This window comes from Panulirus ornatus, chromosome 52, assembly GCF_036320965.1.
Source record: "Panulirus ornatus isolate Po-2019 chromosome 52, ASM3632096v1, whole genome shotgun sequence".
NCBI lineage: Eukaryota > Metazoa > Arthropoda > Malacostraca > Decapoda > Palinuridae > Panulirus > Panulirus ornatus.
Window position 1 is genome coordinate 8,627,620 of NC_092275.1, and position 70,813 is coordinate 8,698,432.

Here is a 70,813-nt window from a genome sequence, read left to right on the forward strand (position 1 = left end):
ATTGAATACGTTTAAGTGGTAAGCCAATTTTTAACATCATGCTCATTAGGTTTATAGTTTATTGATAACCATTTACTAGCTAATTACAAGGATAATCATTACTTCTTTGTAAGTCTTGAAAACTTGATAAAGAAGCTATCTTTTTAAATGTTAAAGAATTACTCAGAGGATTCCATCCTCAGCTTTTCACGTGTTGCAGTGCACATTCAGGGACTTCAATTGTATGTAGCTTTTAAGATCCAAGTAAACACAAAGCCTTTTGTTCAAAACCTCGTGGGGGAAAGAGTGTCTTGGATACCAAAGGGAAGTCGATTTATAAGCAAGCCACCGAAATATTATAAAGGAGTAAACTATTCGTTATAAAGTAAACTTTTAAAAGTCAATACAAGACGCCTGAGAAAGGGAAGAGCTGAGCCGTTTTTCCATGGGCTTCAGCAACACATGTATTGAGAAATCAATGACTTTTTTTATATTCAGCGTTTTGAATGTTATGTTTCACCGTTCCCGTTGGGATGCATTACCTTTGGCCAATTATCTTAAAGAAAGCATATTTTGGCTAGGTTTTAAAGAAAAGGAAAATGTTCCGATTTAATCCCGATTAGAAATTTTGTTCTTCATTTTTGCGCTGGTTCTTAAACTTTTCACGAAAATATATGGGAGACATAAGGAAAGGTATTCAAAGAAATTTACGAGTGCATTTTTATTTCATTTTTCTAATGGTTGTTTTTCAAGTAAATTACACTAAATTTGTATAGAGTGCTAATACTATTTTTTTTTTGTCCGTAGAGTATTTCTGTACTTCATATTAATGGTAGTAGGTTAATGATGGGTTACAGTCGAGACAACATTGGCCAGGATGAGGAGGGCGAGTACAAGGTACGTGTGGAGGTGGAGGGCAGTCACGAACAAAACACGTCACCATCCTATGTTCACAAGAACAGAAGGTGCAGGGGTCTATGTAATGATGAAGTTCATAATCTATAATGTTATATTGTAGGCTAATTTTAGAAATTGTCACTTTAATAATTTTTTTTTGAAGGATATGATTTAAGGAAGTCGAAAAAAAAGCAGAAAATGGCACAAGATGTTTTGTATGAAATGTCTAACTGTTAATATTTGCAAGGGTAAAAGTTGCAGTATCATCTTTATGAAGTTTTTAATTAATGAAATTATGGAATGAATAGATTAGTCCGAGTTAATTGGATAGAGTAACATCCAGTAATATGGGTAAATAGATTTTTCTTCAAGATAGCGATTTCAGCAATTGTGGTTAAAAGTATTAGAAAAAATATATTTAATAAGTGAATAATATATATAATTACTAGAAGGTTTTATCAATTTGTGTACATTAATTTAAGTTGCGTATATATAATTGATATATTTTTCGGTAGGTATGATTTATTGACAGTATTGTGGAGTGTTTAGACTCCAAGAATGATGGAGTAAATTGTAAACTTTTAGGGTTTTTTAAATGAAGATTTTTGCCAAAATCGAAGACAGTGGAAATAAGTATAATTTTTATGCAATATAATAACTAAGGTATTTATATACAAGCGATTAGGTATTCTAGAAAATACAGTTTGAGGTTCTTAAGTTGCATTGTTTTAATTACAAGATGTGTGGATAAACAAATCCGAAGTCAAGTCAATTGATACATTTAAAGTTTCTGCTTTCCATGGGAATCCTTTTTAAAATGCAATATCAAAGTTATACAGTACGTGTTCTATATGAAGAGGGTTTGTAATTAATGAATTGCACGTTTCAAAAGATGAAATTATGATTAACATAGAAAGTTGGAAGTCTGAAAACGTTTGGAGTGTTATTGATGAAATAAATTTGTATGTTACCGTTGTATGCGTTATATATTGATGATGCCGAGATGAAGTAAAGGAAAAATATTTAGGGTAAATTACAAGCAAGGAATAGTATGAATGGTTTAAACATTATAAGGATTGGTGTTAGGCAAATATTTGTATATAGTTACTTTTGTACATGGTTAGTGGGTTAGTGATCAAGTAATAGGTGTTGAGAATAAATGATTTCTAATGCAAGTCGATATCGTAAATTTGCCCTTTATGTAGAAGTGCATGGTCAATAAGTAGTGGTTTTGGGTTAAAAATAACGGAAGAATATGGTGTTTTATAGACGGAAATTTTTTCTTTTATGAAATGTGATGGGTATAAATTTACTCGTTTCGAAATGAAATTAGATTATGAATCACGCTTAACCAATCTATTGAAATGTTTAGCAATTACATTTATATTCATTAGAAGTAAGTTTCAATATTTAAATAATCTGTATTAGTGTAAAGTAGGCAACAGTTTATGCTATCAGAATGAATTCATCGCTTGTACAAGTTATGCATTATATATAGGTTAAGATGCCAAAACTTACCCTGTCATGGAACAGTCCCACTGTGGACAACAAGGGCCAGGAATTTCAACACAGTTCGGGTATGGTCTGGGGTAACATCTTACATGAAGTTGTTGCCACATTATATTGCCACGCGTGCATGAACATTGTCGACATCCGTGAGCAGTCCACGTTTCACCCTCAGATCTAGTTTGTCCTGTTTCATCAACACACTGTTGGATACCTATAAGAATCACGAAGACACTGATGAAACAAGAAATATGCACAGAACCCAAAAGGCTGAGTAACACTAAGTATATAGTCTTAGCCAAGCATTTCATGCTAAAAATTCAAGTCAACATTGAAAAAGAAAATACTCACCTTAGAAAATATTACCAAAAGAGACAGTAAACTTTGAAAGCATCAATACCAGTAATAAACCCATAATGTTTCCTTGTTTGAAACTTCCCACACACAATAAAAAAATAGATAACAGAAAACGATCGGTTATATGCGATCAACACAAAGACTAGCAACACAAAAGCTTACTTACACACTTCCCACTTTAACTGACGAGGAAAACTTATGGCGCGTTTTTCTGAGGCTCGAACGCTAAGTTCACGTTCGACGCAAGAATCCGAACTACATCTCGAAGCATGTCGAAACGAATTACGCTTGTCAGTTGAGTGATTATGAAATAAGAATTCAAAGTCAGTAATGTCAAAAAAAATAATCAGATGTACACTGATTGGTAGAAGACAATCGTAACATTGAATATTGCAAAATGAAGGGTTTTCCTTACAGAGTCCAAACCGAAGCAGTTCAGCAGTTTACCAAAATTCGTTTTCTCTTAATTTTTCCTTAATCTGGCCGATGAAATGATTGGATACATGTATTTGGTATTCTTAGAAGATCTTACGTAAAAAGGTTGATGTAATTTAGTTTGGGTATGTGGATGAGGATCTTTTAGACTTTGGCCAACAAGTGAAAATTTAGAAACATTTCTTTCTTTAACAATTCATTACCTTTTATCAAATTTACTGTGGAAATAGAAAAATGATTGTTACCATTTTTAGATTGCATTACCAATAGGTTTGGAAATATCTTCAAATTCAGCACCTACAGAAAACGCACCAAAGTTTATGTTCATGATCACTTAGTTCAACGTAATAGAATTGGACTATCCTCATTCCATTCGATGTTGCATAGACTATTATGTATATGAAGTCCAGTTATTGATAGAGTTTGAAAAGAGATCCAAGATGTTTCATTTATGATTTTCTGAAGTTGGCAATGAAATCATTTTGTAGAGTTAACCCCAAACCTCCCATTCATACTAAGAATCTTTTACTTTTACATTTAGTGATATGTTCCTAGTCCTCACCTTACTTAAATCCGCTTCTGTGAATGTAGTCCAGCAATAATACTAAGAATATTGTAATCGAACACTCCCTAGAAATTATGCAGGTTGTTTTTGCATAAAGCCCCTCAAAAGCTGCAATGTGCTTTATATTCACCAGACTGTTAGACTTAAGCAACATCAATATAGTATAAGAACGGGACAAGGTTCAAATGCTTTTCTTTAATACTATAAAGATTATGACCATTATATTGATTGTAGCGATGGTAATTCAATTGCAAACCAATTCTTTAACCAAGAGTAATATCACTGAATCTTAAAGAATTGTAATAATATGAGTGAAGGCCTATACAAAATGCATAGCTTCGTCATAGCCAAAATTAGTAAATTTCTCGTAGGTCGCTGACCGTAAAACCCAACAAACAATCCAACCAAACAGAGAACCATGCCACCATCTATCCAGGTGGTTCTCACAATAATTTCAAAATGTATTTTGAAATTTTTTTTTCACCGAAAATCGAAAACTTAGTAATCGGTAACACCGAGCCGTAGATATTGATACACACTATCTACAGGATACTAGTCTTCTACTAGTCTACAAATGACGTTTTGATGGGTTTCAGAACTTCAAATCTTGGACGGAAGGAGTTTGACAAAAACAAAAATCAAATTCTGTTAATGAAAATGAGTTTTCGGCTCATACCTATGGCATGTGAAAATAAAAAGGATCATTGCAGTCATTGACGAGTGAAAAAAAAAAAAAGTGAATTAGAGTTAATGATCGAACCTAGTCAAATTTGAAAGAGATCCATCTCAGGTCCCAGTGAAGACAACATTTTCGTTCACTGACAGTTTCATTTAAACAAAAAAAAAATGCAATTAATTATTTTACTTTGTCATTTACGAGTCACATTTGCATGAATATTTTTTCATAAATTACGTTCGTAATGTCCTCGTTTGCTGTTCGAGAGTAATTTATCGCTTCACCAAAGAGAATAGAACGGAACAATACTTTGTAACAGTTAGTAGTTGAAAGCAAAATATTTTATTTCCGGAGACTGCCAAGAAAAGGAATCGCGATTGATTGAATACGTTTAAGTGGTCAGCCATTTTTTAATATCGTGCTCATTAGGTTTATAGTTTAACGATAACCATTTATAGCTAATCACAAGTATAAACATTACTTATTTGTACTTCTTGAAAACTAAGTTCTTTAAGTGTTAAAGAACTATGCTGAGGTATCTATTCTTAGCTTTTCACGTGTTGAAGTGCACATTCAGAGACTTCAATTGTATGTAGCTTTTAAGATCCAAGTGGAAACAAAGCCTTATGTTTGAAAGTTCGTGGGGGGAAAGAGTGTCTTAGATACCAGAGGAAGTCAATTCATGAGGAAGTCACCGATATATTATAGAAGAGAAGGAAACTGTTCGTTATAAAGTAAACTTTAGAAAGGGAGGAGTTTAGCCGTTTTTTATGAGCTTTAGGAAGACATGTATTGAGAAATTGACGATATTTTTTATATTCAGTATTATGTCTCACCGTTCCCGTTGGGATGTATTACGTTTGGCAAATTATTTTCAAAAAAGCATGTTGTGGTTAGGTTTTAAAGAAAAAAAGGAAAATGTTACGACTTTAAGAAATTTGATATTTTTTATTTTTTTCTAACAGTTTTAAGTAAAGTACACTAAACTTTATTATGGAGTACTAGTAATTTTTTTTTCGTCCGTAGAGTATTCCTGCATTTCATATTAATGGTAGTAGGTTAATGATGGGTTACAGTCGAGACAACATTGGCCAGGATGAGGAGGGCGAATACATGGTACGTGTGGAGGTGGAGGGCAGTCACGAACAAAACACGTCACCATCCTATGTTCACAAGAGCAGAAGGTGCAGGGGTCTATGGGGTCCTGCCATGTTTCTCCCTCGTTGCGAGGAGCGCCTTGCTGATCTGTACAACTGTAATGATAAAATTTATTTATAATGCTATGATGTAGGCTAATTTTAGAAATTGTCAGTTTTTAATTCATTTTATTTGAAGGAAATGATTTAAGGAAGTCGGGGAAAATAAAAGCAGAAAATGGCACAAGATGTTTTATAAAATGTGTTATAATATGGGTATAGGTTTTTGTTAAGATAGAGATTTCAGTAATTTTGGTTAAAAGTATTAGAAATATATTTAGTAAGTGAATAATATATATAATTACTTGAGGGGTTTATCCATTTGTGTATTGATAATTTACATTACGTATATAATAGATTTTTTTTCGGGAGTTATGATTTGTTGACGGTATTGTGGAGTGTCTAGGCTTCAAGAAATATGGATTGAAGTGTAAACTTTAAAAGTTTTGTAAACGAAGGTTTTAAGTATAATCTTTATGTAATGTAAACAAGGTATGTATACACAAGCGATTAGGCATTTCAAAAAACACAGGGAGGTTCATATGAAGTCGAATTATGTTTTAATTAAAAAGCGAGTGGATAACCAAATCCGAAGTGAAGATAATACATTTAAAGTTTTTGCTTTGCATGCTAATGGTTTTTAAAATGTAATATGAAAGTTATACAGTGTTTTATAGGAAGAGGGCTTGCACTTAGAGAAGTAATGGTTTTGGGTTAAAAATGACCCAAGAATATGGCGTTTTATAGATGCAACATTGTTGTTTTACGAAATGTGACGAGTATAAATTTACTTATTTCGAAATGAAATTAGATTATGAATAGTGTGGTTAACGAATTTATTGAAATGTTTAGCAATTAAATCTATATGCATTAGAAGTAAATTTCAATATTTAAGCAATCTGTAATAGTGTGATTGTTAAGTAGGTAACGGTTTATGGTTTGAGAAAAAATCTCATTGTACAAGTTATGCATTATATATAGGTTAAGATGCCAAAACTTACCCTGTTATGGAACAGTCCCACTGTGGGCAACAAGGTCCAGGAATTTCAACACAGTGGGGGTGAGGTCTGGGGGAACATCTTACATGAAGTTGTTGACACATTATATTGCCACGCGTGCATGAACATTGTCGACATCCGTGAGCAGTCCACGTTTCACCTTCAGATCTAGTTTGTCCCGTTTCATCAATACACCGTTGGATACCTTCAAGAATCACGAAGACATTGATGAAACAAGGAATACGCACAGAACCCAAAATGCTAATTAACACGAAATATATAGTCTTAGCCAAGCATTTCATGCTAAAAATTCAAGTCAACATTGAAAAAGAATATACTCACCATAGAAAACATCACCAAAAGAGACAGTAAACATTGAAAACATCAACATCAGTAATAAACCCATAATGTTTCCTTGCGTGAAACTTCCCACAATCAAAAACTACCCAACAAAAAATGATCCGGTTATATGCGATCAACACAAAGACTGGATGTATACTGATCCGCTTCCTACTGCAATTCACGAGGAAAACTAATGGCGCGTTTTTCTGAGGCTTGAACTCTAAGTTCACGTTCGACGCAAGAATCCGAACTACATCTCGAATCATTTCGAAACGAATTACGCTTGTCAGTTGAGTGATTATGAAATAAGAATTCAAAGTCAGTAATAAGTAAAAAAAAAAAAAGATCGGATGTACACTGATTGGTAGAAGACAATCGTAACATTGAATATTGCGAAATGAAGGGTCTTCCTTAAAGAGTCCAAACCGAAGCAGTTCAGCAGTTTGCCAAAATTCGTTTTCTCTTAATTCTTCCTTAATCCGGCCGATGAAATGATTGGATATATATATTTGGTTTTCTTAGAAGATCATACGTTAAAAGGTTAATGCAATTTGGTTTAGGTATGTGGATGAGGATCTTTTTGAATTCGGCCAACAAGTGAAAATTTAGAAACATTTCTTTAAGAATTCATTACCTTTTATCAAATTTACTGTGGAAATAGAAAAATGATTGTTACCATTTTTAGATTACATTGCCCATAGTGTTGGAAAGATGTTCAAATTCAGCACCTACAGAAAACGCACCAAAGTTTATGTTCATGATCTCTTATTTCAACGTAATAGAATTGGACTATCCTCACTCCAGTCGATGTTGCATAGGCTATTATGTATATGAAGTCCAGACGTTATTGTCTGAGAGTTTGAAAAGAGATCCTAGATGTTTCATTAATGATTTTTTGAAGTTGGCAAAGAAATCCTTTTGTAGGGCTAACCCCAAACCTCCCCTTCATATTAAGAATCTTTTAGTTTTCCATTTAGTGATATCATCCTAGTCCTCAACTTACTTAAATCCGCTTCTCTGAATGTAGTCTTCAGCAATAATAATACTAAGAATATTGTAATCGAACACTCCAGAAATTGTGCAGGTTGTGTTTGCAGAAAGCCCCTCAAAAGCTGCAACATGCTTTATATTCACCAGACTGTTAGACTTAAGCAACATCAATATAGTATAAGAACGCGACAAGGTTCTAATGCTTTTCTTTAACACTATAAAAATTATGACCATTGTATTGATTGTAGCGATGACTTCAGTTGCAAACTGCAATTCTTTAACCAAGAGTAATATCATTGAATCTTAAATACGAGTGAACGCCTATACAAACTACATAGCTTTGTCTTAGGCAAAATTTGTAAATTTCTCTTAGGTCGCTGACCGAAAAACCAACAAACAATCCAACCAAATACAGAGAACCATGCCACCATCTCTCCAGGCGGTTCTCAATGATAATCTTTTCAAAATGTATTTTAGATATTGATACACGATCTACAGGATACTATTCTTCTACTAGTCTACAAGTGACGTTTTGATGGGTTTCAGAACTTCGAATCTTGGACGGACGGAGTTTGACCAATACAATAAAATCGAATTCTTTTAATGAAAATGAATTTTCGGTTCGTATCTATGGTATATGAAAATAAAAGCATTGCAGTCATTGACAAAAAAAAAGTGTGAATTAAAGTTAATGATCGAACCTAGTCAAATTCGAGAGAGATCGATCTCAGGTCCTAATGAAGACATTTTCGTTCATTCACAGCAGTTTCTTTTAAAGCAAATAATGCAATCAATTCTATTTTACCTTAAGTCATTCATGAGTCATATTTGCATGAATAATTACTTGTTCATAATTACGTTCGTAATGTCCTCGTTTGCTGTTCGAGAGTAGTTCATCGCTTCAAAGAAAAGAACTGCATAATACTTTGTGACAAAATTAGTAGTTGAAAGCAAAATATTTTATTTCCAGAAACTGCCAAGAAACGGAAACGCGATTGACCGAATACGTTTAAGTGGTCAGCCATTTTCTTAACATCGTGCTTATTAGGTTTATGGTTTATTGATAACGATTTGTAGCTAATTACAAGCATTAACATGACTTCTTTGTACGTCTTGAAAACTTGATCAAGAATTCTTTTTAAATGTTAAAGAATTACGCAGAGGAATCCATCCTCAGCTTTTCACGTGTTGCAGTGCACATTTAGGGACTTCAGTTGTATGTAGCTTTTAAGAGTCAAGAGGAAACAAAGCATTTTGTTCAAAAGCTCGTGGTAGATAGTGTCTTGGATACCAGAGGGAAGTCAATTTATCAGCAAGCTACCGAAATATTACAAAGGAGTAAACGATTCGTTATAAAGTAAACTTTAAAAAAGTCAGTACAAAACGCATTAGAAAGGGAAGAGTTGAGCCGTTTTTTCATGTGCTTCAGCAAGACATGTATTGAGAAATCAATGACATTTTTCATATTTAGTGTTTCCAATGTTATGTTCCACCGTTCCCGTTGTGATGTATTACCTTTGGCCAATTATTTTCAAGAAACCATATTGGGGTTAAGTTTTAAAAAGGAAAATGTTACGACTTAATGCCGATTAGAAATTGTTTCTCATTTTTACGCTGGTTCTTAAAAACTGTTCACGAAAATATATGAGAGACTTAAGGAAAGGTATTCAAAGAAATTTACGAGTGCATTTTTTTCATAGTTGTTTTTTAAAGTAAAGTACACTAAATTTGTATAGAGTGCTATTACTATTTATTTTTTCGTCCGTAGAGTATTTCTGTACTTCATATTAATGGTAGTAGGTTAATGATGGGGTACAGTCGAGACAACATTGGCCAGGATGAGGAGGGCGAGTACAAGGTACGTGTGGAGGTGGAGGGCAGTCACGAACAAAACAAGTCACCATCCCATGTTCACAAGAGCAGAAGGTGCAGGGGTCTATGGGGTCCTGCCATGTTTCTCCTTCGTTGCGAGGAGTGCCTTGCTGATCTGTACAACTGTAATGATAAAGTTCATAATTTATAATGTAGGCTAATTTTAGTTTATCATTTTTGTTTGAAGAATATGATTTAAGGAAGTCTAAAAAAAAAAAATGTCACAAGATGTTATAAAATGTCAACCGTTAGATTTAAGATAAAGTTTGATTATTTTTTGCCAAGTGTTCATAACTATGGCTGAAGATTTGCAAGGGTAAAAGTTGCAGTATCATCTTGATGAAGTTTTTAATTAATGAAATTATGGAATGAATAGATTAGTCCGAGTTAATTGGATAGAGTAATATTCAGTAATATGGGGAAATATTTTTCGAGAGGTATGATTTATTGACATTGTGGAGTGTTTTAGACTACAAGAATGATGGAGTGAAGTGTTTTTTAAATGAAGGTTTTTGCCAAAATCAGAGATAGTGGAAATAAGTATAATTCTTATGCAATATGATAACCAAGGTATGTATATACAAGCGATTAGGCATTTTAGAAAGTACATTTTGAGGTTCATGTGAAGTTGCATTATGTTTTAATTTCGAAATGTGCGGATGAACAAATCCGAAGCCAAGACACTTTATACATTTAAAGTTTCTGCTTTGCCTGCGCATGCTTTTTGAGATGCAGCATCAAAGTTGTACAATACGTGTCTTATATGAAGAGGGTTTGTAATTAACGAATTTCATGTTTGAAAAAATGAAATTATGATTAACATAGGAAAAGTATGAAAAAATTTGGAATGTTATTGACGAAAGAAATTTGTATGTTACCGTTGTATGCGTTATACATTGGTGATGCCGGGATGAAGCAAAGGAAAGATTTAAAGTAAATTACAAGCAGAGAATAGTATGAATAGTTTAAAGATTATAAGGATTGGTGTTAAGCAAATTTTTGTTTACAGTTAGTTTTGTAAATGGTTAGTGGGTTGGTGATAAAATAATAGGTGTCGAGAATAAAAGATTTCCAATGCAACTCGATAGTAAGTTTGTCCCTTATGTAGGAGTGTTTAATGATCAATAAGTGGTGGTTTTGGGTTGAAAATAACTGAAGAATACGGTGTTTTCTAGATGAAAATTTTTTTCTTTTATGAAATGTGATGGGCGTCAATTTACTCATTTCGAAATTAAATGATGAATGATATGCTTAACTAATTTATTGAATGTTTAGCAATTACATTCATAAGGATAAGTAAATTTTATTAGTTAAATAATCTGTAATAGTGAAAAGTAGGTAACAATTTATGATTTTAGAATGAATATCACTTTGCACGAGTATTATATATATATAGGTTAAGATGACAAAACTTACCCCGTCATGGAACAGTCCCACTGTGGGCAACAAGTTCCGGGAATTTCAACACAGTGTGGGTGTGGTCTGGGGTAACATCTTACATGAAGTTGTCGACACATTATATTGCCACGCGTGCATGAACGTGGTCGACATCCGTCAGCAGTTCAAGTTTCACCTTCAGATCTAGTTTGTCCCGTTTCATCAACACACCGTTGGATACCTATAAGAATTACGAAAACACTTATGAAACAAGAAAAAAGCACAAAACCCAAAAGGCTGATTAACACGAAGTATATAGTCTTAGCTAAGCATTTCATGCTAAAAACTAAAGCCAACATTGAAAAAAAAAAAAATACTCACCATAGAAAATACTACCAAAAGAGATAGTAAACAATGAAAACATCAATACCAGTAATAAACCCATAATGTTTCCTTGCTTGAAACTTCCCACACACAATCAAAAACTAATTAACAGAAAATGATCTAGTTATATTTGATCAACACAAAGATTGGCTGTGTACTGATCCGCTTCCTACTTCAATTCACGAGGAAAACTAATGGCGCGTTTTTCTGAGGCTCGAACGCAAAGTTCACGTTCGACGCAAGAATCCGAACTACATCTCGAAGCATTTCGAAACGAATTACGCTTATCAGTTGAGTGATTATGAAATAAGAATTCAAAGTCAGTAATAAGTCAAAAAAATAATCAGATGTACACCGATTGGTAGAAGACAATCGTAACGTTGAATATTGCGAATTAAAGAGTTTTCCTTAGAGTCCAAACCGAGGCAGTTCAGCAGTTTACCAAAGTTCGTTTTCTCTTAAGGCGGGTTTGCCCGTTAACGGGCAAATTCTGGCGGGCCTGCCCGTGAATGTTGTCCACACGACCGAAGTGATGAACAGCCGGGCCTGCCCGACGATGTTGCCAGTAGCGGCTGGAGTGCTTTACGAGAACCATGGTGGCTAGCATTGTCAAGAAAAAGATTTTGTGATCTATGATGATAGCTTTGTGTCTCAAGAAAAAAAGAACAAAAGGATATGGTGTAAAGATTGGTTAAAGAAAAGAAGTATGTTTGGAAGCACTGCAACAATACTTCATGAACTACAAGGTAGTGAGGAACACTACTTCACAAATTAACTGAAGATGAGTGTAAGCACTTTTTACATCTTATCAAAGGTGGAGCCATACATAGTGAAGAAAGACAGTTATGAGAAACAGCATTGCAGCAGAAGCTCGTCTGGAAGCAACTCTGCGATCTTTAGCAAGTGGGTCTACTTATTCGGAGCTGCAGTACAATACATTCATATCAAGGCAAAGCTTGTCCCGCATAATGCTCTCATCTCCGCAGCAACAGCCTTCACTGCTGTTATGAGTTTGTCTCATAGCATTTCAGCTTCACGTTCCATAAACATGGATTCTTACGATAAAGGTCAAGCAAAGTACTAGTAAGTGCTTTAGACCAAAAAATTGTTGGTGGCTCACTCGAGTTATCCTGGGCTGCCATAGTTAAATGTTCACTGTGCTACTATGCCGTGGGATGTAGGCCCGCTGTGGGTTCACGATATTATCTTGCGTCTGGCAGGGTAGAAACGCCAGCTACCGGGCACCAGCTCAGCGAGCTTTCGGGCAATTTGATCGTTTGCCCGTCAAATATGCCCGTTAACGGGCAAGGCCGCCGATCAGGCCCTGCTCGTGTACACAGGCCTTTAAGTGGTCGGCCATTTCTTAACATTGTGCTTATTAGGTTTATAGTTTGATAAACCATTTATAGCTAATTACAAGCATTATTACTTTGTTCGTCTTGAAAACTAAAGTTTAAATGTTAGAGAATTACGCAGAGGAATGCATCCTCTGCTTTTAACGTGTTGCAGTGCACATTTAGGACTTCAATTGTATGTAGATTTTAAGATGCAAGTGGAAACAAAGCCATATGTTCAAAACCTCGTGGGGGAAGTGACTTGGATACCAGAGGGAAGTCAATTTATCAGGAAGGTAACGAAATATAAAGGAAGAAATCATTCGTTGTAAAATAAACTTTAAAAAGTCAGTACAAGACGCATTAGGAAGGGAAGAGTCGAGCCGTTTTTCATGGGCTTCAGCAAGACATGTATTGAGAAGTCAATGATATTTTTTATATTCACCGTTTTGAATGTCATGTTTCACCGTTCTCGTTTGGATGCATTACCGTTGGCCAATTATTTAAGTATATTGTGATTAGGTTTTAAAGAAAAGGAAAATGTTACGACTTTATGCCGATTAGCAATTTTTCTTCATTCTTACGATGGTTGTTAAATTTTACAAGAAAGTATATGGAAGACTTAAGGAAGGTATTCAAAGAGATTTAAGAGGATCTTTATTTAATTTTTGTAATAGTGGCGTTTTAAAGTAAAGTACACTAAACTTGTTTAGAGGGCTAATAAAGTTTTTATTCTCGTCCGTAGAGTATTTCTGCATTTCCTATTAATGGTAGTAGGATAATGATGGGTTACAGTCGAGACAACATTGGCCAGGATGAGGAGGGCGAGTACAAGGTACGTGTGGAGGTGGAGGGCAGTCACGAACAAAGCACGTCACCATCCCATGTTCACAAGAGCAGAAGGTGCAGGGGTCTATGGGGTCCTGCCATGTTTCTCCCTCGTTGCGAGGAGCGCCTTGCTGATCTGTACAACTGTAATGATAAAGTTCATAATTTATAATGTTCGCTAATTTGAAATTTTTACTTAATCGTTTTTGTTTGAAGGATATGATTTAAGGAAGTCGGAAAAACAAAATGGCATAAGGTGTTACGTAAAATGTTTAACAGTTAGATTTAATATACGGGCAAGAAAGTTATAGAAGAGGTGTTAAAAGAGACCTAGAGTTTGATCGTTTTTTTGTGAAAGTGTTCATAACTATTGAAGATTCGCAAGGGTAAAAGTTGGACTATTATTTTTATGAAGTATTTGATTAATGAAATTATGGAATGAATAGATTAGTACGAGTTAATTGGATAGAGTAACATCAATGATACGGGTAAATAGATTTTTCAAGAGATTTCAGCAATTGTGGTTAAAAGTGTTCGAGACAATAGATATATTTTAAGTTTCCGCTTTGCATGCGAATGCTTTTAAAATAAATTATCAAAGTTACAGTTTGTGTTCTATATGAAAAGGGTTTTTAATTAACGAATTGAACGTTTAAAAAGAAATTATGATTAATAGAAAGTATGAAAATGTTTAGTGTTATTGATGAAAGAAATTTGTATGTTACCGTTGTATGCGTTATGTATTGGTGATGAGGTAAAGGAAAAATATTTATGGGAATTTACAGTCAAAGAATAGTATAAATGGTTTAAGCACAAGGAATTGCGTTAAGCCAATTTTTGTATGCAGCTAGTGGGTTGGTGATAAATATATCGAAATGTTTAGCAATTACATTTATATGAATTTGAAATAAATTTAATTTATATATTGTGTATTACTGTAAAGTGGTTATTTATGCTTTCAGGATGAATTCATTGCTTTGTACAAGTTAAGCATTATCTATAGGTTAAGACGCCAAAACTTACCCTGTCATGGAACAGTCCCACTGTGGGCAACAAGGTCCAGGAATTTCAACACAGTGTGGGTGTGGTCTGGGGTAACATCTTACATGAAGCTGTCGGCATATTATATTGCCACGCGTGCATGAACACTGTCGACATCCGTTAGCAGTCCACGTTTCACCTTCAGATCTAGTTTGTCCAGTTTCATCAACACAATGTTGGATACCTATAAGAATCACGAAATCATCGATGAAACAAGAAATATGCCCAGAACCCAAAACGCTGATCAACACGAAATATATAGTCTTACCCAAGCATTTCATGCAATAAATTCAAGTCAACATTGAAAAAGAAAATACTCACCATAAAAAATATCACCAAAAGAGACAGTAAACAATGAAAACATCAATACCAGTAATAAACTCATAATGTTTCCTTGTTTGAAACTTCCCACACACAATCAAAAACTAATTAACCAAAAATGATCCAGTTATATGTGATCAACACAAAGACTGGCTGCGTACTGATCCGCTTCCTACTTCAATTCACGAGGAAAACTAATGGCGCGTTTTTCTGAGGCTCGAACGCTAAGCTCAAGTTCGACGCAAGAATCCGAACTACAACTCGAAGCATTTCGAAGCGAATTACCCTTGTCAGTTGAGTGATTATGAAATAAGAATTCAAAGTCAGTAATAAGTCAGAAAAATAATCAGATGTACATTGATTGGTAGAAGACAATCGTAACATTGAATATTGCGAAATAAAGGGTTTTCCTAAAGAGTCTAAACCGAGGCAGTTCAGCAATTTAACAAAATTCGTTTTCTGTTAATTTTTCCTTAATCCGGCCGATGAAATGATTGGATATATATATTTGGTATTCTTAGATCATACGTAGAAAAAGTTAATGCAATTTGGTTTAGGTATGTGGATGAGGATCTTTTAGAATTTGGCCAACAAGTGAAAATTTAGAAACTATTTCTTTCTTAACAATTCATTACCTTTTATCAAGTTTACTGTGGAAATAGAAAAATGATTGTTACCATTTTTAGATTGCATTACCCATAGGGTTGGAAAGATGTTCAAATTCAGCACCTACAGAAAACGCACCAAAGTTCATGTTCATGATCACTTAGTTCAACGTAATAGAATTGGACTATCCTCATTCCAGTCGATGTTGCATAGGCTATTATGTATTTGCAGTCCAGATGTTATTGATTGAGAGTTTGAAAAGAGATCCTAGATGTTTTATTTATGATTTTCTGAAGTTGGCAAAGAAATCATTTAGTAGAGTTAACCCCAAACCTCCCCTTCATACTAAGAATCTTTTAGTTTTTCCATTTAGTGATAATATCTTCCTAGTCCTCAACTTACTTAAATTCGCTTCTGTGAAAGTAGTCTTCAGCAATGATAATGCTAAGAATATTGTAATGGAACACTCGCCAGAAATTATGCAGGTTGTGTTTGCAGAAAACCCTCTAAAAGCTGGAATATGCTTTATATTCACCAGACTGTTAGACTTAAGCAATATCAATATAGTATAAAGGCCTGTCTACACGAGCGGGCCTGATCGGCGGGTTTGCCCGTTAACGGGCAAATTCTGGCGGGCCTGCCCGTGAATGTTGTCCACACGACCGAAGTGATGAACAGCCGGGCCTGCCCGACGATGTTGCCAGTAGCGGGTGGAGTGCGGTACGAGAACCATGGTGCCTAGCATTGTCAAGAAAAAGATTTTGTGCTCTATGATAATAGCTTTGTGTCTCAAGAAGAAAAGGATATGGTGTAAAGATTAGTTAAGGAAAAGAAGTATGTTTGGAAGCACTGCAACAATACTTCATGAACTACAAAGTAGTGAGGAACACTTCAGAAATTACCTGAGGATGAGTGTAAGCACTTTTTACATCTTATCAAAGGTGGAGCCATAAATAGTGAAGAAAGAGAGTTATGAGAAACAGCATTAGAGCAGAAGCTCCTCTGGAAGCAACTCTGCGATTTTTAGCAAGTGGGTCCACTTATTCAGCTTCACATTCCATAAACATGGATTCTTACGATAAAGGTCAAAGTACTAGCAATTGCTTTAGACCAAAAAACTGTCGGTGGCTCACTAGAGTTATCCTGGGCTGCCATCGTGAAATGTTCACTGTGCTACTATGCCGTGGGATGAAGGCCCGCTGTGGGTTCACGAAATTATCTTGCGTCTGGCAGGGTAGAAACTCCAGCTACCGGGCACCTGCTCAGTGATATCGCTCGGCGGGCTTTCGGGCAATTTGATCGTTTGCCCGTCAAATATGCCCGTTAACGGGCAAGCCCGCCGATCAGGCCCGCTCGTGTAGACAGGCCTTAAGAACGGGATAAGGTTCTAATGCTTTTTAGTCCTATAAAAATTATGACCATTGTATTGATTGTAATTTAGTTGCAAACTGCAATTTTCTAATCAAGAATATCATTGAATGTTAAAGAATTGTAACAAAAATAAGTGAAGGGCTATACAAACTGCATAGCTTTGTCGTAGGCAAAATTTGTAAATTTCTCGTAGGCCGCTGACCGTAAAACCCAACAAACAATCCAACCAAACACAGAACCATGCCACCATCTCTCCAGGTGGTTCCTAGAATAATTTGAAATTTTTTCAAAACTATTTTTTTCACCAAAAAATCGAAAACTTTGTAATCAGTAACACCGAGCCGTAGATATTGATTGATACAACGATCTATAGGATACTAGAGTCTTCTACTAGTCTACAAATGACGTTTTGATAGGTTTTTGAGCTTGGAATCTTCGACGGAGTTCGACCAATACAACAGAATCGTATATTATTAATGGAAATCTGGATCGTGTCTATGGTATGTGGAAGTAAAAAGGATCATTGCAGTCATTGACAAGTGAAAAGTGAATTAGAGAATGATTGAACCTAGTCAAATTTGAAATATCCATCCGAGGTCCCAATGAAGACTCGTTCATTGACAGTTTATTTCAATGCAATTAATTCATTTTTACCTTGTCTTTTATGATTTGCATGAACATTTTTTTATAATCACTGTCGTAATGTCCTCGTTTGCTGGCCGAGAGTAGTTTATCGCTTTATCAAAGAGAATAGAACGGAATAATTTGTGGCAATATCAATAGTTGAATGCAAAATATTTCATTTCCGGAGACTGCCAAGAAATGAAATGGCAATTGAGTACGTTTAAGTAGTCCGCAATTTTTTTTAACATTGTGGTTATTAGGTTTATAGTTTGTTGATAACCATTTATAGGTAATTACAAGCATAAACATTACTTCTTTGTACGTCTTTAAAGCTAAAGAATTAAATGTTAAAGAATTACGCAGAGGAATCCACACTCTGCTTTTCACGTATTGCAGTGCACATTTAGGGACTTCAGTTGTATGTAGGTTTTAAGACCGAAGTGGAAACAAAGCCTTTTGATCAAAACCTCGTGGGGGAAAGCGACTTTGATACAGGAGGAAAGTAAATTTGTCAGGAAGCTAACGAAATATTATAAAGGAGGAAATCATTCGTTATAAAGTAGCAATTTTGTTTAATTCTTCCGCTGGTTAGATTTTACAAGAAAGTATATGGAAGACTTAAGGAAAGGTATTCAAAGAGATTTAAGAGTATTTTTATTTAATTTTTGTACAAGTTGCGTTTTAAAGTACACTAAACTTGTTTAGAGGGCTAATACAAAGTACACTAAACTTGTTTAGAGGGCTAATACAGTTTTTGTTTTCGTCCGTAGAGTATTTCTGTATTTCCTATTAATGGTAGTAGGATAATGATGGGTTACAGTCGAGACAACATTGGCCAGGATGAGGAGGGCGAGTACAAGGTACGTGTGGAGGTGGAGGGCAGTCACGAACAAAGCACGTCACCATCCCATGTTCACAAGAGCAGAAGGTGCAGGGGTCTATGGGGTCCTGCCATGTTTCTCCCTCGTTGCGAGGAGCGCCTTGCTGATCTGTACAACTATAAGAAAAATTTCATAATTTATAATGTTCGCCAATTTGAAATTTTTACTCAATTATTTTTGTTTGAAGGATATGATTTAAGGAAGTCTGAAAAAAAAAAAAAATGGCATAAGGTGTTATGTAAAACGTTTAACCGTTAGATTTAATATATGGGCAAGAAAGTTAGAGATGAAGGTGTTGAAAGAGTTCGATCATTTTTTTTTTTTTTGTGAAAGTGTTCAAGAGTATTGAGGATTTGTAAGGGTAAAAGTTGGACTATATATTTATGAAGTATATGATTAATGAAGTTATGGAATGAATAGATTAGCAAGAGTTAATTGGATAGAGTAACATACAATAATATGGGTAAATTGTTTTAATTTAAGAGAATTCAGTAATTGCGGTTAAAAGTATTAGAAAAATTCTATCTAACGAGTTAATATATATTATCACTAGAGGGGTTTATCAGTTTCTGTATAGTAATTTAAGTTCAGTGTACAAAATTAATAGCGTATTTTTCGGGAGGTATGATTTATTGACCATTGTGGCGTGTTTAGACTCCAAGAATGATGGAGTGAAAAGATATGAATTCAAGATAATTGATATATTTAAAGTTTTCGCTTTGCATGCGAACGATTTTTAAAATTCATTAAAGTTACAGTTCGTGTTTTATATGAAAAGGGTTTTTAATTAATGAATTGCATGTTTGAAAATATGAAAGACAGTGTGAAAATGTTTAGTGTTACTGATGAAAGAAAAATGATCCCGTTGTATGTGTTACGTATTTATGATAGAGGTAAAAGAAAAATATCTAGTGTAATTTACAGTCAAAGAATAGTTTAAATGATTTAAACAGATTAGTGTTAAACAAATTTTTGTATGCAGCTAGTGGGTTGGTGATAAAGTAACATCTATTGAAATGTTTAGCAATTTTATTTGAATTTGAAATAAATTTCAATATCTAAATTGTGTATTACTGTAAAGTAGGCATTTATGCTTTCAGAATGAATTCATTGTTTTGAACAAGTTAAGCATCATATATAGATTAAGATACCAAAACTTACCCTGTCAAGGAACAGTCCCACTGTGGGCAACAAGGTCCAGGAATTTCAACACAGTGTGGGTGTGGTCTGGGGTAACATCTTACATGAAGTTGTCGACATATTATATTGCCACGCGTGCATGAACACTGTCGACATCCGTTAGCAGTCCACGTTTCACCTTCAGATCTAGTTTGCCCAGTTTCATCAACACAATGTTGGACACCTATAAGAATCACGGAGGCATCGATGAAACAAGAAATATGCTCAGAACACAAAAGGCTGATTAACACGAAGTATATAGTCTTAGCCAAGCATTTCATGATAAAAATTCAAGTCAACATTGAAAAAGAAAATACTCACCATAGAAAATATCACCAAAAGAGACAATAAACAATGAAAACATCAATACCAGTAATAAACCCATAATGTTTCCTTGCTTGAAACTTCCCACACACAATCAAAAGCTAATTAACAGAAAATGATCCAGTTATATGCGATCAACACAAAGACTGGCTGTGTACTGATCCGCTTCCTACTTCAATTCACGAGGAAAACTAATGGCGCGTTTTTCTGAGGCTCGAACGCTAAGCTCACGTTCGACGCAAGAATCCGAACTACAACTCGAAGCATTTCGAAGCGAATTACCCTTGTCAGTTGAGTGATTATGAAATAAGAATTCAAAGTCAGTAATAAGTCAAAAAATAATCAGATGTACACTGATTGGTAGAAGACAATCGTAACATTGAATATTGCGAAATAAAGGGTTTTCCTTAACGAGTCCAAACCGAGGCAGTTCAGCAGTTTACCAAAATTCGTTTTCACTTAATTTTTCCTTAATCCGGCCGAAGAAATGATTGGATGTATATATTTGGTATTCTTAGATCATACGTAAAAAAGTTAATGCAATTTGGTTTAGGTATGTGGATGAGGATCTTTTAGAATTTGGCCAACAAGTGAAAATTTAGAAACATTTCTTTCTTAACAATTCATTACCTTTTATGAAATTTACTGTGGAAATAGAAAAATGATTGTTACCATTTTTAGATTGCATTACCCATAGGGTTGGAAAGATGTTCAAATTCAGCACCTACAGAAAACGCACCAAAGTTTATGTTCATGATCACTTAGTTCAACGTAATAGAATTGGACTATCCTCATTCCAGTCGATGTTGCATAGGCTATTATGTATATGCAGTCCAGATGTTATTGATTGAGAGTTTGAAAAGAGATCCTAGATGTTTTATTTATGATTTTCTGAAGTTGGCAAAGAAATCATTTAGTAGAGTTAACCCCAAACCTCCCCTTCATACTAAGAATCTTTTAGTTTTTCCATTTAGTGATAATGTCTTCCTAGTCCTCAACTTACTTAAATTCGCTTCTATGAAAGTAGTCTTCAGCAATGATAATGCTAAGAATATTGTAATGGAACACTCGCCAGAAATCATGCAGGTTGTGTTTGCAGAAAACCCTCTAAAAGCTGGAATATGCTTTATATTCACCAGACTGTTAGACTTAAGCAATATCAATATAGTATAAAGGCCTGTCTACACGAGCGGGCCTGATCGGCGGGTTTGCCCGTTAACGGGCAAATTTTGGCGGGCCTGCCCGTGAATGTCGTCCACACGACCGAAGTGATGAACAACCGGGCCTGCCCGACGATGTTGCCAGTAGCGGGTGGAGTGCGGTACGAGAACCATGGTGCCTAGCATTGTCAAGAAAAAGATTTTGTGCTCTATGATAATAGCTTTGTCTCAAGAAGAAAAAGAAGAAAAGGATATGTTGGAAAGATTGGTTAAAGAAGAGAAGTATGTTTGGAAGCACTGCAACAATACTTCATTAACTACGAAGTAGTGAGGAGCACGACTTCAGAAATTACCTGAGGAGTGAATGCTTTACTCTCTTGCATTCACGCCGAAATTGGTTACGCAGCGTGTCTATTTTCTTATGTCATCCGTCGTATCGGAAGTACCATGGTCTCTCATCTCCGCAGCAATAGCCTTCACTGCTGTTATGCGTTTGTCTCTGTTCTTATAGCATTTCAGCTTCACATTCCTTAAACATGGATTCTTACGATAAAGGTCAATCAAAGTATTAGTAAGCGCTTTAGACCAAAAAACTGTTGGTGGCTCACTAGAGTTATCCTGGGCTGCCATCGTTAAATGTTCACTGTGCTACTATGCCGTGGGATGTGGGATGAAGGCATTCTGTGGGTTCATGATATATCTTGCGTCTGGCAGGGTAGAAACTCCAGCTACCGGGCACCTGCTCAGTGATTTCGCTCGGCGGGTTTTCGGGCAATTTGATCGTTTGCCCGTCAATTATGCCCGTTAACGGGCAAGCCCGCCGATCAGGCCCGCTCGTGTAGACAGGCCTTAAGAACGGGACAAGGTTCTAATGCTTTTCTTTAATCGTATAAAAATTATGACCATTGTATTGATTGTAATTCAGTTGCAAACTGCAATTCTTTAACCAAGAATATCATTGAATCTTAAAGAATTGTAACAAAAATATGAGTGAAGGCCTATACAAACTGCATAGCTTTGTCGTAGGCAAATTTGCAAATTTCTCGTAGATCGGTGACCGTAAAACCCAACAAACAATCCAACCAAACAGAACCATGCCACCATCCCTCCAGGTGGTTCTCACAATGATAATCTTTAAAATGTTTTTCAAAACTTTTTTTCACCAAAAATCGAAAACTTTGTAATCAGTAACACTGAGCCGTAGCAGTAGATATTGATACAACGATCTACAGGATACTAGAGTCTTCTGCTAGTCTACAAATGACGTTTTGATGGGTTTTTGAACTTCGAATATTGGACGGAGTTCGACCAATACAACAGAATCCAATTCTATTAATGAAAATGAAATTCTGGATCGTGTCTATAGCATATGGAAATAAGAAGGATTGCAGTCATTGACAAGTGAAAAGGGAATTAGAGAATGATTGAACCTAGTCAAATTTGAAAGATCCATCCCAGGTCCCAATGAAGACTCGTTCATCGACAGTTTATTTCAATGCAATTAATTCATTTATACCTTGTCATTTATAAGTTATTTGCATAAATATTTTTTCATAATTACTGTCGTAATGTCCTCGTTTGCTGGTCGAGAGTGGTTTATCGCTTTAACGAAGATAATAGAGCGGAATAATTTGACAATATCAATAGTTGAAAGCAAAATATCTTATTTCCGGAGACGGCCATGAAAATGAAATCGCAATTGATTGAATACGTTTAAGTGGTCAGCCATTTTTTAAGTGCTTATCAGGTTTATAGTTAATTACAAGCATAAACATTACTTCTTTGTACGTCTTGAACTAAAAGTTTTTTTTAAATGTTAAAGAATTACGCAGAGGAATGCACCCTCTGCTTTGCACGTGTTGCAGTGCACATTTAGGGACTTCAATTGTATGTAGCTTTTAAGACCCAAGTGGAAACAAAGCCTTTTGATCTAAACCTCGTGGGGGAAAGCGACTTGGATACCAGAGGAAGTCAATTTATCAGGAATACATCATAATATTCTAAAGGAGGAAACCATTCGTTATAAAGTGAACTTTAAAAAGTCAGTAGAAGACGCATTAGAAAGGGAAATGTTGAGCCGTTTTTCATGGGCTTCAGCAAGATATGCATTGAGAAATCAATGATATTTTTTATATTCAGTGTTTTGAATGTTATGTTTCACCGTTCTCGTTTGGATGCATTACGTTTAGCCTATTATTTTCATGAATGCATATTGTGATGCGGTTTTAAAGAAAAGGGAAATGGCATGAATTCATGTCGATTAGCAAGTTTGTTTTTCATTCTTACGCTGGTTAGATTTTACAAGTATATGGAAGACTTGGGGAAAGTTATTCAAAGAGATCTACGAGTATATTTTCATTTCATTTTTCTAACAGTTGTTTTTAAAGGAAAGTACACTAAATTTGTATATAGTGCTAATATTTTTTTTTCGTCCGTCTAGTATTTCTGTACATATTAATGGTAGTAGGTTAACGATGGGTTACAGTCGAGACAACATTGGCCAGGATGAGGAGGGCGAGTACAAGGTACGTGTGGAGGTGGAGGGCAGTCACGAACAAAACACGTCACCATCCCATGTTCACAAGAGCAGAAGGTGCAGGGGTCTATGGGGTCTTGCCATGTTTCTCCCTCGTTGCGAGGAGCGCCTTGCTGATCTGTACAACTGTAATGATAAAGTTCATAATTTATAATGCCCAATTTTAGAAATTTTTAGTTAATCATTTTTGTTCGAAGAATATGATTTAAGGAAGTCTGAAAAAAAAAAAAAACATGTTTTTTAAAATGTCTAACCGTTAGATCTAATATACGCCAAGAAAGGAAGAGTAAGGTGTTAAAAATATTCCTGGAATTTTTGATCATTTTTTGGTCAAAGTGTTCATAACTGTTGCTGTAGATTTGCAAGGGTAAAAATTGGACGATTATCTTCATGGTTTTTTTAATTAATGAATTATGGAATGAAGATTAGTTGGTTAATTAGATAGAGTAACAACCAATGATATGGGTAAATAGATTTGTTACGATAGAAATTTCAGTAATTGTCGTTAAAAGTGTTAGAAAAATTTTATTTAACGAGTGAATATATATAGTTACTAGAAGGGTTTATTAATTTTTGTACACTAATTTAAGTTATGTATATATAATTAAGCGTATTTTTAGGGAGGTATGATTTATTGAAAGTATTGTGGAGTGTTTAGACTCCACAAGAATGATGAAGTGCACAAGTTTTTTTTTTTTTTAAATGAAGGTTTTTTTCCAAAGTCGGAGAGGAAATAAAGTATAATTTTTATGCAATATAATACCCAAGGTATGCATTTACAAGCGATTAGGCATTGTAGAAAATACATTAAGGTTCATATAAAATTGCATTATGTTTTAATTACATAACGTGTGGATAAAGAAATCTGAGTTATATATTAAAAGTTTCCGCTTTGCATGCTTTAAAACATCAAATTTCTAGTTCTATATGAAGAGGGTTTGTAATTAACGATTGCACGTTTGAAAAGTCGAAATTATGAGTAACATAGAAAGTTGAAAGTATGAAAATTAGCTATTTATGAAAGAAATTTGTATGTTACCGTTGTATGCGTTATGTATTGGTGATGAGTTGAGGGAAAGGAAAAATATTTGGGCTAAACTACAATTAAAGAAAATTATAAATGGTTTAGATATTATAAAGATTGGTGTTAAGCAAATTTTTGTATGCAGTTAGTTTTCTATAGGGCTAGTGGGTCTGTGATAAGTAATGTGTTAAATAAAAGATTTTCAATGAAAGTCGATATAGTAAGTCTGCCTTTTAAGTAGAATTGGTTAATAGTCAATAAGTAGTGGTTTTGGGTTAAAAATAACGGAAAAATGAGGTTTTATAATCGATGGAAATTTTTTTTATAAAGTGTAACGTGTGTCGATTCACTCATTTCGACGTGAAATTAGATTATGAATCATGCTTTAGTAATATATCGAAAAGTTTAGCAATTACATTTATACGAATTAGAAATAAATTAATATTTAGATTGTGTTAGTGTAAAGTTGGTAATGAATTATGCTCCGAATGAATTCATTGCTTTGTACAATTTAAGCATTATATATAGATTAAGATACCAAAACTTACCCTGTCATGGAACAGTCCCACTGTGGGCAACAAGGTCCAGGAATTTCAACACAGTGTGGGTGTGGTCTGGGGTAACATCTTACATGAAGTTGTCGACATATTATATTGCCACGCGTGCATGAACATTGTCGACATCCGTTAGCAGTCCAAGTTTCACCTTCAGATCTTGTTCGTCCCGTTTCATCAACACAATGTTGGATACCTATAAGAATCACGAAGGCATCGATGAAACAAGAAACATGCTCAGAACCCAAAAGGCTGATCAACACGAAGTATATAGTCTTAGCCAAGCATTTTATGCCAAAAATTAAAGTCAAAGTTGAAAAATAAAATACTCACCATAGAAAATATCACCAAAAGAGACAGTAAACAATGAAAACATCAAAACCAATAATAAACCCATAATGTTTCCTTGCTTGAAACTTCCCACCCACAATCAAAATCTAATTAACAGAAAATTATCCAGTTATATGCGATCAACACAAAGACTGGCTGTGTACTGATCCGCTTCCTACTTCAATTCACGAGGAAAACTAATGGCGCGTTTTTCTGAGGCTCGAACGCTAAGTTCACGTTCGACTCAAGAATCCGAACTACATCTCAAAGCATTTCGAAACGAATTACGCTCGTCAGTTGAGTGATTATGAAATAAGAATTCAAAGTCAGTAATAAGTCAACAAAATAATCAGATGTACACTGACTGGTAGAAGACAATCGTAACATTGAATATTGCGAAATGAAGGGTTTCCCTTAAAGAATCCAAACCGAGGCAGTTCAGCAGTTTACCAAAATTCGTTTTCTCTTAATTTTCCCTTAATCCGGCCGATGAAATGATTAGATATATATATTTGGTATTCTTAGATCATACGTAAAAAAGTCAATGCAATTTGGTTTAGGTAAGTGGATGAGGATCTTTTTGAATTTGGCCAACAAGTGAAAATTTAGAAACATTTCTTTCTTTAACAATTCATTACATTTTATGAAATTTACTGTGGAAATAGAAAAATGATTGTTTGTTACCATTTTTAGATTGCATTACCCATAGGGTTGGAAAGATGTTCAAATTCATCACCTACAGAAAACGCACCAAAGTTTGTGTTCATGATCACTTAGTTCAACGTAATAGAATTGGACTATCCTCATTCCAGTCGATGTTGCAAAAGGCTATTATATATATGAAGTCCATCTGTTATTGATTGAGAGTTTGAAAAGAGATCCTAGATGTTTCATTTATGATTTTCTGAAGTTGGCAAAGAAATCATTTAGTAGAGTTAACCCCAAACCACCCCATCATATTAAGATTCTTTTGGTTTTCCATTTAGTGATAATATCTTCCTAGTCCTCAATTTGAATCCGCTTCTGTGAATGTAGTCTTTAGCAATAATAATACTAAGAATATTGTAATCGAACACTCGCCAGAAATTATGCAGGTTGTGTTTGCAGAAAACCCTTTAAAAGCTGCTATATGCTTTATATTCACCAGACTGTTAGACTTAAGCATCATCAACATAGTATAAGAACGGGACAAGTTTCTAATGCTTTTCTTTAATTCTATAAAAATTATGACCATTGTATTGATTGTAGCGATAGCAATTCAGTTGCAAATTGCAATTCATTAACCAAGAGTAATATCATTGAATCTTAAATAATTGTAATAAAAACATGAGTGAAGGCCTATACAAACTGCATAGCTTTGTCATAAGCAAAATTAGTAAATTTCTCGTAGGGCGCTGACCGTAAAACCCAACAAACAATCCAACCAAACACAGAGAACCATGCCACCATCTCTCCAGGTGGTTCCCACAATGATAATCTTTTCAAAATGCATTTTAAACTTTTTTTTTTCACCAAAAATCGAAAACTTTGTAATCGGTGACACCGATCCGTAGATATTGATACACACGATCTACAGGATACTAGTCTTCCACTAATCTACAAATGACTTTTTGAACTTCGAATCTTGGACGGATGGAGTTCGCCCAATACAATAAAATCCAATTCTGTTAATGAAAATGAATTTTCGGCTCGTATCTATGGTATATGAAAATAAAAAAGATCATTGCAGTCATTGACAAGTGAAAGTGTGAATTAGAGTTAATGATTGAACCTAGTCAAATTTGAAAGATCCATCACGGGTCCCAATGAAGACTCGTTCATTGACAGCAGTTTATTTTAAACAATGCAATTAATTCTATTTTACATTGTCACTTATGAGTCATTTGCAGGAATTTTTTTTCATGTTCGTTTTGTCCTCGTTTGCTGGTCGAGAGTAAGTATCGCTTTACCAAAGAGAATAGAACGGAATTTGTGACAATATCAGTAGTTGAAAGTAAAATATTTTATTTCTGGGGACTGCCAAGAAATGTAATCGTGATTGATTGAATACGTTTAAGTGGTCATCCATTTTTTTAATATTGTGCTCATTAGGTTTATAGTTTGATAACCATTTATAGCTACTTACAAGAATAACATTATTTTGTACGTCTTGGAAAACTTGATTAAGAAGTTCTTTGAATGTTAAAGAACTACGCAGAGGAATCCATCCTCCGATTTTCACGTGTTGCAGTGCACATTCAGGGACTTAATTGTATGTAGCTTTTAAGATGCAAGTGGAAACAAAGCCTTTTGTTCAAAACCTCGTGGGGGAAAGAGACTTGGATACCAGAGGAAGTCAATTTATCAGGAAGTCATCATAATATTCTAAAGGAGGAAACCATTCGTTATAAAGTGAACTTTAAAAGTCAGTAGAAGACGCATTAGAGAGGGAAGAGTCGAGCCATTTTTCATGGGCTTCAGCAAGACATTCATCGAGATCTATATTTTTTTTATATTCGGCGTTTTGAATGTTATGTTTCACCGTTCTCGTTTGGATGCATTACGTTTAGCCAATTATTTTCATGAAGGCATATTGTGATGCGGTTTTAAAGAAAAGGGAAATGTCATGAATTCATGCCGATTAGCAATTTTGTTTTTCATTATTACGCTGGTTAAATTTTACAAGAAAGTATATGGGAAGACTTAAGGAAAGTTATTCAAAGAGATTTACGAGTGCATTTTTATTTCATATTTCCAATAGTTGTTTTTAAAGTAAAGTACACTGAATTTGTATAGAGTACCAATATTTTTTTTTTCTTCCATAGAGTATTTCTGTACATATTAATGGTAGTAGGTTAACGATGGGTTACAGTCGAGACAACATTGGCCAGGATGAGGAGGGCGAGTACAAGGTACGTGTGGAGGTGGAGGGCAGTCACGAACAAAACACGTCACCATCCCATGTTCACAAGAGCAGAAGGTGCAGGGGTCTATGGGGTCTTGCCATGTTTCTCCCTCGTTGCGAGGAGCGCCTTGCTGATCTGTACAACTGTAATGATAAAGTTCATAATTTATAATGCCCAATTTTAGACATTTTTAGTTAATCATTTTTGTTTGAAGGAAGTGTGAAAAAAAAAAAAACTGAATAATATGTTTTTTAAAATGTCTAACCGTTAGATTTAATATACGCCAAGAAAGGAAGAGGAAGGTGTTAAAAATAGCCATGGAATTGGATCATTTTTTTGGTCAAAGTGTTCATAACTATTGCTGAAGATTTGCAAGGGTAAAAATTGGACAATTATCTTTACGAAGTTTGTTGATCAATGAATTATGGAAAGAATATATTAGTTAGTTAATTGGATAGAGTAACAACCAATGATATGGATAAGTAGATTTGTCAAGATAGAAATTTAAGTAATTGTGGTAAAAAAAAGTGTTAGAAAAATTATATTTAACGAGTGAATATATATAGTTACTAGAAGGGTTTATTAATTTCTGTACACTAATTTAAGTTGTGTATGTATAATTAAGCGCATTTTTTCGGGATGAATGATTTATTGAAAGTATTCAGGAGTGTTTAGAGTCAAGAATGTAGTGTAGAAGTTTTTTTAAGTAAAGGGTTTTTTTTTTTTTTCCAAAGTGGAAGACATGAAACAATAAATTATAATTCTTATGCGATTTAATACCCAAGGTATGCATATACAAGTGATTAGGCATTTTAGAAAATACAGTTTGAGGTTCATATGAAGTTGCATTATGTTTTGATTACATAAAATGTGGATAAACATCCGAATCCAAGACAATTTATATTAAAAGTCTCCGCTTTGCATGGGAATGCTTTAAGATATAAATGTCAAAGTTCCAGTTCGTGTTATATATGAAGAGAGTTTGTAATTAACGAATTGCACGTTTGAAAAGACTAAATTATGATTAACATAGAAAACATGAAAATGTTTAGTTATTTATGAAAGAAATTTGTATGTTATCGTTGTATGTGTTATGTATTGGTGACGAGTTGAGGGAAACTCGTCGAAATATTTAGGCCAAATTACACTTAAAGTATAAATGGTTAGTTATAAGGATTGGTGTTAAGCAAATTTTTTGCATGTAGTTAGTTTTCTATATGGTTAGTGGGCTGGTGATAAATCAATAGGTTGAAAACAAAAGATTTCTAATGCAAGTCGATATAGTAATTTTGCCTTTTAAGTAGAATTGCGGGTGAATAAGTAGTGGTTTTGGGTTAAAAATAACGGAAGAATGAAGTGAATGCGTGTAAATTTACTCATTTCGAAAGGAAATTAGATTGTGAACGTGAATCAGGCTTTAGTAATATCGAAATGTTTAGCAATGGCATTTATATGAATTAGAAATAAATTTAGATATTTAGATTGTGTTAGTGTAAAGCAGGTAATGAATTATGCTCAGAATGAATTCATTACTTTGTACAAGTTAAGCATTATATATAGATTAAGATACCAGAACTTACCCTGTCATGGAACAGTCCCACTGTGGGCAACAAGGTCCAGGAATTTCAACACAGTGTGGGTGTGGTCTGGGGTAACATCTTACATGAAGTTGTCGACATATTATATTGCCACGCGTGCATGAACATTGTCGACATCCGTTAGCAGTCCACGTTTCACCTTCAGATCTTGTCCGGCCCGTTTCATCAACACACTGTTGGATACCTATAAGAACCACGAAAACACCGATGAAACATGCTCAGAACCCAAAAGGCTGATTAACACGAATTATATTCTTAGCCAAGCATTTTATGCTAAAAATTAAAGTCAACGTTGAAAAAGAAAATACTTACCATAGAAAATACTACCAAAAGAGGCAGTAAACAATGAAAACATCAAAACCAATAATAAACCCATGATGTTTCCTTGCTTGAAACTTCCCACCGACAATCAGAAGCTAATTAACAGAAAATGATCCAGTTATATGCGATCAACACAAAGACTGGCTGTGTACTGATCCGTTTCCTACTTCAATTCACGAGGAAAACTAATGACGCGTTTTTCTGAGGCTCGAACGCTAAGTTTACGTTCGACGCAAGAATCCGAACTACATCTCAAAGCATTTCGAAACGAATTACGCTTGTCAGTTGAGTGATTATGAAATAAGAATTCAAAGTCAGTAACAAGTCAAAAAGATAATCAGATGTACACTGATTGGTAGAAGACAATCGTAACATTGAATATTGCGAAATGAAGGGTTTTCCTTAAAGAGTTGAAACCGAGGCAGTTCAGCAGTTTACCAAAATTCGTTTTCTCAATTTTCCTTAATCCGGCCGATGAAATGATTAGATATATATATTTGGTATTCTTAGATCATACGTAAAAAAGTTAATGCAATTTGGTTTAGGTATGTGGATGAGGATCTTTTAGAGCTTTGCCAACAAGTGAAAATTTAGAAACCTTTCTTTAACAATTCATTACCTTTTATCAAATTTACTGTGGAAATAGAAAAATGATTGTTGTTACCATTTTTAGATTGCATTACCCATAAGGTTGGAAAGATTTCAAATTCATCACCTACAGAAAATGCACCAAAGTTTATGTTCATGATCACTTAGTTCAACGTAATAGAATTGGACTATCCTCATTCCAGTCGATGTTGCATAGGCTATTATGTATATGCAGTCCAGATGGTATTGATTGAGAGTTTGAAAAGAGATCATAGATGTTTTATTTATAATTTTCTGAAGTTGGCAAAGAAATCATTTAGTAGAGTTAACCCCAAACCTCCCCTTCATATTAAGAATCTTTTAGTTTTTCCATTTAGTGATAATATCTTCCTAGTCCTCAACTTAAATCCGCTTCTGTGAATGTAGTCTTTAGCAATAATGATACTAAGAATATTGTAATCGCCCGAAATTATGCAGTTTGTGTTTGCAGAAAACCCTTTAAAAGCTTCAATATGCTTTATATTCACCAGACTGTTGGACTTAAGCAATATCAATATAGTATAAGAACGTAACAACGTTCTAATGCTTTTCTTTAATCCTATAAAAATCATGACCATTGTATTGATTGTAGTGATGGTAATTCAGTTGCAAACTGCAATTCTTTAACCAAGAATATCATTGAATCTTAAAGAATTATAACAAAAATATGAGTGAAGGCCTATACAGACTGCATAGCTTTGTCTTAGGCAAAATTTGTTAATTTCTCGTTGGTCGCTGACCGTAAAACTCAACAAACAATCCAACCAAACACAGTGAATCATGCCACCATCTCTCTAGGTGGTTCCCACAATAATCTTTTTGAAATGTTTTTCAAACCTATTTTTTTCACCAAAAATCGAAAACTTTGTAATCGGTAACACTGAGCAGTAGCAGTAGATATTTATACAACGATCTACAGGATACTAGAGTCTTCTACTAGTCTACAAATGACGTTTTGATGGGTTTTTGAGCTTCGAATCTTGGACGGACGGAGTTCGACCAATACAACAGAATCCAATTCTGTTAATGAAAATGAAATTCTGGTTCGTGTCTATGGTATATGGAAATAAAAAGGATCATTTCAGTCATTGACAAGTGAAAAAAATAAAACACGTGAATCAGAGTTAATGATAATCGGACCTAGTCAAAGTTGAAAGAGATCCATCTCATTTCTCAATGAAGACATTCTCGTCCATTGACAGCAGTTTCCTTTAAACGTTGTCTCAAAAAATCCAAGTAATTCTATCTTACCTTGTTAAATCATTTATGAGTCATATTTGCATAAAGAATATTTTTTCTTCATAGTCACGTTGGTAATGTCCTCGTTTGCTATTCGAGAGTAGTTTATCGCTTCACCAAAGACGGGAAGAGAACGGAATACTACTTAATGTAGATAAGAAAATCAGTAGTTGGAAGCAAAATATTTCCGGAGACGGCTAGGAAATGGAATCGCGATCGATTGAGTGTCTAAGGGGTCAGCCTTTTTTTTGGTAACTTGTGCTAATCACGTTTATAGCTTAATGATCATTTATAGCCATCAATTACAAGCATATAAACAATGTTACTTGTCTGTCCGTCTTTACAATCTAATTTTCAAACGGTCTCATTTTAATGTCAAGAATCACGCAGAGGAATCCATCCTCAGCATTTAACGTGTTGCAGTGCACATTGAGGAACTTCAATTGTATGTAACCTTAGAGAGGCAGGTGAAAACCAAGCCTCTTGTTCAAAACCGAGTGTCTTAGACACGAGCGAGATGTCGCTCTATCAGCAAGCCACCGAAATAAACTGACCAAGGAGGAAGCTATTAGCTATAAAATGAATTCAAAAGTCAGTGCAAGACGCATTATTAAGGTTAGACTCGTTCAATTTTCTTTATGCAAACATGGTTTTCTGCAAGTTAATACATTTTGAGCTATTAGTTTTAGTTACGAGTCGAGATAAACTTGGAAACATTCTATTCTTCACAGCGATGTACAAGTAAATGGGAGACTTAGAAAGGAAAGTGGTATAAGAAAATTGAATGCAATTTTATTTTGCTTTTGTTTGCAGTACACAAATTTGTAGATAGTGCAAGCAATAAACATTTATCTTTCTTGGCAATAGAGCATATCCTGATTTTATACTATTAATGGTGGTAGGTTAATGATGGGTTACAGTCGAGGCAACATTGGTCAGGGTGAGGAGGGCGAGTACAAGGTACGTATGGAGGTGGAGGGCAGTCACGTACAAAAAACGTCACCATCCCATGTTCACAAGAGCAGAAGGTGCAGGGGTCAATGGGGTCCTCCCACGTTTGTCCCTCGTTGCGGGGAGCGCCTTGCTGATCTGTACAACAGTAATCATAGAGAAGTCATTTGGTAATATAAAGCATGTGCTATTAACGTAAATTTTGATATACTTCAACTTTTTTTCCCATAAGGATTGAAACACTTGCGTCAAGGACAAAGTTTACAGAGTATAATTTAGGTATTTAGATACTCGAGGAATGACGTTTTTACATAGCCAAAGGTGTCGTATGGAAATTGTGCTAGAATTAGTACGTTCTAGACCAAATTTGCATTAAAGGTAAATTAAAGATTTAGAGGTATTAACACAAACTTATAGAAGGCAATTTAAGAGGATTTAGCCCAGTGTTGCAGTTATTAGCAAAGCATTGTACAATGCGGTGGTGACAGGAACACACTGTGCAGGGTGTTACGTGGTCCAACCAAATTTCACGCCTCTTTTCTGATCATTCCTTAGAAGTCTTTACAACCGCTGCCGAAGAGTAAATATAAAGTTTTTAGTATTATGCAAGTATAGATATTACAGATGTTAAGATTTGAAGTATAGAATGAATGCATTAGTTTTATTGCATTTAAGAGCATTTTCCTTGTAATATGCGTTAATGTGGTTCAGACGAAATATTAAAAGATTCTTGACAGTCGGGAGGGAAAAGTTATATGCCGGTACACTTCAAGTAAAATAGTGTGGGATTATTTGACTTTGTAGATTTGTGAATTGGGATGGAAGGATTACAAATTGTAGCGAAGTTGAGAGAGTACAATATATATCAAATGTGACTAATGGAGAAGGTTCCAGTATTACAAGATAAAGGGAATATACGTAGAAAACAGGACACTAGAACTTTAGAGGTATAATAGATTGATTATCTTAATTTGGAGAGTTTAGACTTACGATGTTACCGCTTTAAAGAAGAATTTTGTACAAGGATATTTTACAATACCATTTGTTAAAAGTGTTTTAGAACAATGATCTAGCGAATATAAGAGAATGCTATTTATAAACTAAGCATTTTGAAAAGGAAACTTAGGTTTCTAGAAATTTATGAAACTGAAGTCAATTTGCCTTTGCATACGAAATATATGAGCTGAAAAGTAATATAGAGGCATATTATACATTGTCAAGTTAAAGTAAGTCTCATACTTACGATATGAACAAAAATTATATAGAATTTACTGCCCTTTTTTACGGATGCCATGAACGTCAAACATTTCTAATATATATGATGGTTAGAAAAAAAAAATGGCATTTGTCATTTTTATTGGCGGTACCTCGCTGAAGCAGTTTCCTGTAGAGCGAGGTGTCACCAGGATGGAAGATGGCAAACAACTATGTACAAGTATATGTATGCAAGTGATAAGAAGCTTATGCATGTATTAAAGTGGATGCGATGTTTGATCCGTTTCCAGGCGTAACCTTGCCAATGCGGGAAAGTGCGCTCAAGTACAAAAGATATTAGAGATACTGAAAAGTTTGCCAAATGTAATTTATTGCACAGTTGTTGCAAGATTAGAGAATCAAAAGTTAAATTATCAACTTAGATTTTATGATAAGGAAACTTACCCAATCATAGAACAGTCCCACTGTGGACAACAAGCTCCAGGAATCTCAGCACAGTGTGGGTGTGGTTTGGGGGGTACAAATTACATGAAGTTGTTGACATATTACATTGCCGTTTGTGCACGTACATTCTCGACATCCAGGAGCATTCCAAGTTTGACCTTCATTACTAATTTGTCCCGTTTGATCAACACACTGCTGGCTACCTGTAAAGACCATTAGCATGTTGATGGAAGGGAAATAAAGTACACAAATCCCCAATTCGAATTAACGAACAGACAAATGTTTAAATACAATGAAACATATTCAAAAATCACTTCGAAGTTTAGATTAGATTATGATAAACATAACATCTGTAATTTCAAGACTGACCCAATTTCAAGACTGACATCAATTGAAAAAGTCTTACCATAGATATTGCCAAAGGCGAAATGGAGCAACGAAAACATCAATGCAAATAAAGAACCCATGATATTCCTTTACAACACAACTCAAACACAAAATCTGTTACTGAAACCAGGACAATGTTGCCCCAACTGCGATCAATCCCTGGGTTAACAATAGTAATGTGGAATACGAATATTTTAGTAACGGACAAAAAAGTTATTTTATGCTTCCACTCTGATATATACATTAGATTTCACAGTTTCCATGTATTTTTGATAAAAACCTTTCTTTGAAAATGCAATAGTTTTCATAAAACGTTATTCAGAATATATGAATGTAAATAAGGTGTTATAACCCTGTCTTGTACCCTAATAACACTGATTTTCACAACCGTATCTTTGATCATCACACCAGACTAGTCGTAAACAAGAGTAAATGAAATGTATTCTACACAGTTCCGGAAAAAAGTAACAGTAATTTTGATGACCAGTGGAGACATTTCACAGTTCTTTTTAAAAGTTATAGGCTATATGCTCATGCTATATTTTGCTTAAGGTATGAATACTAACAAAGTGCATATGAACGCGCACCTTCATAGAACATATAAACCTCCAACAGCCAGGATCAAACCCGGGACCCCTGTGCAACAGGCAGGAGCGCTACTGCTAGGCTATGATCGCCCCTAAATGAAGATGCACGTTCATATGCACTTTGTTCGTATTCATATATATCTTTTTTTTTTTTTTTTTTCGCTGTCTCCCGCGTTTGCGAGGTAGCGCAAGGAAACAGACGAAAGAAAGGGCCCAACCCCCCCCCCCCATACACATGTATATACATACGTCCACACACGCAAATATACATACCTATGCAGCTTTCCATGGTTTACCCCAGACGCCTCACATGCCCTGATTCAATCCACTGACAGCACGTCAACCCCGGTATACCACATCGCTCCAATTCACTCTATTCCTTGCCCTCCTTTCACCCTCCTGCATGTTCAGGCCCCGATCACACAAAATCTTTTTCACTCCATCTCTCCACCTCCAATTTGGTCTCCCTCTTCTCCTCGTTCCCTCCACCTCCGACACACACACACACACATATATATATATATATATATATATATATATATATATATATATATATATATATATATATATATATATATATATATACAGATAGGCTCGGTAAAATCTGCTGGCTGTGTGAGCCTGATGGGAAATGACCGGTGTAGACCCCGTTGCTCACCAATGTGAGAAGAAGGGTATTCTAGTACATAGTATTCGAATAGTCATTTCCCTATTAGAGGCGATCATAGCCTAGTGGTAGCGCTCCCGCCTGTTGCACAGGGTCTCGGGTTCGATCCTGACTGTTAGAGGTTTGTATGATGTATATATATATATATATATATATATATATATATATATATATATATATATATATAGGCTATATATATATATATATATATATATATAAGGCTATCAGCTGGCTATGTGCGTCTGTTCGGAAACAACCAAGTATAGACCCCGTTGCTCACCATTGTGAGACGAAGGGTATTCGAGTACTCAGTATTTCGAATAGTTGTTTCCTATTATACAGTCCCATAGCCTAGCGGTTAGCATGCCTGCCTCTTGCACAGGGGTCCTAGGTTCGATCCTGGCTGTTGTAGGTTTGTATGTTCTATGAAGGTGCGCGTTCATATGCACTTTATTCGTATATATATATATATATATATATATATATATATATATATATATGTATATATATAAATTTATATATATATATATATATATATATATATGCAAAAGGGGCGGAGCTAAGACGCTTTTGGTACAACAGTGTTTCCAATCTTTGGTTTTTATGTCTAGCACCGTGCCTGACATGAAGTTTTGTGGACAAGAGAGGAAAACATCTACAAATTATGCCTAAGATAAAGCTATCCGATTTGTAGAGACTTTTATTAATATTCATGATACAGTTCTCATTAACATTCATGATACAATTCTTTCCTAATCTAATAAGAGATTCAATTATATTTCTCTTAGTCGAGGAGTCTCAGTCTGCAATTGAATCACCATTACTCCAGTCAACACAACTGTCATAAATTTTTAAGTAATTATGAAAAGCATTTGAATCTTGTCCCGTTCTTATACTATATTTGTGTTGCTTATGTCTAACAGAGAGATACCTACAAGACTGCCTAGTATAAAGCATATTACAGCTTTTATACGATACTCTGTAAACAAAATCTGCAGAATTTTCTAGATTTTGATTAGAACAGTGTTAATGGTATTATTATTGCCAAAGGCTACATTCACATTAAAGAATTTGATCAAGTTGAGGACTAAGATGAAATCATCTCTAAATGGGAAATATGAAAGATTTTTCTTATTAAAAAGTTTGTGGTTAACTCTATATAATGATTTCTTCGCCAACTTAAGAGATTTATCACTGAAATATCTAGGATATCTTCTCAAATACTTCATCAATAGAATTTGGACTACATATACGTAATGCCTTATGGCTCATCGACTGGAATCACGATTAATTCTATAATATTGAGCTGAGTGATAACATGTTTCCAATCCTATGGGTAATGCAATCTGAAAATGGTAGCATACAATAATTTTCTACTTCCCCAGTAAATTTAGTAGAAGATAATAAACTGTTAAACAAAACGAAATGTTTGGAAATTTTCACTCGGCCAACTACAAAAGAACATCATCTACATACCTAAACCACATTGTCTTAACCTTTCTTAGGTGGGATATTATTTTTTGGAATACTAAATATCTATACCCAATCATATCTTAGGGTGAATCAAGAAAAAGAAAGAAGAGAAAACGAACTTGGGTAAACTGCTGAACTGTCTCAGTTTGGGCTGTTTAAGCTGACAAGGGTAATCCTTTCTGAAATGCTTCGAGGCGTATTTCGGATCCATGTGTCGAACGTGAACATAGCGTTCGAATCCCAGGAAAAAAAAAAAAAAAAGGCGCTAGTGGTTTTCGTCGTGGACTGAAGGAGAAATCGAGTTAGTTTGCCTTCCGACACGGGGTTGATCAAACATAATCATATTATTTTCTGTTTTTGTTGTAAATTTGAATTTAGAAATTTTTGTTACAAGGGACCATCATGGATGTGCTATTGTTTTTGTTTTCATTGTTTTATTTTTCTCTTGGTGACATTGATTATGGTAAGCATCAATTTCGCATGTAATTCTTTAAAGTGTTTAAGTAAAATGTATGGTTTAATGTTCTATAAGAAGCCAGTGTTCATCGTAATTTGTCAAGAGAAATAATTTTCAATTTCCTTTTTTTAATTGTTTAAAAGCTTGAACATGATTGGTTTCGAAGCCTAAATATCGTGGAAATTGATGATTGTCTAGAATTGATACATCAAAGATTTCTTATAAATTCCTTTTTCTTTCGCACCAACATTTCTACAGGTACACAACGTTGTGTTGATCAAACAGGAATAATTAGATCTGAAGGAGAAACGTGGATTGCTGATGGATGTCGACAATGTTCTTGCACAAACGGCAATGTAGTATGTCAAAAGCTCCATATAAGATGTTACCCCAGACCACACCCACACTGTATTGAGATTCCTGGACCTTGTTGTCCACAATGGGACTGTTCTACGACGGGGTAAGATTTCATTTCTTAGAGTACGTAAACCACTCATATTAGACTATATTTGTTGCAAAATATCATGGTTTTCCCAAGGGTATAAGTTATTTCATACTATATATTGCATGACAACCTTTTATACTTTTTCATTCAACTTGATCTGTATATAAATACGTATAGTTTGCTATAAACATTGCCAAACATAGAATATTTCTCCAAGAAATCGATCAATCCACCACTAACATTTCATTTCGCAAACTTCTCGTATACGTTACAAACATTTCTCCGACAGTCCAGACTGCTCCGCTGTCTTCTGCCCAGGTCCACCACAAGACGGATGTCGACCAATTATACCTCCAGGCGAATGTTGTGCTGTCGACTGGGTTTGGTAACAACTTCATTATATCTTGAAAATATTAATTAACTTTTTCTCGTAAATATCCGTAACGAAAAGTAAAACTTCGGTTAACTATGTAAAAGCATATAAACACCATTTCTCTAGAGTATAAAAGTTTTATGCTCTTGCTTTACCTTCTATACTATGCCCTTGCTTCAATATTCAATAGGTAATGCATAAAACTATACCTAACAAAATTCCTATCCCTTAATCGTATACTCTGTAATATATATTTTCCTATCCTTATATCTTTTACTTTTTGATACCAATAAACTTGCCATCCCTCCTTATATTTAGAATCTTGATCCATTTGCAAACAATGTAAAAAAAAAAAAATTTAAATTTTCATGGAAAAAAGAATTGACTAAAACGGTCTTTCCTAATACAATACTTCATTACTTGAAATTTAATCATTTTCTGATGAAATATTAATCATTTCGAATAACACTACATTCCTTAATAAATTTCAGTTACTTAAATACCTTGATTTCACTATTCACAGCCCAGATTGTTCTCTTGTCTTCTGTCCGATCCCTCCACGAAAAGACTGCCAACCAATTGTACCTCCTGGAGAATGTTGTCCTATCGACTATGTATGGTAAGCAACTAAATCTTGAATACATTCTGAAAAATAGAAATTGGTATAAGCCTTGACGTAACTTTGACTATACTTTAAAATTTTTCCTGATTATTTCAGTCTCGTAATGTAAATAAAAAATCTTTAATTTTCAAAATGTACATAAATCTAATTTCTCTACAGTCCTGACTGTTCTACTGTTAGATGTGCCGGACCCCCACAACCACACTGTCAGCCCATATTCCACGGAGGAGAATGCTGCCCAATAAAGTGGGACTGGTACGTTTATTCTGAAATTAATCTAGTATATTTTTTCAAATAATCTACATTATATACTCTAATTTTCTGTATCTTCGGCAGCGGTTGTAATGACTTCCAAGGAATGATCAGAAAACAAGGTGAAGTTTGGAAAGACCCCGTGACACCCTGCACAGTGTGTTCCTGTCATGACCGCATTGTAGAATGCTTTACTGAAAACTGCAACACTGGGTTAGTTCCTACGCATTATTTTCTAAAAGCTTTTAGTATCTAATACTTTCAGATTTATACCTACCTTCCTAATGTTAAGCTTGCATTCATCCTACCGATCATAGCAAATCCATAATCTTTCTTGACTTTATTCCATAAACATATCTATTTTTACTTTTAAAGTATCTAACCATATTTTGCAAAAAATTTCATTGCTTAACTTCTTCCTATTCAGAAATGAAGTAAATTATCTATACGGAATTCTCTAAAGCCACATTTTCCATGGTCAAAACATATTTTACTCCATATATCAAACTTCAAATCTTCTTTACACTTTATAATTCGCCTAAATCATCGTAAATACTTTATATTACGCATCTTCTTCGCTATTTCCAGTTGTACGGATCACCAAGGCGCTCCCCGCAACGAAAAAGAAACTTGGCAGGATCCCATAGACCCCTGTACTTTCTGCTCTTGTGAAAATGGGATTGTTTCATGTTTTGTACGTGACTGCCCTCCACCCCCACACATCCCTTGTACTCGCCCTCCTCATCCTGGCCAATGTTGTCTCGACTGTAACCCATCGTTAACCTACTACCATTGATATAATACACAGGAGGAAGCAAATGGAAAATATTAGATGCAAAGTGTTTTTTTAAATATTTGTGCTTGTATTTTGATAAAACCCTATTAAAGTAAAAAAAAAAAGTGCATTAAAGATGACAATTTCATTCCTTCACTCCTTTTTTTTTTATGATTACCCAACAATCAAAACTAACGTTGGATTTGAACAATTGTTCTAAATATACATTAGTTGACTTCGGCGAACGAACAATTTGTCCACATAAAATACTTCATCATATCTCAAACTTCGATTTCTCTAGATTGTTTATGACTATCTTCATAACTATACTATCAAAACTTTAAAGTTCGAATAAACAATAGCATCTGACGGGGTACTCCAAAACGAGTCTTTATAAGATCGCTATGTCGGATTGCTGGAAATGCCAACTTTCATACAACTATATGAATGTATCTACGCTTGAAAAAGAAAATCTAAAAATTTTCTACAATTACTGACCTAACCTAATCACACTTAACACTGTGGAAGAGAGGAAAAAAGTGATCCACATTGTTCTGCTTTCTCGTAGCAAAAAGTGATATTCGTGGACGAAAGATGTCCAATAAAGTTTGTACATCCCAGAGTAACAGTGAGGGAAAAATGAACATTAGTCTTGGCCACAAGATTATATGCCTTTCTCTGGAGCACTTGCGCTCAAGCACCAGTTGAACTACATGTTCGCAATATCTTCTGGATATGATTTGATATACACTTTGACATACTTTGAGTTTAAGGATGCAAGCAAGGTGTTCAAAAATCTGCTCATGCAAAATGTGGGTAACTGTTCAATGTACAAGGTGTACATCCCACCAGAAACAAACTAATTTCTAAGTGAAATGTTTCGGCCATTTATAACTATTTACTGAGAGCTCTTTCGTTTATGGTTTTGAACTATCTTCTGGTCGCTCCCTCTTCTCATAGGCAGCCTTGAGTATGTTATGTTCAAGTTTCTGTTCAGTCTTTCACCTAATAGTTCGAGTTCTCTTCGGCAGTAAACGGCAGCATAACTGAGACCAGTCCCCGTAACAAGTATGTACTGAATACATACTGAAACATTATTTAGCAGAATAGTCGGTCCGTTTCATATAGCTAATATTTTTACCAATGTACAAATTAGTGGTAAAGATGTTTTTTAAAGTCGATTGCACCGTCATTAAGTTAAATGTTGAATCTGACCCTTCAACATAACCAGTAACCTTGGTAATTCATTAACATAATCAGTTTTTTTTTTTTTTTTTTTTTTTTTTTTTTAGCTCTGAGAACTTTACCAAAACTCTCTCGTTCTTTCTCGGTTTCCAATGGACGATGAGTGTGTTCCAGATGGCATACCTGCTCGAGACCTAGGGGTTTCTTCCACCGAACGAGCATCGATCCTTGCTTCTTTTCGTTCTGGTTGGAAGCGTGCATTAGTGCACCTCATCCCTAAAAAACAAGACCTCCTTGAAACATTCATCGCCCCATTCCTTAATTTTTTTTCTAAATCAGTCTCCAAAGTCTATGAAACTTTCTATGATTTTCTCATAATGCCATTCATTTTTCCTTTCATATCAATAAGGCTTTCAGGTGCAAAAGGTTTACTAGTGTGATGCCGCCCATCTGGCTTTCATCTGGACCTCCTCCTCTAGGAAATTTACCGAATCTTCTGCCTTTACGCCTTTGACACCGTGTGGCATAAGTCTTCGCTTTCTAAAGTCTCTTGCAGTGGCTTTTACATTTTGATAGCTTCCTTCTTACTCTATTTGTGGTTCGTTGATGGAGCGACTTCCTCCTCTTATCCTATCGACACTAGTTCCCCTCAGGGTTTTGTCCTATCGTTAGCTCTTCTACTCTCCATCAATGATCTCGCTTCAGTATCTCACCTTATACACACTTACGCTGTTTACATGAACTCGCCTTCCCTTCCTTTCCTACATTCGTAGTAGTTTTCTTTCTCAAAATGACCATATCTCTCGGATCAGACCAATGCAGCATCTTTGAATGGGGAACCAGAAACTTGCTTAGGTTTGTGCCGAAACTCTATTTCTTCCTACATGTCTTTCTAAGCGTTAATCGTTTTCTTATTTAGTTTCAAATCGCCAACAATTCTCCCTACAATAAGATAAACAGTTTGGACATGCCATATTATGCACCTTATCTCGAAAACACCACGTAATCAACATTCCAAAATCTAGTTCTTGAAACTCGGGAGTATTATAGAGGTGCCACAATCATTCTTCTCTCGACATTCACAATGATTCAAGTCGCCTCAATATAAAAAATTGCACTCATTTTGGGAGTGGTTCTTCCTCCATCTCTCTCATAGCCAGGGTGGAATGAAACCTTCCGTCTCATTAACTGTCCAAACATTATATCTCTCCGGTCATCCTTTCCTGTGGGTCGAGACGTTTCTGTCCTCACCCTGTTCTGTAGGTATCATATCTGCCACTTCACTCACGAGATGTCTGCTCGTGTTTCTCTCGAATCAAGCTGAGAGAAATGCGGTGGGCACCTCCGTAGGTGCCACAGAGTTCAGAGATATGCAATTGTCACAGGTGTGGAGCCCCTTCATGGTAAAATGCGCCGAAGCTTGAACATATCTCAACTTCATGTCCGTATCTCTGGTTTTTGAAGCACCTGAAAGGACTTGGTATAAAAAGGCGGACTTGACATTTCGTACCAACACGTATGTCTTCAGGTATTACCCGATTCTTTGAAATTGAGAATATCTAGTTTTCCTTGAGTCACCACCAACGAAACGAATGGTGAGTCTGACGCTGGTAACAATATTAGAAAAGAGTTCTTTCGCAGTTGCACAATCTTCCATGTCCTTCAGATTCTTAAAGCAATAACTCCTTTTGAGGGAGCTAATAGACATAAGAATTATAGCGACAGGTTCAGTTACGAAGTTTGTTAACTATGAGGAGAATCACCTCTTACCCATTCCTAAATGTATTCTGTCCCACTAGTGTTTCCATCAACGGCTTACCTTCTGAAAGAGGTACAGTGAGAAGCCACAGGACTTTCGCCCGTAGTGTGTGTGAGTTTACAAACCTGACATTTCCGGGTCTGACATCGTTTCTGTCTCCAGGGTTACGGTTCCTGAACAGAAGTGAGTAGATGGATGAGAACTCCCGTTGGGCCAACAGAGGCTTGGCAACCCCTTTACCCTTGGTGAAGGCCACATACAATTAATGAAGTTCGTCAGTGTGCAATGCAAAACATGAAATGCCCAGGCAGGATTCCTTTTTTGATCTTTTCAGTGCATCAAAATCCCACAGACCAAATATTTGAAAACTAAATCAAAAACCAAATTGCCAAGCAAAGAAACGGTACGACTGCAAAACATAAGCAAGTGTATGTGCTTGGATTTAATGGCTATCGATAGTTAGCTGGTCATTAAGCTTAAAATCTGTTATGCTCGATAAGCAATCACAAAAAAAATGGCTGTTCATCACTTATCAAGCATAAAGTCGCTCGCAATTGTGATGCCATCTCTTAACCTGGTCCGGAAATAGGTGAAAACATGCATATTGTCTCCAACTACTGATTTTCTTCGGAATTACTGATCGACCAAGAGTATTATTCCGTTCTATTCTCTGCTTCAGTGAAGCGAAACACCAATCTCTAATAGCAAACGAGGACATGACCAACATGAATTTACAGAAAGAAAATATTCTTGCTGAAAAGAAGACTTAAGAATAATTGATTTATTCTTACTGAAGGCAGGATAGAGTTGGCTGGATTCAAAGAGACGATGTTTAGAAGAATTGATTGTCAATGTGCAAGAATGTCTTCATTTGTCCCTAAGATGAAGAGGTGGATCAGCTTCATTTAGGACTAGGTTCGATCAACATTGCTAACTCTCACATCTTTATATGTTTTCTTTTTCACCTATTAACGACTGCAATTATTAACTCTAATTCACGCGATTATTTTTCTTTTTCATGCATCGATAACTGTCATGATTCTTTTTTTTCTGGCACACCCTCGATAAGAGCAAGGAATTCATTTTATGTCCAGAATCTGATTCTGGAGTCAGTCGAAACCGTCTCAAAGATTCGAACTTTAAGAACCCGCCAAAAGCTTCGTTCGTGGACTGGTAGAAGTGATGAGTCTTAGTTAAGACTTTGGCGTCCCATACGTCGCGTGTATCCACATCCATCGCAAAGGCCCAGGGTCACCGATTACAAAGTTTTCGAGTTCTTGGTGAAAAAGTAGTTCTTGAAGTGCGTTGAAAAAAAGAGACTTATCTTCATCAAGATGGGGGCTACCTGGGTAGCAGGTGGCCTGGGTCTCTGTGTGGTGCTTCTGGTGTTCCTTGTATCATGTGGTTCGTCACTTCCCCTGTCTTGTGAGTAATCTACCGCCCCAAGTTTGTTGTTCTTGTCTGATGTTTTCCGTCGTTGCATGGCGAGAGGCATGGACCAATCGTAGCATATCCCTGATGGTGATTGCTGCAAACCCACAGTTTAGGGTAATTATAACCCTTTTTGAAGGTCATTAGTAATGACCTTCCCTTAATGAAATCCTTTTTTCCTTAACTTTTTCATTCTAGCTTCTAGGTCACCCCACGTGCCTCTTTTTTTTCACTGTCTAGTTCTTGAGGGTTAGTATAGATAGTGTGTACCAGAGTAAGTTTACACCCGACCTGATGAGGAGAAATACTGTTTGCAGTAAACTTGTATTGAAAGGTGATCAACTATGCATCTCTTGTTCATGTAAGCACTTTGTACTGTGTGTTGCATCAGTTATATCCCTTTCATAGACAAACTTTGTAGGTTCATTTCTAAGAATCTAGAAATTTTATCTTTGTTAGATACTGCCTTCAAACTTGGATAATCGTGGGTGGAAAAAGAAATTATTTATATCCGAAGATTGACCTTGGAAAGTAGTTTAGATTCATAGAGTACGTAGATCTTGAAGCTAATCCCGAACGTGTTCAGAAGTAATCCAAATCTTTATGATATTCATCTTTGAACTTCAGACAAAGCCCAGCATCCTCTACGAACGACGAAAGACTGCGTGAACCCCGAGGAGTGCTGTAAGTTCGTCGGGCTCGCAAATGAGTTTAACAAGTGCTGCAGAGAGCATGGCTGCTGTCCATTGTCCTGCCACGGTACACATCAGGGTAAGTGCATACGAGGATTTAGTCGTTGCTCTGAACACTTCAGAAAACCTATATGGTGAAAGATTCCTTTCCATATTTAAATTCCATGCTTTGATTGCCCATAGGAGGAGAGTTGTGGAGAGAAATACATTTTATTTTGTATTCTACAAGGGATTTATGTACCTACTGTTTAATAGTTTTGTTTACGATGGTCCAGGAAGTGTTTAATATCGAGGGAAAGGGAGGTTCTACCTTGGTAGGCTCTGAAGAAAGGGAATGACCTGTTCACTTAAGGAATGATTTTTTCAGTTACATAATGTACAAAATCTACTTTTATGTACTTATGAATTACAATTCTTAAATGTAAATATCTACATTTTCGATATCTGGTGCTTTCTTGTAGCAATACGTTGCTTATTCTTACGTACTAGTGATCTATAATTTTGAAAGGCAAAAATCAATATTTTCATTTCCTGGTGTCTTATCATATCTGCATTTCAAAAAAGGTAAGTGGCGCTATGGGAGGTGTACTTGGTAGAAGGAAAAAATTGATATCAAGACTGATTTTTACTTTGATCCTTTAAAGAATATTCGGTATTCTTAGTTTGAACTTTTATGTTTCTTTCAAAATCTTGCGTGGAAATAAAAGCCTGAACACTGCTAAATGGACAACATTCCCATCTTGTATTAAAATCTCCAAGATAAGGTTATGATTATAATCAATTACTGCCCTTCGAGACACTGGTTATGCAATTAATCAAAGGTGATCACAACGTTCAGTATGTGTGTAGTTCCAGGCGAACCTCGTAATAGCATTGCGTTTTATCCCCCGTCGAAAAATTCCGCTACGAGACAATCTCGCATATACCATCTGATCTCTTAATTGATAAGAGCTTTAGCTCTGATACCTTCCAGACTATCTGATCCTACCATGGGGAAGTCTCATGAGAGACCGGTGCAAGGAATCTGTTTGGAAAGGAAGACAGAGTGGTTTAGAAACTTGTTTTCAAAGTAAGAAATTTTTCTATATACAGAGCTCCAGATGCCAACTCTAAGCATTAAAAGATAAAGATTGCCAGGTGTTCTCTGTCCCTCAAGATCTGTCTCTACCTTGCAACTCGACGCAGTCTTGTTTGCTGTCAAGAAGACGAGGGAAGTGGCAAGATGGATTTAATATATCTTGGCGTCCAAGTGCCTCGCGCGCATTAGATTGCGTGGCGTATCTTGCTCACTCATGAGTAAGATCAAAGACGATCATTCATAGATTTCGACCCACTACGAGATTACATCTTGTGGGATCCCTAGCCCACATTGGTTTAGCTGAAGACCATCTAATTCGATTTCTTAAAGCAGCAAGTTTTTCCCCTCGATCTTGCCCCTTTCTTCTCTTACAAAGACGTATTTTTGCGAAAATTCTTGTAGATGCTGAGCGGTAGTGACGAGTAAGGAACAGAACACGCGCACTGTGAACTAGAGAATAGGGTTATTGCTGGAACTGTATGTTATAACGAGACAGAATCCGACATTGATTGACTTGCTGAGAGATCATGGTAGCCAGCCCTGTACACTGTCTACATGGAATGTGAACTACCATTTGATATTGTCCTGCTTCGTGAGGAATCTTACATTCGAGGAGCTTCGAAAACTTTAATGACACATATTGCCAAAAGTTGCATTAATCTTTGATCACACAATATTCGAAAAGTGACTACAGGGATTACGGGACATTTTCTTGTATTATGTCCTTCCATTGTCTAATCTAATCTTTTATTGATCAATTTTCTCCATATTTTCTCGGCGCAGATGGTGGCGACACCTCAACATTCTAGATAAAACTACCCCAAATGATGATTTTTTTTTTTTTTCTAAGATTCCTTTTTGGTACCCCGCTGGATAAAGTGAAGAAGCTTATTGTACATTTCTGTTGCCTATTTTGCTATGGTACTTGCTTATCACAGCTAGACCAATTTCTGTGAAGGAGTTCTGGCGTTACCCACGGGCTTGGGAAGCAGGAAAATGAAAACTCCTTTTTAAGGAGTTCTTTGAAGAGACTGCATATACTTGATTTAAAGCCTCGCCAGAGGTGACTTTTCACTCGCGGTGTAACCACTTGTAAGCATGAAATGGTTTACAGAACTTGACATTAAGAATAGAAGTACACAGTTACGAACCTATTTGACTGTATCTAAATAGTCGCCAACACAATCTCTGAAACTCCTTGTTCTAACGTAAAGATGAATCTTGCAGGTAGGAAAAGCTACGGTGTGAGCCCAGAGTGTCGCGTAGCCTGGGAATGCTGTCGCTTTCTACCACAAACCCCGGAGTTCCACAAATGCTGCTCAGCCCATGGCTGCTGCCCACCGTGCAACAAAGTGTCAAGGGGTGAGTACTGGGAAGGGTGCGATGCTGGGGATGAGGAACGCGCTTGCTCTCTGCGTTGACCTGTGTTTAGTGACTGAAGCATATGAGGTGGAAACAAAACTTGTGTCAAACGTTTGGCCAGGTACCAGAAGTGGGTAGTGGGCTTTTAGTAAAGCAAACTGCCTCCGAAATGCTTTATAGTAGTTCAAATGATAGTTTTTGATAGATGTTATGTTTTGTAGTGAAGATGATTCTATAACTTTATCGTAATAAAGATAAGAATGTCAAGGATCTTGTTAACATCAAAGTTGTTCATATTCCTGGTAGGGAAAAAACTATCACGTACATTATGAAACTGTTTAGAACTTTGCTGAAACTAAAAGATAACCATAAGGATGATTGTGGAAAGTGTCCGAAATTATCTTTGAGGTATTCATTCCTTTCGCTTTAGCTAGAAGATGAATATCTGCAGAGTTATGGCACTCGTTTTAGTTATTGCATTCATTTCTTGCGAAATCATTTTATCATTGTAACTGTTGCGTTGTGAATTGTCTCGTTTGTGACATCGACTCGTGGTGTCTAGAATCAACATCTCGTGTACTCTGTGTGGCAAAATCATATTTGTGGTCAATCGGGGAGGAAGGTCTTCACTTGGTAGCTGTCATCTATGCGGTATGGACTAATATACTGTGGAATGTCATTTTCTAAAAACATTGCAAGGATGCAGTGGCAATGAATTAGTACTGCTTGCATCACACTACATGTTCTTAGAAAATGCTTTGTTTATAGGATGAAAAACCCTCAACATGTCCTATAAAGATTTCATTCTTCGATGAGAAATTTGTGATTGAATCTATCCTCAACCCAGAGACAGTAGAGTTGGAGATCTTTGAATATACTCTACATAATATTTCTTAATATACTCTGCAGAACTTTTCCTAAGAATGAGTAAATGCCACAGCTGCCTCCATCGGGGAATATGTTCCCTAACTGACTAAAACGTTACCTTTATTCCTGGATTAAGTGACCATATTTCTAAAATATAAGTTTTGGTTTTGAGTAATTCACTTGGTGATTTGATTACCCCAACTGCAAGCGGAAAGATAAATGGTTTAGATTCAATCTTCATAATGTAAGAATATTGTACTTATGATAGCTTCAAATATATTCTTATTGCTATTATGCATATGTTTTACTTGGTCAGCCATTTGGCTCTATAGATCTTTAGATTAAGGAGTGTTAAAGATTGTATTGTCTATTTCCTTGTGTAAACTGTAGCACGTAAGCGAAATTTACTACTTTTCTTAACCAGCATTTGATCTCTAGTCAACTGTGTAAGGATTTGAAAATCATTTCTAGAGCAATATAATGTCATGCTTTCATGAATGATGTCATAGGTTCATGTATCACGAGAACCATTAAACCTGGTAGTATTTCATGACGGTGTATGCACTGTGCCTCGCTGATATTACCATGTTGATTCTGCAGGTTGCTGTCATAATGGGATAAGATACGAGTGGGGCAGCGTGGTAGAGGACTTCCCAGAGCTGTGCCTGCAGCTTGTGTGTGCTGCACAAGTCTCGACCAACACCTGGCCTGCCTTGAACGCTGTCATAGTGCCTGTGAATTCCCCATCACTCCACTGCGAAGGTGAGGTAGTGATTACACCTCTTGTAGTTCTCTTTACAACTTTTCCAGTTTTTGTGAGTACAAAGCAATACTGGTAACTATGGAGCAATTGTGGAACATCCTATTCTGTGGCTTAATTTGCCTTGTTGTTCTAAAAGTGTCTTTGAACCATAGCAAGTGTTTTAATAGCCCAACAAGTAAGGCAGAAAATGTTCTTGAGAGTAAAGAAATAGTTTTCTCTTTGCTCTTAATATTTAGCCGGAGAGCATTTTCCATCGTCAGTCGTACATTGCACAATGTAAGTGTCTTATGATTTGGCCATCGGCCATGTTTCATTCACAGACCACTCGAGGTCATACTGATATTAAGGCGTCCAAGTGAATTATAGGGATTATATGATTGACCTTGAGTGAAAAAGCTGCATGTAGAAGTTCGAAGGGATTCTTTTTAGCTGAGAGCGGGGTCAAAGATGGTAAAATGCAGATGGATAATAGGACTTTTTTTTTCTAAGGATTCGGGAATGAAGCGCCACTACTTTGGGCGAGATGGTGTTCTGTAAACTTTTGGTATGGTAAGACGCGCATATCATATATTTGAATTTTCTTGTGCAACAAATGTTTTAAACGAGCAGCTATTACACAGGTGTAGAGCATTTAAATGATTGAAGAGGTAATGTATGACGTTCTTTACACGTGGATAATGTCTTGGTCAAACATATAATCCTAAATAAAGCAATATGACCGATAAATCATTCTAACTCGCTGAGTGTGTTCCTGGGCTCCGTCTGCTCAGGATTACACTATGAGTGAAAAAAGTCGCTTTTGGCGAGGCAGTATTATTGGGAGCACAGTCTCCTTAAACAACTTATCATTCCAAAGGATTCTACATTTCCCTGCTACTGGAAGTAGCACAACCTTGTACTGGATGGGCCTTTTGAAAAATAAGTCCTAAGCTGATAATATAAAAAGAAAATGCTGACAAATATTCTTTATCTACTTACTAGGAAGGTATCAAATTTGAAGAGCACTGGAGTGAATTGATTTGAGTGATTCCCTCTCTTTCTCTCTCTTCAGAGAGACAATGCAATGACTGCGTGAACTACCGGTGTGTGGACGGGACGGGCCTCCTCCGAGCTGAGGGTGACAGGTGGGTAATTGAAGGATGCCAGGAGTGTATGTGTCAAGACGGCAAGGTTGAGTGTGTGAGGCTGGAGGTGGATTGCCCGCCAAGACCACTCGGTCACTGTGTTGAGGTTCCTGGACCCTGCTGCCCAGAATGGGAGTGTACCGTCATGCAGTAAGTCGATCTGCTTTCTTTTCCATTTGTACGTAGGAGAAATAGCAGGAATGCCATGTAAATTATGTGAATACGTTTATAGTTTAACGAAAGATTTTGTTTCGTGGTGTTCGAAGATATAGAAAAAGGTACCACAATATTTAGTAATCCCAAATTCTATTTATATTTTGTATTGTACATTTTTTTTTTTTTTTGAGCAGGCCGACAAATCTTGGCGAGATGACACTTGAAAAAAGTTTTTTTAAGACCAAAAATTCGTCTCTGGTAAATTCTCAGACAACTCGTTTTTGATAGTGTGAACTTAATACTTTGAATCAAATCTTGGAAACTGAGAATCTTATCTAGATTATAGAAATAAGTACTTGTATCAGTTGTACCAGTGCAATTATGGTTTCGCTGACGTGGGAGGATAGCAAGAGACTCTTAATAATCAGATTAACCTACTGACAGTTCGCCTGTCATTTAGGATCATCTGGCGATGCCTTCTTTTCCTCAGCCTTTCACGGAGGGACTTAATTTTCAGAATCATTTCAAACTTAAATCGTCGTAAAGAGCTATCTTGATCCACTGGTCACTTTTTTGCTTCTGGAACAACACGAGACAAGATCTATTTGAACCCACGAGAAAACGTGTACCAGAATCAGATAGCAAATGGAGAAAGGTTTACAACCAGCTAACATGATTTAATGGGTTGTGTTCCAGTCAAGACTGCACTGCCGTGTCTTGTCCAGCACCCCCAAGGCCCGGCTGCCAACCCATAATACCTGAGGGACAGTGTTGTGCTGTGGACTGGAGGTGGTAAGCTAGACCGATTCTTATTCTATTGACTCCTAAATGTGAATGATCCTAATAAGACGCCTCTTGTTCTGGTGATTATAATGCTACAGCTATGTAAGAATGTTTTGTGTAAATACTTATTTCTTAAGGAAACCTGCCTCTCATGCGTGGCTAGGCATAATCTACACACATGATCATGTTTATCTGTTTTCATAAATCAGTTATCATGTAGTATGCTGTCGCTAATGTTTGGTCACTATATACAAATGTGTAATCAATTTCACCATAAATTATTGCCTATATTTCTGGAACTCGTTTATTCACCTATTTAAATCTGTATTGCACTCCTCTTAATTAACCTTAAATTTTCTTTTGAGTAAATTTCTTTGCCTTTAATCGTTTAAAATGTGACGCGATCTGCTGTAGTTTATCATTCCACAGTAAAGTTCTGTGACTCTGTTGCTCCTCTGTCTTCCTAACACACTACAACATGATTGTGATCGTCTTTCTTAAACTAGCATTTCAGAATGAAATTTCGCATTCAATGCAGAATTCATTAAGCTATCCTTTCTGTATCTGGCAATATCAATAAGAAATTTGTTTTCATCATTAATATGATTCATATTTTCATTCGAGAACAACTCTTGTCGAGTAACAAAAGTCTATCTCAACCCATTTAAACACTGCGTATAATACTCTCAGGAGTTTGGGGTATGATTGGATGCTTCGATCTTTCCAGCGGCGACTGTCCAGATCTGCCGTGTCCTGGGCCTCCTACGGCTGGCTGCAAGCCCTTCTACCCTCCTCTGGCATGCTGCCCTGAATGGGACTGCAGGTATTAAGTGACCAAGCTCCCATAATCTGTGTAGGTTACTCTACCATACACCAAATCCTCAGGAACTCGTAGCATAACTTCAGTCTCAATGTGAATAGCTGAAAGATCTAATATATGGAAACTTTAAGAAATAATTTGATCCTCGGTCATACCTGTTGTTCTTAGGATATACATAGCTCGGTGACAAATGCGTAGGACAGTCTGTGAATTTGAAGTTCCTTAAAAGTATGTTTGGCGACGTATAATGCTAGCTAACGCTGCAGTGAGGTAATGTCTTCCTTGAAGCTAGTGAATTAATGCAAATCAGACGAGAACACCTTATTGCAGAGAATAGATGTGAACGAATGCGGCCTTTTGTTCGTCTGTTCATGGCGTTACCTTGCTAACTCCGGGGAATTGCGAACAGGTATGAAAAAGAAAAAATGTTTCCGCCAAACAGGTCGAAACTGGCGCCATGCACGTCTGTGTCTCGTCTGTAAAAGTGAAGATCTGCATAATTACATGTAGATCCTCCTTGCTGTCAAATCAAGGCTGTTTTGAATACGGAAATGCTTTATGGAATACATCTTCCTCCACAAAGTTTGTCAAGGTACTCTCGGAGGAAGCATTCTGAGAGTAGACATCTTCTCCTAGAATTTCTTCAGAAGACGAATCTGATGAGAGCTCTTTGTTCCTCAGCCCAGGCTGTTCTGCTGTGATCTGTCCAGGGCCTCCACAACCGAGCTGTCGGCCCATTATACCAGAGGGAGAGTGCTGTGCTGTAGACTGGGTATGGTAAGTACTTGGGCGAAACTTTTCAAGTTTCGGTCATATGGTCAAAGAGCTTTTCAGTTTTGTATACTCTAATGCAAACTGGAAATTATAAGGAGCTTATGACGTTTCGTTATCTGTCCAACTAATAGTCTTTTCGTCCCTAGTTTAGTCTTTTGTCCTTCCAATTTTTTCCACTGATAGGAAAAAATGGACAATTTGTTCTTATAGTAGTTCTTAGCAAATTGTTCTTATAGGAGTTGTATTTCATAGATGCTATCGTGTGCAAGCCGGAGCAGCATGTAGAGAATCAAAGGGGAAAAGGAGAGGAAAGGGAACCAGTTTGGACATGGAATTAAAGAACAATATATTAACATTAAAAATTCTACTAGAATTTTGGCAAATATGGTAAAAAAAAAAAAAGGCTCTACGTTCTATGCCTTATAGGTATTATAGGAGAATGTTGTGCTGTGGACTGGGTCTGGTGAGTAGGATTTCGGATAAGTTTACAAAAATATACAAGTTTGTTGAATCATCTCTCCGTATGCATAAATTGAGGGGGCGGGGGAGTGAAGTTTTCCCCTGTATTTGGTATGTCGCATTCTGACTCTCTGGGCCTCCATTCTCGGATAACTTCAATCCTCTTGTTTGAAGCAATCTGAGAATGAAGGTCCAGTAAGTCAGGATGTCTGATACAAAGTACAGGGAAAAGATTGCTTGAAATGAAAAGATGCCCATCTTTCTTTAACTTGCTCTTCTCTTACCATTTTGGCGAGGTTAGGGCTGAGCCTTGGAGAGAAAACTCTTCACTCTGGTCTTATTCCTACCTTTTTTGATATAATACTGGGGAGGAGGATATCCAACCACCCCCTTTAGGACCTTACCTTTCTTATGCATTTATCCTAAGACGTATCAGGTAGATGGGTAATTTTTTTTTCTTTTAAACACTTTATTTCATATTTTGCACCCAGTGCCGCCAACAGAACCTGGTAAAAGATCTTTTCTTTAACTCCGTCTGTGGCTATAGTTTTTATTTGTACTTTCTGCTTCCTCTACAAGCAAAATTTTCCCCTAGAACTTGACTCTGTCACAGCAGGTTTTTCCTCCGTCTTCATAAGTTTAGGATGCCCTTGAGAGCTGTTAACTGTAGTACGGGTCAGCCAAGGGAAGGGAGAAAGTACAGCAACTTTCCAATAATAACTGGACCATGTAAACTGTTCTTCATCTCGTGTAAGTACTCGTCTGATCAAAGCTCATACTCTCCTTACCCTCCAGTCCAGACTGCTCCACTGTGTTATGTGAGGGACCTCCACAGCCAAACTGTCGACCAATTGTACCTGAAGGAGAATGCTGTGCTATCAACTGGGTGTGGTAAGTTGACAATTTCTCTCTCAAATTGTTTGACACTGTAAAACAAAATCTAATCTTTATATGTGATTCAAAATACTTGAGGCGTAAGTTTATTTCCTTTTAATTTTCTGTAATTGCTTTGAATTTTGTGTAACGGAAAATGATCAATTTTCAGTATACTCTCCCTGCTACCAGCTAAAACTGGGGTGGATATTGGGTCATTCACATGTTCTCTGATTTTTAGCCTACGTTATCACTAAAGACGAACAGCAGAGTCTTCATGACTGTAATCGTCTCTGCTGTCGACCCAGTTCTGAAAGACTATTTGGCCATTTCCTTTTGACGTGATGTATATCTAAACCTCTTGATCAACCTTCCAATATATGGACGCAAGAATAGAAAAAAAAGAGGGTGGGGGATATTAAAAGGAATGAACATGAACAATTGTAATATCTCGAAATGGGAATAGTGAAAATTCTGTCTTGTCCCTCAGCCCAGACTGTTCTACAGTACGTTGTGCCGGACCTCCACAGCCAGGCTGTCGACCCATAATACCTGTAGGAGAGTGCTGTGCTGTCGACTGGGTTTGGTGAGTTGCACTTTCGGTTGTACATGATAGATGTTGGTTTAAATAGACTGTGCCATCCAGTAGAAATTAAGACGTATCTATATCAACAGACTGAGAAGTGAATTACTTTTTTTTAATAGCTCAGGAAAATCCTGTTATTAAAAACCTAGAATTATTTGAGAGTACTGCTATGGGAAATGCTAAATGTCACAGCAATTTATCCCTAAATTGATGCTTAAGATTAGCTTAGTCTTATATAACCACCTGCAGGACAAACTAGGGCACAATATTCTCTCTCTCTCTCTCTCTCCAATAGGCTATCTTTACAATTCTCTGAAAGCTGTTGAATGTTTCGACTTCTCAATTTAGCTAAGCTCAACTTTTGGACAAAATCCTTAATCAAAAAAGAAAAAAAAGAAATCGATAGAATGATCGAAGTTTTGATTTAAATATCTTTAAGAACAACTACTTGTGTATATTCTGCACTACACAGATTAGTAATGATAATTAAGGAAGTTTGTTGCATGTTAAATATCTTTAAGAACAACTACTTGTGTATATTCTGCACTACACAGATTAGTAATGATAATTAAGGAAGTTTGTTGCATGTCAAAAATCAGGATTTGTGCTGAAGATTAAGAACCTCCGACCTTTTTAATTTCTATATGGGAAGGGCTACGAGTGCCTTAAGTTTGTCTTGTCAAGTTGGGATCAAACTGTCTTATCCTATAAAACTTTCATTTCCCTTATTGTATATGTGGTATAAATCTTTACAGAAAGTTTGAAAGCTAAACGCTACACATTTAGTACTGTAAATGATGTAAATGGTCAACCATTTATTTTTTCGTTAATAATTCATAATCATTTAACAACCTTGCGATTATATAGCAGGATATTTCAGCGTCAATTAACTCGCAGTACTAGTCGCATATGGTAATCTGACATGAAAGCTTGAACATATTCATAAAGCCAAAAAAGTTTTTGAGGTAAGCCGACTGTGGTGAAGCCGCTTCTACGCATGCGTGGTTCCTGGTGTGGACTTCCTCTTGACTTTGGATATGATGCACCACAAGTAAAGGAAGCTTTGTGACATAACCGTATCCTCCTCCTCCAGCCCAGACTGCTCTCTTGTGCTGTGTGAAGGACCTCCCCACCCAGGCTGTCGACCCATAATACCTGTAGGAGAATGTTGCGCTGTCGACTGGGTTTGGTGAGTTAACTTCTGTTTTCAAAAAATACAATGGAATCTTTTTTTTTTTTTTTCTAGTTATTCCATACGATCCAATTTGTTTGTGAATTTCGATATGATTCTTTTTAGCCTAAAGGTAACCTCGAAGGTTACATTTAGAATTCTGCAATGTAACCTTCGAATTTTTGGAAATGGCTGAGGTATTTTAAGGCTGAATACTAAGACATCTCTTGTTTTGCAGTATATGTATAACTTCTGATGCAAAGTTCAAATGGAGCTTTCGATGAACATTTGTTTGGGTACAACAGTAAGTCTCCGGATGATAAACTTAGACATTCTATAATGCAAGTTCAGAATATGAAGTGTATCAATACATCATTTTGGAAAAAAAAAATAGTTCAGATCGAATTGGTGCAGGGAAAAATTATTGCAGATTAAATTGATGCATGGTTATTACAGATTAGATTGATGTAGGGAAAGACTGCTTCAGATTGAATTGATGCAGGGAAAAATTACTGCAGATCAAATTGGGACAGGGAAAATTACTGCATGTTAAACTGGTATAAGGAAAACGTACTGCCAACTGAACTAGTGCAAGGAAAAACTACTCACGACTCGAGTGGTACAGAGATATTAAACTGGAAATCCAATGATTGCAGGGAAAAGTTTTGCAGATTGAATTGCTGCATCTAATTTAACAGTAGAACAGATGGAAGTTGCAGTAGGTGTAATGCTCGGACAGTTTACACTATAAACCGTCTTTTCCTCCAGCCCAAACTGCTCTGCAGTACGTTGTGCAGGCCCCCCCCAGCCAGGCTGTCGACCCATAATACCTGCAGGAGAGTGCTGTGCTGTCGACTGGATCTGGTAAGTTGCATTCATGTTGGAGGAAATCGTAAATTCGGTTTTATTTTTCTATAAAAAAAGAAAATTAAATCGCGTGTAATGCTTTCTAACTTGTTCAAAAAATTGATCTTTCCAGTTTCAAAGGTTTGAGGGAACTTGTCATGGTAGATTTATTGCTTGTATAACTCCTAAACTAATTGAACGTGCTAAACAGTGTCTATATAGATATAGCAACTATCACAAACTCGTCTCTAATGCTCATATCATTTACTTATTGTCCCTGAACTTTTCCAGAAGTGTCTTGGGCATTTAAAGCTGCTTTTCATATGGTGGAAGAGTTTTGTTTCTGCACACAGGAACTTTTTTTTTTCCACCAGTGTGAGCTCTTTTGCTCGATGGTTGTTATCCATAATCAGAGACGTGAAAGTTTTCACTATCTTAAACTTCGTGAACATGTTTAAAGGTTGTTAAATGTAAGTATCTGCAGGACGTTGGGAACTTTGTTTCTTTTGCTTACGTTGCTTAACTTTAATCACTCTCCTCTTACAACCTCTCTTTCTCTAAACGCGGTATCTTTTAAAAGCCTTTGCTAAGTTGTAGTCGAGTCCTGGTAAGGTACTTTAAGCTTCAAGAGAGTACAGAATTTCCATTACATCCTATCAGACTAATCTTGCCTTGGGAGGCGAAAGTTTATCTGCAAAAAGATGATTAAAGTCGACACCGAAACTCCTGCATTAAACTTTCCAGGGTTTATAACTAAATGCATTTTACTCGAAAATATTTTCTGAAGTGAGGGAATAGCAGTTACTTGCTTTCCAGACTTGATAGATCATATATGCTTGTCGGAGGGAGGTAGTCTTGTGTACATTTCATAAGTGTGGTCCGGCTTGACCCTGAGTATATTCAATCGGACACCCCTTTGTTCTTCAGTCCAGACTTTTCTGCTATGTCATAAAAGGTATCTCCTGAGCCCCAATTCCTACCTATAGTACGAGAAGGAAAGTGTTGTGCTGTCGATTTGCTTTGTTGAATTTGTATGAAGTTAGGAGGACACTGATAAGTGGCTTTGAAATGTGATGTGACAGAGACCCATCAAATCGAATTGTGATGAATCGATCATTCTGTGGATATAACCCTAATTCCTATGTGTGAAAGAAGGATGTTTGGGATAGTATAACTAGATAGGACTATATTGGATGATGCAAGTATATAGGACTATATATATAAACACTTAGTATGTACATAGGTGTATTATTCTGATTTGGCAATAACCGATGTGCAATGGCTTATAAAGAAAGAAAATATTTTTTGGCCTTATTCACGTCTGTGTGGTTGATGATCTTAAACTCTTGCTGCAAAATTCACTGCATTCGCCAGATGTCGTCTTAAGATATCTTTAAGTTTACTTTTGGACTACCAATAGGAAAACCCTTTGCTGCATTTTTGGCCTTGCAATTGTTTGCTGTACTTTTGCCCTTTTTGCAAAGATCTAAGGGACTATATTCAAATGTCTAGAAAATAATTAAGTGAACAGAAGTTATGTTCATTGTCTAAATATGTGGACTATTATAGGCACCTGACAGACTATCTACACAATGACTAATATCTGACGTGAAATACTTTTTTCATAAATGGAACAATCGGACATTTCGGTTCTATTTGTTAGAACATAGAGTGGAAAAATGTTCATTAGTTTTAAGAGGATGCTACGGTTGTTTGGGGAAAATGTTAAACTCGAAAACTTGGATATTAAAACCTTCGTCCCACCCTGTGTTATAAAGAAGTAGAAAAGTGTATTTTGGTAGAATTACACTCTGGGAAAACAATACGGTTGGCTTAATCCCCAATGGAGCGTTCGAACTAAAACTCTGTATATGGTCTTCCAGTCCTGACTGCTCTGCTGTGTCGTGTTCAGGACCCCCACAGCCACACTGTATACCCATCAGACCTGAAGGAGAGTGCTGTGCTGTGGACTGGATATGGTAAGCTAATGCATTAGAGCTAGGAAAGGAGACAGCAATGTTCCTTTACCCATATTTCTAGACTAGATGTTCCTCAGCTAGCTTAGAGTCCATGAGAACTAAAGTTAATCTTTAAAATCTAAACACTTTGATCTCTTCGATGCAGATTGTTGGAGAGAACTTCTAGTTACTGCTGGACACCGCAATGAATGAATGATTACACAATTCTGGTGATAAATGTTAGAGTAGTGGGAGATAGCTCCCAGTTGGTGATTCTAAGCAGCGGGCGATAAATAGATTATATTGTTAACACTTTCATTTTCTCCAGCGGATGTGTGGACGACCAAGGACTGCTACGGGATGAGGGGGAGAATTGGCAGGACCCTGTGGATCCTTGCAGTCATTGTGTCTGTCGTAAGGGAGAGGTAAAATGCTTTTTACAGGACTGTGCTCCGCCTCCACCCTGGCCTTGTCATCCACCCAGACTGCAAGGCCAGTGTTGTCCTAACTACTGCGATCCACCACCAGACTTGTTCGATAACTTTCGGTTTGTTAAGAGAGACTCGTCGAATTGATGAAAAAATTACTGTTATTTTGGAGTCTTATTGTGTTAAACGTATGTGTATAGTCTTCTCTTTTTATAGAACTGGAAGGTTAGAATTTGACAGCTGTCATGCAACGAATATTTTCTGAAACCGATATCTAAAAGTCTCGTTTAGATGATATTGTAGTATATTCTGATGAGAATGCATTCATAAATGTTATATTTTTCCACTTGAAGAAAAATCTTGAGCCATGTAATTTGTGTTGAACTAAAGAAAACAAGATGTATTTGAGTCATTCTTGCTCTGTTATATAAATACGTGTGTGTTGTGGCAAAGAATGTAAGAGACAAAATAGTTTTATTCAATGACAATATTTTACTCCTCCTCCATCTTCCCAACATTCTCAATTATTGCTTGGAAGAGAAGTCCGCACGTGTATAGGATGTGGAGCATTGACTAAAGTCGCCACAGTCTGTTACTCGATACACTGAACCACACTCATGTCTCGAGACTCGGAGTGACTTGAGACTGACTCGAAGTGACTTAAGACTGACTCGAAACTCTGAATGACAGTGTTATATGCATACCTAGATATATCATGAGGGATTTCGACGATAATACTGCGTGTCTTCAATGCTGTGTAGACGACATTACAACTTGCCATGCTGTACAGATGACAGAAATACGTATTCGCCTTCGCAAACATGTAATCTGCTTTGCCTATCCTGTCATGAACATCATAATGGTGTAGCAAACATGCCATGAAGGCTCGAGAAATGTGTTCTCAGCCCTGCACAGCTGTGGGCAAATGATCATGCAATGTTTCGGGCTTTCCTTATTCTGTTTAAGCCTCTTCACCAATGTGCAGGCAGTAGAAAGAGACATTCCAAACCCATTCGGGCATGTTACATCGAATTAAGATAAACTATCTATGGCAACTTTGCATATACCTATTCTAAAAGACCCATAAATCAAGCAGATAGACCTTGGAAAAGGATGGAGCAAATGGCAGAGCTAAAAGAGACGCCGGTGGAGATATTCATGGGTTTTGATAGGTGTTCAAGCTAGTGTCTTACGATGCCATAGCTATGATAAGGGTTTCACCCCAGCAGGCTATTATTGGCTTCGTTAGTTTAACGCCAAATTTAAGCAAAAAAATATAGGTTAACAGACTATATTATTCAATGAGAACCAGTGAGTAGAGGCCAGGAGATATGGCTTTTGAACTGTTACAAAATTTCCTATTTCTTCTAGGAGGATGTGCTGTTAATGCTTTAGGTTAGGAACACAATACACGTAGCCAGATGATGCCATCTAATTAGGATACGAACGCTGATTACCCTGGAGTCGGAGTAATCTCTGGACTTTTCGTTCATTTACTATTGAAGAAACTAGTAATGATCCAGTCAGTAATGACCGAGTTTGAACGAACTTGAATGGAAGGAAAATTTACGTCGTTCTCCTGTGATTAAACTCCTTGCTTTTCATTCCCCCACTGGGAAAGTAGAACGGAGAGAGAGTTCTAAAGCTTTACAGAAATAGGCGACCTCTCAGGAAATGGGAAAGATGGACGCCGTAGACATAGAGAGGGAAAGGAAAGTGGCAAATAAGATATATAAATGGAAATATCATCACACCTGAAGGATAGTAACTGGCATACTGCATGCAGTAACTAATGGTTCGAAAGGTCGACACGAAAGAAACGGCAATCAAGACCTACATACGGGGTCAGGTCATAAGTGACTTTCTCATCGTTGCGCTCATTCACAACTTCAAGACCCCCTAGCCCCTCTATTCCCCTTGATTTCTTACGTGGACAATGAAATAGAAATTGACCTCGAGTGAGTTCTTTTACTTGGCAATTCTGTCTTTAGAAAGAGACTATCTATCAGATGTTCCGCCCCCAGTCATTCGGGCTTTGGTCACACTATATGTATAAAAGATTTCAGGAGAATATAGCCTAGCTCCCCATCCCTTCCCTCACCATCGATGAGGAAACCATCAATAACCAAGGTGACGTAGCCATTTGCGACCTACGCCTCCAATACGAACGTCAAGTTGAGTTACCTTGTAATCGATCTCGCTATAGGTGTTGAAAACCATGAATACAACATTGATCTTAGATTGAACGAGTTGTTTCTTGCCCTGAAATACTGTCAAGGTTATGGCCTAGTTCCTGGTGGGGTAATGTACGAGGTGATCTAGCATAAGTTCCAGCCAAAGTCCTTGTGGCGGATGTCATACGAAACTATCCAGCACTGACTCCAGCTCAAGAGGTAGTGTGATCACATTCTCGTTGATCCAGAGCAGGGTCCAGACCAGGGCTTAAGCAGGATGACATTCAAGATAATCCAGTATAGGTTCCAGTCCAAGACCTTAGGGGTTAACTTTCAAAATGATCCGAAACATGTTCCAGTCTAAAATCCAGGGGGTAAACCTCAGAGACGATTCAGTATCCCAGCTCGGACAACGATAAACAGAATGTTAAAAACAACGTCAAATCAATTTCTTTTCTATAATTTTCATGGAAAGTAAATTCACTTAACAGAAATATTATAATTCTCAAAATCTTTTTAGTATTTGCTGTATGTTCTTTTTTTTTTACATGACATTGAAATACAAAATGCTTGTCATGTTACATATTATCAAGTTATATGGGTAATTGTTAATCTATATAGGCTATGTTGTCCAAGCTAAAAATCAGATAGGGTTGCACGCTTAACGACCACCCCTCATAGGTGCCTGGTCGTTCAACCCTACAATCAAACTAATTAACCATCATGCGAGCTTCATTCAGTAAAATCCTGCACAATATTGTTTGTTCAATCAACGCCTTACATGCGCTTGTGTGTCATGTTACTTATGGGAACTGCGTTCAGAAATCATTGTGTTTGTTACAGTGTGTGTGTGTGTGACTGCTATTTGAGTGTTACGGGGTGATAGTTTAACACATGTTGCCCCGTCTCTTAACTTCGTGTATGTATGTAGTATTTCCTTATTCTTATGTACACACACACACACACACACACACACACACATGAGCCTCAGGCAGGTGTATGCGAGCGTGTGATGTAGCAGCTGTTAACTTGACATAATGGTGACGAAATAATATGATGCCAACACTGACTCATTATTCCACCCTTTTGAAATATGTGTGAGTCAAAGGCTCACATCTGGCACCTAGCGATATGTATATAAATATATATATATATATTTTTTTTTTTTTTTTTTTGTCGCTGTCTCCCGCGTTTGCGAGGTAGCGCAAGGAAACAGACGAAAGAAATGGCCCAACCCCCCCCCATACACATGTATATACATACGTCCACACACGCAAATATACATACCTACACAGCTTTCCATGGTTTACCCCAGACGCTTCACATGCCTTGATTCAATCCACTGACAGCACGTCAACCCCGGTATACCACATCGCTCCAATTCACTCTATTCCTTGCCCTCCTTTCACCCTCCTGCATGTTCAGGCCCCGATCACACAAAATCTTTTTCACTCCATCTTTCCACCTCCAATTTGGTCTCCCTCTTCTCCTCGTTCCCTCCACCTCCGACACATATATCCTCTTGGTCAATCTTTCCTCACTCATTCTCTCCATGTGCCCAAACCACTTCAAAACACCCTCTTCTGCTCTCTCAACCACGCTCTTTTTATTTCCACACATCTCTCTTACCCTTACGTTACTCACTCGATCAAACCACCTCACACCACACATTGTCCTCAAACATCTCATTTCCAGCACATCCATCCTCCTGCGCACAACTCTATCCATAGCCCACGCCTCGCAACCATACAACATTGTTGGAACCACTATTCCTTCAAACATACCCATTTTTGCTTTCCGAGATAATGTTCTCGACTTCCACACATTCTTCAAGGCCCCCAGAATTTTCGCCCCCTCCCCCACCCTATGATCCACTTCCGCTTCCATGGTTCCATCCGCTGCCAGATCCACTCCCAGATATCTAAAACACTTCACTTCCTCCAGTTTTTCTCCATTCAAACTCACCTCCCAATTGACTTGACCCTCAACCCTACTGTACCTAATAACCTTGCTCTTATTCACATTTACTCTTAACTTTCTTCTTCCACACACTTTACCAAACTCAGTCACCAGCTTCTGCAGTTTCTCACATGAATCAGCCACCAGCGCTGTAGTGGTGATGTGAGAAGGAGATGGAGTGAGTATTTTGAAGGTTTGTTGAATGTGTTTGATGATAGAGTGGCAGATATAGGGTGTTTTGGTCGAGGTGGTGTGCAAAGTGAGAGGGTTAGGGAAAATGATTTGGTAAACAGAGAAGAGGTAGTGAAAGCTTTGCGGAAGATGAAAGCCGGCAAGGCAGCAGGTTTGGATGGTATTGCAGTGGAATTTATTAAAAAAGGGGGTGACTGTATTGTTGACTGGTTGGTAAGGTTATTTAATGTATGTATGACTCATGGTGAGGTGCCTGAGGATTGGCGTAATGCGTGCATAGTGCCATTGTACAAAGGCAAAGGGGATAAGAGTGAATGCTCAAATTACAGAGGTATAAGTTTGTTGAGTATTCCTGGTAAATTATATGGGAGGGTATTGATTGAGAGGGTGAAGGCATGTACAGAGCATCAGATTGGGGAAGAGCAGTGTGGTTTCAGAAGTGGTAGAGGATGTGTGGATCAGGTGTTTGCTTTGAAGAATGTATGTGAGAAATACTTAGAAAAGCAAATGGATTTGTATGTAGCATTTATGGATCTGGAGAAGGCATATGATAGAGTTGATAGAGATGCTCTGTGGAAGGTATTAAGAATATATGGTGTGGGAGGCAAGTTGTTAGAAGCAGTGAAAAGTTTTTATCGAGGATGTAAGGCATGTGTACGTGTAGGAAGAGAGGAAAGTGATTGGTTCTCAGTGAATGTAGGTTTGCGGCAGGGGTGTGTGATGTCTCCATGGTTGTTTAATTTGTTTATGGATGGGGTTGTTAGGGAGGTAAATGCAAGAGTTTTGGAAAGAGGGGCAAGTATGAAGTCTGTTGGGGATGAGAGAGCTTGGGAAGTGAGTCAGTTGTTGTTCGCTGATATATATATATATATATATATATATATATATATATATATATATATATATATATATATATATATATATATATACACCTTTGTCTGATGTAACGAACTGCTAAAGTAATGAATCTTAAAAGCAGGCGTGAAACAGTTTAAACCATGAAGGTATGATTTACGGAGGGATGAACTGTCATCATCCAAGACTATATGGTGGTGAGAAGTCATTTTACTCAGCTCAGTACAACACATAACTGTACAAGACATAATCAGTCACCGTAGTCTTACTGTGTGTGTGTGTGTGTGTGTGTGTGTGTGTGCGCCTCGATATTGTTGAATTATTCTGGATATTCTGTATAGGCATTATTATCATACAGAAAAGGTCATTATTCTCGAGTGTGGCGTGGTCTTGCTTCTCCACATACCAGGATACAGCCGACAACTTCGAATATAGATAAAGTACAGTGATATACGCAAGATGACCCTGTATTTTGCTTGGTAGTTACTTGGGCATTAGTTCAACAGATTACCAGGGGCATTTATATCGGCAATTCCATTCTGTGACCAAATGAAAAACAAGACTGATTACCTGTTACAGGTGATCTTAAGATAATTCCGAGACAACACACGCCCTCACTGGGCCTTTCCTTCTGCATGTTTAGATTCCCATAGACGTTTCAACTTAGCACGAAAAGCATAGCAATTACTCAAGCGCTGGTCCCTTGAATTTCGTCCTATAATAAATAAGAGCACAATATACGTTCTTATTTCGTGTATAAATGTATAAGTCTCTCCCATCACATGCTTAGAGTATTGTTTTCACATAATTAGGTGTAGTTTGGCACGCAAAGCAAGCTGTTACCTAAGCACTGCCTCTATGAATTTTGGCAAATCGCTTTTTCGAAGTGATATCTTCAAGTGATAAGTATAACATTTCGATAAAGAAAATGATAGAGATGCGTAAATGGAAGTTATCATATTGTCGCAATTAACATTTCGCTCACCATAATCCAAGATTTGCTTCACATTGAGTCTCGACTCGGACGAAACCGGTTCACAATGATTCGAATCCCTAAAAAGAAACACCCGCGAACAGTTGTGGTCGTTGGTTTCCGAAAGCTGAGACACTCAGTCGTGGTATTAAACCCATATGGCTCGCACACCTTGAGCTTTTGTGCTGCTCCACGTATTTTTTTTCGTTTTTTAATTTTTTTTTAGTTTATAACGAGATAAAGTGCAAGGACGTTATGGAGGGAGTAGCGATCCAGCTTCTCCCACTGGTAATGCTGGTGTTGGTTCCTGCTTTGTCTTTACCTCTACCTGTGGCCGGTAAGAAGAATGTTGATACAGACTATCGTTTCTTCTTAAATGTCGCATCGTAAGGTCGTTTATAAGCAAACTTTTGATATTTAAAACATCGTATGATGTGTATAAAGTGTACTGTGATGTTTGGTATTCGAAGTACTGGATGACATTTAAAGTATAGTAACGTATTGACAAAATGTTAGTTATCTTATGCCTACAATGTCCACAGTTCAACACCTTGTCATTCTACACCGGGTTACTGTATTGTGATTATAAAATACGTAGTTTTTTTTTAAGTATTCTTGTTAACGTTTAAAGACTTTGACGCTTTGATAGGTCCTTTAAGTCTCATAATTAGCGTGTAATGCTTCAGTAGTGTTGAATCATATAGGATCTTTATGGTCCATTTCTCTCGATCGATTTATTTAACCAATATATCTCGGTTTGATGAATGGCGAGTCTAGTTATATCAAGCGACTTTTTTTTTTTTTTTTTTTTTTTTCCTAGCATGTTTTTCTTGCGTAAGTTCTCCTTTCATAACTTTGAATAATTGTCGCCTGTCTACACTTTACCAGGCTAACGAGTGGTATTAGATTCCGGATATTTCTTAGGTTAGGTTAAATGTATCATTTCAATATTCTGAATTTTTAACACATTTATCTTTATTTTTCCTGAATTTTCCCCTCCCAAGCCCTCCGTTCTCATCTAGTTTGTTCAAAACTAATATTGCTAAATCTTGCAGTACTGTTAGCATAGACCCAATCATAATGCAATACTCTATACCCTCTTTTCTGATGAACTGTTTGTCATGGCGATATTTGTTTTTTTTTCTCTGGGAAAATAAGAATTTTTGGAGGAAGATTTTTCTTTGCACGTTTGGGTAACCGAGAAATTGTGTTCTTACTCTTAGGGTAACGTTACATAGCAGTGTTGAAAGATATTTGATAATCGCTAATCTATGCGACTTTGCCGAAGCTTGTGGTTGAAATTAAACTAATAACCTCGAAAGAATAAGTTCGTAATTTTCATTCCCTGTGATACATTTCATATACATTCATGTCTTGTGTAATTTCCAGAAGGCCCTCGGTACATTCCAGTCACCTGGAAGCCTTGCGTAAATCCAGAAGAATGTTGCAGGTTCCGCTGGAACACTGTACAGTACGAGGAATGTTGCGAAGATCACGGATGTTGTCCCCTCAAATGTCCCAAACAGAAAGGAAGTAAGATCTCCGAATTATTGTAGAAATATGCTAGCCTAATTTTCATGATCTAGGTTGGGTTTTCTTGGTGCTAGATTTCTCGCTGTCCCAAATATACCATTTGTCGGACTGGGTACAGTTAAGAGTATTGGACATAGGTTGACATAAGGTAATGTGATAGAGCGTTTAGTTGTAGGTGTGAAGATATTTTCTAGTCCATATATAAAGCTGTAGATTGTAAATAAAAAAAGGGCTAGAAAATCCTTAACTAGGGAAGATGTATAGAAAATTGGGTCAAGTTACCAGTGGACTGAATATAGTTACTGAATTCCCTAATTGGATTAACTGTTTTGCAGGCGTAGGTCACTATAGTTTAAGTGAGTCGTGTGATGAAGCCTGGGAATGCTGCCGGTTCGAATCACAAACTCCGGAATTCGACCAATGCTGCTCTGACCATGGTTGCTGCCCTCTGTGCGACCAGGTGTCTAAAGGTATGAAGTGCAGTAGGAGGCACTGCTTCTACAAAGATGTTGGTCAGGTGTCGAGAAATTTAAGAAATAAAAACGAGTATTGTAAATTCCTTTTTTTAAGAACCTGTAAAAAACTCAATCTATTGAAATAAAGAAATTAGTATTTTGTAAATTTCGTGTGGACGATTATTTTTAAGAACCGGTAAAAAACTAAATTTTATATGATCGAACCCCAGGGAAGCAATAACTTAATGTGAACATAAGTTTATCTTGGGAGCTTGAAGTCCTTCGTAACGCTAAGGTATGTTCGTAACAGGTTGCTGTTACAACGGGAGGAGGTATGACTGGGGAACAGTTGTGGAGGAGTTCCCCGATGTGTGTTTGGAGCTTGTGTGTGCTGCGCAGGTGTTGCCCAACGTGAGCCCCTTCTTCACCGCTGTCATCGTCCCTGTGAAACTACAGGACTACCACTGCAAAGGTCTGAAAATTTCGACAAAAATATTATCTTAAATTTGATTAACTTTTAAGCTTTTTCCTGCGTCACTACCTGCTTAGGAACATGACGTTCGACTTGATAATCTGATTTAGATTTCTGGCCTGGAGTAGCATATTCTGATTTGTGCAACTTTGCTTCGGTGAAATTCCATGACTTGATGAATACTGTAGAAAATTTGCTTCTAATTCTCTAACGCTGCGCGCAGCACTATAAAAAATTTAGATTTTTATCATGTGTGTATATAGAACAATGTGTGGTGTGAGGTGGTTTGATCGAGTGAGTAACGTAAGGGTAAGAGAGATGTGTGGAAATAAAAAGAGCGTGGTTGAGAGAGCAGAAGAGGGTGTTTTGAAGTGGTTTGGGCACATGGAGAGAATGAGTGAGGAAAGATTGACCAAGAGGATATATGTGTCGGAGGTGGAGGGAACGAGGAGAAGAGGGAGACCAAATTGGAGGTGGAAAGATGGAGTGAAAAAGATTTTGTGATCGGGGCTTGAACATGCAGGAGGGTGAAAGGAGGGCAAGGAATAGAGTGAATTGGAGCGATGTGGTATACCGGGGTTGACGTGCTGTCAGTGGATTGAATCAAGGCATGTGAAGCGTCTGGGGTAAACCATGGAAAGCTGTGTAGGTATGTATATTTGCGTGTGTGGACGTATGTATATACATGTGTATGGGGGGGTTGGGCCATTTCTTTCGTCTTGTAGTGTAGTGGGGGGGGGGGGGTTGGGCCATTTCTTTCGTCTTGTAGTGTAGCTTGTAGTGCAAGGACTGTCAGAACTATTTGTATACATAACTGTTAATGGCATGATTCTCTTCCAGAGAAAATGCTGTAGCTATTGGCTTATTTGATAGAGGCATGGCTTCTGAAAAATTCATTGGCATGATCTCCCAAGTGATAAACAGGCTTGTTTGTGAGTGCATTTCTGTCCCAGGACTTGAGTGGTTATGCTAAATTTACAGTAACTTTAATGCCTGTGTCAAGACACGTTTACTTGCGTTCCCAATCTTGTTTAAAATGATCTTTGTATATCTGCTATTGCAAATCCTGCCTACCAAATTTTGTAAATTTGGTGCCATAAACCAGTTATTTGAAAGGATTTGAAAGCTTACATTTGTTGGGCCTTAGATTTACAAAGTCGTAGATTGATTCTTTAAAGAGTTGTCTGTACCATAGTTTCAACAGGATAAATTTCGTAAAAGATTTTGTTTGGTTGGACGAACAATCTAGGGTAATTGAGAACACTCCAGCACCTTTCTTCTCCCTAGGTGATGACTGGTGTGGAGATTGCCTCCAATACTGCTGTGTAGATGATACGGGACTAGTGCATCCTGAGGGTGCCAAGTGGCTCCCAGACGAGTGCCACGAGTGTGTATGTACAAACAGTAGCGCCACGTGCCACAAGCTGGAGATCTATTGTCCTCCTCAACCTTACTATTACTGTGTTGAAATTCCTGGCCCATGCTGTTCTGAATGGGATTGCAATGTGTAAGTCTCTTGTATTCTAGTTCAAGTACGTATAGATTCAGGAAAGCAAATTGGATAAAAAGCTAGAAAGTTTCAAATAAATTTTCACTATCAAGTTTAGGGTATTAAAGGCTTTCTCAAAATCAATACCCGAGATACTTTTTGATTTTAACTAATAGGGTTGTTTCGACGCCGGGAGCTTCAACCTTTCATATAATCTCTTAATTTCCGGTTTTCTCCAGACTAATAAAACTTCAACAAAACACACTGCTACAATATACTGGAATTGTTTTTTCCAGCGGATGTCTGGACGAATCTGGAGACCATCATGAGGAAGGGAGTGTTTGGTACACCAACCCGTGTGTATACCACACGTGCACAAAGGATGGAATAAAAACAGATACTGTGGACTGTGTTTTAGGGCATCCGACACACGCCAGCTGCCAACAGTATGTTCCCAATGGCGAGTGTTGCCCTTTGTGGAACTGCAGGTAAGGATATATGGTTAAAACCATCCTCGATACAATGAAATTAGCGAGCAGTAACAATCTGCTGTAAATTCCAGCATTTGCTAATTTTATAGGGATTATCAAG

At 36.8% G+C, this 70,813-nt stretch overlaps 4 protein-coding genes and 4 long non-coding RNA genes across 12 annotated transcripts; 2 read left to right on the forward strand and 6 right to left on the reverse strand.

Annotated features, from left to right (window-relative positions):
- Nucleotides 1-5,445: 5,445 nt before the first annotated feature.
- Nucleotides 5,446-7,113, reverse strand: LOC139765035 (uncharacterized). Its single transcript, XR_011716554.1, has 3 exons — nucleotides 6,952-7,113; nucleotides 6,613-6,814; nucleotides 5,446-5,668 (listed from the first exon to the last, which is right to left on the reverse strand). It is a non-coding gene; the product is annotated as an uncharacterized lncRNA (long non-coding RNA).
- A 2,515-nt stretch (nucleotides 7,114-9,628) lies between these two features.
- LOC139764971 (uncharacterized) lies at nucleotides 9,629-12,755 on the reverse strand. 2 transcript variants are annotated; one of them, XR_011716532.1, is made up of 3 exons: nucleotides 12,695-12,755; nucleotides 11,230-11,431; nucleotides 9,629-9,936 (listed from the first exon to the last, which is right to left on the reverse strand). It is a non-coding gene; the product is annotated as an uncharacterized lncRNA (long non-coding RNA). The 2 variants fall into 2 exon arrangements; XR_011716531.1 differs by lacking the exon at nucleotides 12,695-12,755 and adding an exon at nucleotides 11,572-11,737.
- A 797-nt stretch (nucleotides 12,756-13,552) lies between these two features.
- LOC139765036 (von Willebrand factor C and EGF domain-containing protein-like) lies at nucleotides 13,553-20,245 on the reverse strand. Of its 3 annotated transcripts, none has more exons than XM_071692117.1 (3): nucleotides 20,081-20,245; nucleotides 14,760-14,961; nucleotides 13,553-13,880 (listed from the first exon to the last, which is right to left on the reverse strand). In XM_071692117.1, exons 1-3 carry the CDS (start codon nucleotides 20,142-20,144, stop codon nucleotides 13,673-13,675), a joined length of 474 nt encoding a protein of 157 aa, XP_071548218.1. In that variant the 5' UTR covers nucleotides 20,145-20,245; the 3' UTR covers nucleotides 13,553-13,672. The 3 variants fall into 3 exon arrangements, with proteins under 3 accessions (XP_071548218.1, XP_071548217.1, XP_071548216.1); XM_071692116.1 differs by lacking the exon at nucleotides 20,081-20,245 and adding an exon at nucleotides 15,099-15,263; XM_071692115.1 differs by lacking the exons at nucleotides 13,553-13,880; nucleotides 14,760-14,961 and adding exons at nucleotides 18,341-18,696; nucleotides 19,742-19,943 and having other exon boundaries at nucleotides 20,081-20,243.
- Nucleotides 20,246-23,585: 3,340 nt separating this feature from the next.
- Nucleotides 23,586-25,851, reverse strand: LOC139765037 (uncharacterized). The gene is made up of 3 exons (XR_011716555.1): nucleotides 25,691-25,851; nucleotides 25,352-25,553; nucleotides 23,586-23,905 (listed from the first exon to the last, which is right to left on the reverse strand). It is a non-coding gene; the product is annotated as an uncharacterized lncRNA (long non-coding RNA).
- A 2,541-nt stretch (nucleotides 25,852-28,392) lies between these two features.
- LOC139765038 (von Willebrand factor C and EGF domain-containing protein-like) lies at nucleotides 28,393-30,642 on the reverse strand. The gene is made up of 3 exons (XM_071692118.1): nucleotides 30,483-30,642; nucleotides 30,153-30,354; nucleotides 28,393-28,715 (listed from the first exon to the last, which is right to left on the reverse strand). The coding sequence occupies exons 1-3, from the start codon at nucleotides 30,544-30,546 to the stop codon at nucleotides 28,508-28,510; spliced, it is 474 nt and encodes a 157-aa protein (XP_071548219.1). The 5' UTR covers nucleotides 30,547-30,642; the 3' UTR covers nucleotides 28,393-28,507.
- A 2,510-nt stretch (nucleotides 30,643-33,152) lies between these two features.
- LOC139765040 (uncharacterized) lies at nucleotides 33,153-38,307 on the reverse strand. Its single transcript, XR_011716556.1, has 3 exons — nucleotides 38,201-38,307; nucleotides 34,968-35,170; nucleotides 33,153-33,446 (listed from the first exon to the last, which is right to left on the reverse strand). It is a non-coding gene; the product is annotated as an uncharacterized lncRNA (long non-coding RNA).
- A 71-nt stretch (nucleotides 38,308-38,378) lies between these two features.
- On the forward strand, nucleotides 38,379-41,106 carry LOC139765039 (uncharacterized). The gene is made up of 7 exons (XM_071692119.1): nucleotides 38,379-38,544; nucleotides 38,797-38,998; nucleotides 39,273-39,368; nucleotides 39,880-39,975; nucleotides 40,138-40,233; nucleotides 40,315-40,443; nucleotides 40,819-41,106. Exons 1-7 carry the CDS (start codon nucleotides 38,484-38,486, stop codon nucleotides 41,024-41,026), a joined length of 888 nt encoding a protein of 295 aa, XP_071548220.1. The 5' UTR covers nucleotides 38,379-38,483; the 3' UTR covers nucleotides 41,027-41,106.
- Nucleotides 41,107-45,137: 4,031 nt separating this feature from the next.
- Nucleotides 45,138-60,602, forward strand: LOC139765042 (uncharacterized). Of its 2 annotated transcripts, XM_071692123.1 has the most exons (12): nucleotides 45,138-45,374; nucleotides 46,008-46,151; nucleotides 48,378-48,512; nucleotides 49,980-50,141; nucleotides 51,194-51,416; nucleotides 52,119-52,214; nucleotides 52,933-53,028; nucleotides 53,707-53,802; nucleotides 56,811-56,906; nucleotides 57,657-57,752; nucleotides 59,618-59,713; nucleotides 60,021-60,602. In XM_071692123.1, the coding sequence occupies exons 1-12, from the start codon at nucleotides 45,284-45,286 to the stop codon at nucleotides 60,265-60,267; spliced, it is 1,578 nt and encodes a 525-aa protein (XP_071548224.1). In that variant the 5' UTR covers nucleotides 45,138-45,283; the 3' UTR covers nucleotides 60,268-60,602. The 2 variants fall into 2 exon arrangements, with proteins under 2 accessions (XP_071548224.1, XP_071548225.1); XM_071692124.1 differs by lacking the exon at nucleotides 59,618-59,713.
- The last annotated feature ends 10,211 nt before the right edge of the window (nucleotides 60,603-70,813 follow it).

Bases quoted from the DNA above. Each gene is read 5' to 3' on its own strand.
- LOC139765036 (XM_071692117.1), bottom strand. From the start codon at position 20,144: ATGGGTTTATTACTGGTATTGATGTTTTCATTGTTTATTGTCTCTTTT. The intron at 14,962-20,080 runs GTGAGTATTTTC...TGATTCTTATAG, and splicing joins TTTTGGTGATATTTTCTATG to GTATCCAACATTGTGTTGAT. The intron at 13,881-14,759 runs GTAAGTTTTGGC...TTATCATTACAG, and splicing joins TGGGACTGTTCCATGACAGG to TTGTACAGATCAGCAAGGCG.
- LOC139765038 (XM_071692118.1), bottom strand. From the start codon at position 30,546: ATGGGTTTATTATTGGTTTTGATGTTTTCATTGTTTACTGCCTCTTTT. The intron at 30,355-30,482 runs GTAAGTATTTTC...TGGTTCTTATAG, and splicing joins TTTTGGTAGTATTTTCTATG to GTATCCAACAGTGTGTTGAT. The intron at 28,716-30,152 runs GTAAGTTCTGGT...TTATCATTACAG, and splicing joins TGGGACTGTTCCATGACAGG to TTGTACAGATCAGCAAGGCG.
- LOC139765039 (XM_071692119.1), top strand. From the start codon at position 38,484: ATGGATGTGCTATTGTTTTTGTTTTCATTGTTTTATTTTTCTCTTGGT. The intron at 39,976-40,137 runs GTAAGCAACTAA...ATTTCTCTACAG, and splicing joins TGTCCTATCGACTATGTATG to TCCTGACTGTTCTACTGTTA. The intron at 40,234-40,314 runs GTACGTTTATTC...TATCTTCGGCAG, and splicing joins TGCCCAATAAAGTGGGACTG to CGGTTGTAATGACTTCCAAG.
- LOC139765042 (XM_071692123.1), top strand. From the start codon at position 45,284: ATGGGGGCTACCTGGGTAGCAGGTGGCCTGGGTCTCTGTGTGGTGCTT. The intron at 50,142-51,193 runs GTGAGGTAGTGA...CTCTCTCTTCAG, and splicing joins CCCATCACTCCACTGCGAAG to AGAGACAATGCAATGACTGC. The intron at 56,907-57,656 runs GTGAGTTAACTT...CTTTTCCTCCAG, and splicing joins TGCGCTGTCGACTGGGTTTG to CCCAAACTGCTCTGCAGTAC.